Source organism: Ranitomeya imitator, chromosome 4 (genome assembly GCF_032444005.1).
Source record: "Ranitomeya imitator isolate aRanImi1 chromosome 4, aRanImi1.pri, whole genome shotgun sequence".
In the NCBI taxonomy this organism is placed as follows: Eukaryota; Metazoa; Chordata; class Amphibia; order Anura; family Dendrobatidae; genus Ranitomeya; species Ranitomeya imitator.
Window position 1 is genome coordinate 686,806,249 of NC_091285.1, and position 72,089 is coordinate 686,878,337.

Genomic DNA, 72,089 nt, shown 5'->3' on the forward strand with positions numbered 1-72,089 from the left:
AATTTGAAGGCCTAATGCAGCGTAGTTTCCAACAACTACTAAACGAGAGCTGGAAGATCGAAGCTCAGGAAAGGCAACCTGGGGAACACCTTGGAGTGTAACAAACCCTCTCTCTACACCCCATACCCAATTTGTAGGCCTAATGCAGCGTAGTTTCCGACAACTACTAAACGAGAGCATGAAGATCGAAGCTCAGGAAAGGCAACCTGGGGAACACCTTGGAGTGTAACACACCCTCTCTCTACACCCCATACCCAATTTGAAGGCCTAATGCAGTGTAGTTTCCAAGAACTACTAAACGAGAGCCGGAAGATCGAAGCTCAGGAAAGGCAACCTGGGGAACACCTTGGAGTGGAACACACCATCTCTCTACACCCCATACCCAATTTGAAGGCCTAATGCAGCGTAGTTTCCAACAACTACTAAACGAGAGCCGGAAGATCGAAGCTCAGGAAAGGCAACCTGGGGAACACCTTGGAGTGTAACATAACGTCTCTCTACACCACGGAAGGGCTGATTCTTAGGAAGGAAGGCTGTTGGAAATAAGCATTGCGCGTCCGAGGGTGATTATATTCTTATTAGGTATATACTCACCCTCGGACGCGCCCTGCTTCTTTATTTGGAATGAATGTTTATTTGCAATGTGGTGTTGACTTTCTCTATTATTTTGGTAATTAATGATTTTATTATTTTCATTGTTTTGCATCTTCTCGGCAATAATATAAAGAAGACGCGACAGGACAACACTCGGTGGATGCCATATGTGTGTTTTCAATTTAAAAAACCTTTCAGTTAACTACTTGCAGGAGAAAGTAATTGTAGCTGGTGGCCATTTTTAGTACTGTACCAGATTTTAGTTGTGTGTTTGTTTTTAATGTTAAAATGTCTGCATTTGATATCTCACCAGTATTTTCTTTTTTATAAGCAAAATACTTTTTTTTTTATTTTATGATGTTGGTTCAAGGGGTACACGGGCAGCAGTAGACAGGTCAGTGGAGGCCTAGTGGAAGGAGGGACCGCAGACAGGCTTCGAAGCCCTAACATAATAAATTGGGCTGCCTGTAGGCAATTTAAAATTGGTTCCAGGGGAACACGGGCAGCAGTAGACAGGTCAGTGGAGGCCTAGAGGAAGGAGGGACCGCAGATGCGCCAATGTTTCCCCCATACCAAATTTGTAGGCCTAATGCAGTGTAGTTTCCAACAACTACTAAACGAGAGCCGGAATATCGAAGCTCAGGAAAGGCAACCTGGGGAACACCTTGGAGTGTAACACACCCTCTCTCTACACCCCATACCCAATTTGAAGGCCTAATGCAGTGTAGTTTCCAAGAACTACTAAACGAGAGCCGGAAGATCGAAGCTCAGGAAAGGCAACCTGGGGAACACCTTGGAGTGTAACACACCCTCTCTCTACACCCCATACCCAATTTGAAGGCCTAATGCAGCGTAGTTTCCAACAACTACTAAACGAGAGCCGGAAGATCGAAGCTCAGGAAAGGCAACCTGGGGAACACCTTGGAGTGTAACACAACGTCTCTCTACACCACGGAAGGGCTGATTCTTAGGAAGGAAGGCTGTTGGAAATAAGCATTGCGCGTCCGAGGGTGATTATATTCTTATTAGGTATATACTCACCCTCGGACGCGCCCTGCTTCTTTATTTGGAATGAATGTTTATTTGCAATGTGGTGTTGACTTTCTCTATTATTTTGGTAATTAATGATTTTATTATTTTCATTGTTTTGCATCTTCTCGGCAATAATATAAAGAAGACGCGACAGGACAACACTCGGTGGATGCCATATGTGTGTTTTCAATTTAAAAAACCTTTCAGTTAACTACTTGCAGGAGAAAGTAATTGTAGCTGGTGGCCATTTTTAGTACTGTACCAGATTTTAGTTGTGTGTTTGTTTTTAATGTTAAAATGTCTGCATTTGATATCTCACCAGTATTTTCTTTTTTATAAGCAAAATACTTTTTTTTTTATTTTATGATGTTGGTTCAAGGGGTACACGGGCAGCAGTAGACAGGTCAGTGGAGGCCTAGTGGAAGGAGGGACCGCAGACAGGCTTCGAAGCCCTAACATAATAAATTGGGCTGCCTGTAGGCAATTTAAAATTGGTTCCAGGGGAACACGGGCAGCAGTAGACAGGTCAGTGGAGGCCTAGAGGAAGGAGGGACCGCAGATGCGCCAATGTTTCCCCCATACCAAATTTGTAGGCCTAATGCAGTGTAGTTTCCAACAACTACTAAACGAGAGCCGGAATATCGAAGCTCAGGAAAGGCAACCTGAGGAACACCTTGGAGTGTAACACACCCTCTCTCTACACCCCATACCCAATTTGAAGGCCTAATGCAGCGTAGTTTCCAAATACTACTAAACGAGAGCCGGAAGATCGAAGCTCAGGAAAGGCAACCTGGGGAACACCTTGGAGTGTAACAAACCCTCTCTCTACACCCCATACCCAATTTGTAGGCCTAATGCAGCGTAGTTTCCGACAACTACTAAACGAGAGCATGAAGATCGAAGCTCAGGAAAGGCAACCTGGGGAACACCTTGGAGTGGAACACACCATCTCTCTACACCCCATACCCAATTTGAAGGCCTAATGCAGCGTAGTTTCCAACAACTACTAAACGAGAGCCGGAAGATCGAAGCTCAGGAAAGGCAACCTGGGGAACACCTTGGAGTGTAACACAACGTCTCTCTACACCACGGAAGGGCTGATTCTTAGGAAGGAAGGCTGTTGGAAATAAGCATTGCGCGTCCGAGGGTGATTATATTCTTATTAGGTATATACTCACCCTCGGACGCGCCCTGCTTCTTTATTTGGAATGAATGTTTATTTGCAATGTGGTGTTGACTTTCTCTATTATTTTGGTAATTAATGATTTTATTATTTTCATTGTTTTGCATCTTCTCGGCAATAATATAAAGAAGACGCGACAGGACAACATTCGGTGGATGCCATATGTGTGTTTTCAATTTAAAAAACCTTTCAGTTAACTACTTGCAGGAGAAAGTAATTGTAGCTGGTGGCCATTTTTAGTACTGTACCAGATTTTAGTTGTGTGTTTGTTTTTAATGTTAAAATGTCTGCATTTGATATCTCTCCAGTATTTTCTTTTTTGTAAGCAAAATACTTATTTTTATATTTTCTGATGTTGGTTCCAGGGGTACACGGGCAGCAGTGCCCTGGTCAGTGTAGTAGTAGTTGAAAGAATGGACCGCAGACAGGCATCGAAGGCCTAAAATAAAAAAATTGGGCTGGCTGTAGGCAATTTTAAATTGGTTACAGGGGTACACGGGCAGCAGTGGTGTGGTCAGTGGAGGCCTAGTGGAAGGAGTGACCGCAGACAGGCATCGAAGGCCTAAAATAATAACACATGGCTGTAGGCAATTTTAAATTGGTTCCAGGGGTACACGGGCAGCAGTGGTGTGGTCAGTGGAGGCCTAGTGGAAGGAGTGACCGCAGACAGGCATCGAAGGCCTAAAACAATAACACATGGCTGTAGGCAATTTTAAATTGGTTCCAGAGGTACACGGGCAGCAGTGACCTGGTCAGTGTAGTAGTAGTTGAAAGAACGGACCACAGACAGGCATCGAAGGCCTAAAATAAAAAAATTGGGCTGGCTGTAGGCAATTTTAAATTGGTTCCAGGGGTACACGGGCAGCAGTGGTGTGGTCAGTGGAGGCCTAGTGGAAGGAGTGACCGCAGACAGGCATCGAAGGCCTAAAATAATAACACATGGCTGTAGGCAATTTTAAATTGGTTCCAGGGGTACACGGGCAGCAGTGGTGTGGTCAGTGGAGGCCTAGTGGAAGGAGTGACCGCAGACAGGCATCGAAGGCCTAAAATAATAACACATGGCTGTAGGCAATTTTAAATTGGTTCCAGGGGTACACGGGCAGCAGTGACCTGGTCAGTGTAGTAGTAGTTGAAAGAATGGACCGCAGACAGGCATCGAAGGCCTAAAATAATAACACATGGCTGTAGGCAATTTTAAATATGTTCCAGGGGTACACGGGCAGCAGTGGTGTGGTCAGTGGAGGCCTAGTGGAAGGAGTGACCGCAGACAGGCATCGAAGGCCTAAAATAATAACACATGGCTGTAGGCAATTTTAAATTGGTTCCAGGGGTACACGGGCAGCAGTGGTGTGGTCAGTGGAGGCCTAGTGGAAGGAGTGACCGCAGACAGGCATCGAAGGCCTAAAATAATAACACATGGCTGTAGGCAATTTTAAATTGGTTCCAGGGGTACACGGGCAGCAGTGACCTGGTCAGTGTAGTAGTAGTTGAAAGAATGGACCGCAGACAGGCATCGAAGGCCTAAAATAAAAAAATTGGGCTGGCTGTAGGCAATTTTAAATTGGTTCCAGGGGTACACGGGCAGCAGTGGTGTGGTCAGTGGAGGCCTAGTGGAAGGAGTGACCGCAGACAGGCATCGAAGGCCTAAAATAATAACACATGGCTGTAGGCAATTTTAAATTGGTTCCAGGGGTACACGGGCAGCAGTGGTGTGGTCAGTGGAGGCCTAGTGGAAGGAGTGACCGCAGACAGGCATCGAAGGCCTAAAATAATAACACATGGCTGTAGGCAATTTTAAATTGGTTCCAGGGGTACACGGGCAGCAGTGACCTGGTCAGTGTAGTAGTAGTTGAAAGAATGGACCGCAGACAGGCATCGAAGGCATAAAATAAAAAAATTGGGCTGGCTGTAGGCAATTTTAAATTGGTTCCAGGGGTACACGGGCAGCATTGGTGTGGTCAGTGGAGGCCTAGTGGAAGGAGTGACCGCAGACAGGCATCGAAGGCCTAAAATAATAACACATGGCTGTAGGCAATTTTAAGATGGTTCCAGGGGTACACGGGCAGCAGTGACCTGGTCAGTGTAGTAGTAGTTGAAAGAATGGACCACAGACAGGCATCGAAGGCCTAAAATAAAAAAATTGGGCTGGCTGTAGGCAATTTTAAATTGGTTCCAGGGGTACACGGGCAGCAGTGACCTGGTCAGTGTAGTAGTAGTTGAAAGAATGGACCGCAGACAGGCATCGAAGGCCTAAAATAAAAAAATTGGGCTGGCTGTAGGCAATTTTAAATTGGTTCCAGGGGTACACGGGCAGCAGTGGTGTGGTCAGTGAAGGCCTAGTGGAAGGAGTGACCGCAGACAGGCATCGAAGGCCTAAAATAATAACACATGGCTGTAGGCAATTTTAAATTGGTTCCAGGGGTACACGGACAGCAGTGGTGTGGTCAGTGGAGGCCTAGTGGAAGGAGTGACCGCAGACAGGCATCGAAGGCCTAAAATAATAACACATGGCTGTAGGCAATTTTAAATTGGTTCCAGGGGTACACGGGCAGCAGTGACCTGGTCAGTGTAGTAGTAGTTGAAAGAATGGACCACAGACAGGCATCGAAGGCCTAAAATAAAAAAATTGGGCTGGCTGTAGGCAATTTTAAATTGGTTCCAGGGGTACACGGGCAGCAGTGACCTGGTCAGTGTAGTAGTAGTTGAAAGAATGGACCGCAGACAGGCATCGAAGGCCTAAAATAAAAAAATTGGGCTGGCTGTAGGCAATTTTAAATTGGTTCCAGGGGTACACGGGCAGCAGTGGTGTGGTCAGTGGAGGCCTAGTGGAAGGAGTGACCGCAGACAGGCATCGAAGGCCTAAAATAATAACACATGGCTGTAGGCAATTTTAAATTGGTTCCAGGGGTACACGGACAGCAGTGGTGTGGTCAGTGGAGGCCTAGTGGAAGGAGTGACCGCAGACAGGCATCGAAGGCCTAAAATAATAACACATGGCTGTAGGCAATTTTAAATTGGTTCCAGGGGTACACGGGCAGCAGTGGTGTGGTCAGTGGAGGCCTAGTGGAAGGAGTGACCGCAGACAGGCATCGAAGGCCTAAAATAATAACACATGGCTGTAGGCAATTTTAAATTGGTTCCAGGGGTACACGGGCAGCAGTGACCTGGTCAGTGTAGTAGTAGTTGAAAGAATGGACCGCAGACAGGCATCGAAGGCCTAAAATAAAAAAATTGGGCTGGCTGTAGGCAATTTTAAATTGGTTCCAGGGGTACACGGGCAGCAGTGGTGTGGTCAGTGGAGGCCTAGTGGAAGGAGTGACCGCAGACAGGCATTGAAGGCCTAAAATAATAACACATGGCTGTAGGCAATTTTAAATTGGTTCCAGGGGTACACGGGCAGCAGTGGTGTGGTCAGTGGAGGCCTAGTGGAAGGAGTGACCACAGACAGGCATCGAAGGCCTAACATAACAAAAATGTCAATACAATGGTATTGTCAGTGGCAGGCATTGAAGGATGTCAGCGCATAGACTAAACATTGGTGGAGCTGTGAGATAATTTTGCAAGTGGTAGAGCACTGTTTGAGCTGAGGTGGGGGGAAACTGTCTTGTGGCCGGCGGTACAGGCCCAGGGCCCCTCATATTACAACGGTGTGTCTGACGTTGGGTGCGCACCACCACCGCCAGAGACACTTTATTGTACTAGGAGGGACCCAGTGGCAGTGCCGTCGACCAAAAGCGGGCTCACCCACCTCTTCAGACAAACTGCACTCTCACGGGTGCTGTCGCCAAGTGTCGATACCACGGCCCCGTGTGGGGAGTTTGGCCATTTAGTGAGGTGTAAACATGTCGTATGCTGGACAATCAGGTGCTGAAAATTACGAGATTGGAAAAGGCATTCAGAATAGTCCACAGGCAAGACCTTTTCATAGGAAAGCTAGGTGTCAGCCGGGCAAGGTGGGGCAAAAGATTTCTAAATCCAGTTGTGGTTCATTTTAATGAAGGTTAGATCATCTACATTTTGGGTAGCCAGACGAGTCCTTTTTTCTGTTAGTATTGAACCTGCAGCACTGAATACTCTTTCTGATAGGACACTAGCTGCCGGGCAAGCAAGCTCTTGCAATGCATATTCTGCCAATTCTGGCCAGGTGTCTAATTTTGATGCCCAGTAATCAAATGGGAATGATGGTTGAGGGAGAACATCGATAAGGGATGAAAAATAGTTTGTAACCATACTGGACAAATGTTGTCTCCTGTCACTTTGAATTGATGCTGCAGTACCTGTCCTGTCTGCGGTCATAGCAAAATCACTCCACAACCTGGTCAGAAAACCCCTCTGGCCAACGCCACTTCTGATTTCTGCCCCTCTAACTCCTCTGGTCTGCTGGCCCCTGCAGCTCGTGTGAGAACGATCACGGGCGCTGTGTGCAGGGAATGCCAGAAGCAAACGGTCAACAAAAGTTGATTGTTTGGTTGCTAATATTAGTTCCAAGTTCTCATGTGGCATTATATTTTGCAATTTGCCTTTATAGCGAGGATCAAGGAGGCAGGCCAACCAGTAATCGTCATCATTCATCATTTTAGTTATGCGTGTGTCCCTTTTGAGGATATGTAAGGCATAATCCGCCATGTGGGCCAAAGTTCCAGTTCTCAAATCTGCGGTTGTGCTTGGTTGAGGGGCAGTTTCAGGCAAATCCACGTCACTTGTGTCCCTCAAAAAACCAGAACCCGGCCTTGCCGCGCCACCAATTTCCAGTGGCCCCGGAAAAGCTTCCTCATTAAAAATATAATCATCCCCATCATCCTCCTCGTCCTCCTCCTCCTCTTCGCCCGCTACCTCGTCCTGTACACTGCCCTGGCCAGACAATGGCTGACTGTCATCAAGGCTTTCCTCTTCCTCAGCTGCAGACGCCTGATCCTTTATGTGCGTCAAACTTTGCATCAGCAGACGCATTAGTGGGATGCTCATGCTTATTATGGCGTTGTCTGCACTAACCAGCCGTGTGCATTCCTCAAAACACTGAAGGACTTGACACATGTCTTGAATCTTCGACCACTGCACACCTGACAACTCCATGTCTGCCATCCTACTGCCTGCCCGTGTATGTGTATCCTCCCACAAAAACATAACAGCCCGCCTCTGTTCACACAGTCTCTGAAGCATGTGCAGTGTTGAGTTCCACCTTGTTGCAACGTCTATGATTAGGCGATGCTGGGGAAGGTTCAAAGAACGCTGATAGGTCTGCATACGGCTGGAGTGTACGGGCGAACGGCGGATATGTGAGCAAAGTCCACGCACTTTGAGGAGCAGGTCGGATAACCCCGGATAACTTTTCAGGAAGCACTGCACCACCAGGTTTAAGGTGTGAGCCAGGCAAGGAATGTGTTTCAGTTGGGAAAGGGAGATGGCAGCCATGAAATTCCTTCCGTTATCACTCACTACCTTGCCTGCCTCAAGATCTACAGTGCCCAGCCACGACTGCGTTTCTTTCTGCAAGAACTCGGACAGAACTTCCGCGGTGTGTCTGTTGTCGCCCAAACACTTCATAGCCAATACAGCCTGCTGACGTTTGCCAGTAGCTGCCCCATAATGGGAGACCTGGTGTGCAACAGTGGCAGCTGCGGATGGAGTGGTTGTGCGACTGCGGTCTGTGGACGAGCTCTCGCTTCTGCAGGAGGACGAAGAGGAGGAGGAGGGGGTGCGAACGGCTACAGCCAATTGTTTCCTAGACCGTGGGCTAGGCAGAACTGTCCCAAACTTGCTGTCCCCTGTGGACCCTGCATCCACCACATTTAACCAGTGTGCCGTGATGGACACGTAACGTCCCTGACCATGCCTACTGGTCCATGCATCTGTTGTCAGGTGCACCTTTGTGCTCACAGATTGCCTGAGTGCATGGACGATGCGCTCTTTAACATGCTGGTGGAGGGCTGGGATGGCTTTTCTGGAAAAAAAGTGTCGACTGGGTAGCTCGTAGCGTGGTACAGCGTAGTCCATCAGGGCTTTGAAAGCTTCGCTTTCAACTAACCGGTAGGGCATCATCTCTAACGAGATTAGTCTAGCTGTGTGTGCGTTCAAACCCTGTGTACGCGGATGCGAGGCTAAGTACTTCCTTTTTCTAACCATAGTCTCATGTAGGGTGAGCTGGACTGGAGAGCTGGAGATCGTGGAACTAGCGGGGGTGCCGGTGGACATGGCAGACTGAGAGACGGTGGGAGATGGTATTGTTGCCACCGGTGCCCTAGATGCAGTGTTTCCTACTACGAAACTGGTGATTCCCTGACCCTGACGGCTTTGGCCTGGCAAAGAAACCTGCACAGATACTGCAGGTGGTGCGGAAAATTGTGGCCCTACACTGCCGGAAGGGATGTTGCGTTGCTGACTAGCTTCATTGGCCGAGGGTGCTACAACCTTAAGGGACGTTTGGTAGTTAGTCCAGGCTTGCAAATGCATGGTGGTTAAATGTCTATGCATGCAACTTGTATTGAGACTTTTCAGATTCTGTCCTCTGCTTAAGGTAGTTGAACATTTTTGACAGATGACTTTGCGCTGATCAATTGGATGTTGTTTAAAAAAATGCCAGACTGCACTCTTTCTAGCATCGGATACCTTTTCAGGCATTGCAGACTGAGCTTTAACCGGATGGCCACGCTGTCCTCCAACAGGTTTTAGCTTTGCCACGCGTTTTGGGCAAGATACGGGCCCGGCAGATGGAACCTGTTGCGATGTTGATGCCTGCTGCGGCCCCTCCTCCTCCGCTTCAGAACTGCTGCCGCCTGCACCCTGTTCCCCCAATGGCTGCCAATCGGGGTCAAGAACTGGGTCATTTATTACCTCTTCTTGTAGCTCGTGTGCAACTTCGTCTGTGTCACCGTGGCGGTCGGTGGTATAGCGTTCGTGATGGGGCAACATAGTCTCATCAGGGTCTGATTCTTGATCAGCACCCTGCGATGGCAATGTTGTGGTCTGAGTCAAAGGACCAGGATAGTAGTCTGGCTGTGGCTGTGCATCAGTGCACTCCATGTCAGATTCAACTTGTAATGGGCATGGACTGTTAACTGCTTCACTTTCTAAGCCAGGGACGGTATGTGTAAAGAGCTCCATGGAGTAACCCGTTGTGTCGCCTGCTGCATTCTTCTCTGTTGTTGTTTTTGCTGAAGAGGACAAGGAAGCGACTTGTCCCTGACCGTGAACATCCACTAACGACGCGCTGCTTTGACATTTACCAGTTTCACGAGAGGAGGCAAAAGAGCTAGAGGCTGAGTCAGCAAGATAAGCCAAAACTTGCTCTTGCTGCTCCGGCTTTAAAAGCGGTTTTCCTACTCCCAGAAAAGGGAGCGTTCGAGGCCTTGTGTAGCCAGACGACGAACCTGGCTCCACAGCTCCAGACTTAGGTGCAATATTTTTTTTCCCACGACCAGCTGATGCTCCACCACTACCACTACCCTCATTACCAGCTGACAATGAACGCCCCCGGCCACGACCTCTTCCACCAGACTTCCTCATTGTTTTAAAAACGTTAACAAACGAACGGTATTTGTTGCTGTCACACAACTTATACGGTGAGCTATAACTTCAGTATGATTTAGCTACCCCTTTACAGGTGGGTGAGACCACAACGAAAATCAGCCACAATGTTACACACTCTGTTGTTGTTGGCAACAAATGAGATGGCACACACGCAGGACTGTCACTGAAGCGCAAATGTAAATATTTATCTCCCACTGATTTGTGTTTGTTTTTTTTTAAAGGGAGACTTCAGAAAAAAAAAATTAAAAAAAAATTATTTTTTACAGAAGAATTTATAAAACAAATAAAATGAAATGATTGTTTCAGGGAGAATTTAGGAAAAAAAAAAAAAAAAAGGCTTTGTAGGGCCCACTGAGTGAGAGAGGACGCACACAGGAGTCAGGAGTGGCACACAAGCCCAGAGGCCAATATTAATCTCCCACCGATTGATTTAGTTATTTTTTTTGGTAGATTTTGGAACCCAAATCAAGCAAAAAAATTAATAGGCTTTCTATGGCCCACAATTGGGGAGAGAGAGAGAGATGGCACACCCAGGAGTCAAGACTGGCACACAAGCAGAAGGGGCAATATGAATCTCCCACAGATTTTTTTTTTTTTTTTCAGGGAGACTTGAGAGAAAAAAAAATACCAAAAAAATGATTTTTTTCAGGAATAATTTAGAAACCAAAGAAAATAAAATGATTGTTTCAGGGAGAATTTAGAAAACAAATAAAACAAAAAATAGGCTTTCTAGGGCCCACTGAGTGACAGATGATGCACACAGGAGTCAGGAGTGGCACACAAGCCCAGAGGCCAATATTAATCTCCCACTGATTGATTTAGTGATTTTTTTCAGGTAGATTTTGGAACCCAAATCAATCAAAAAAATTAATAGGCTTTCTATGGCCCACTGAGTGAGAGATGGCACACACAGGAGTAAGGAGTGGCACACAAGCCCTGAGGCCAATATTTTTCTCCCACTGATTGATTGATTGATTTTTTCAGGTAGAATTAGGAACCCAAATCAACCCAAAAAATAAATAGGCTTTCTATGGCCCACTATTTGTGAGAGAGATGGCACGCTCAGGACTGGCACACAAGCCCAGAGACCAATATTAATCTCCCACTTTTTTTTTTTTTCCAGGGAAAATTTATAAACCGAATAAAAAAAATAATAATAAATAGGCTTTCTATGGCCCACTATCTGAGAGAGAGAGATGGCACGCTTAGGACTGGCACACAAGCCCAAAGGCCAATATTAATCTCCCACTGATTGATTGATTTTTTCAGGTAGAATTATGAACCCAAATCAACCAAAAAAATAAATAGGCTTTCTATGGCCCACTATTTGTGAGAGAGATGGCACGCTCAGGACTGGCACACAAGCCCAGAGGCCAATATTAATCTCCCACTTTTTTTTTTTTTCCAGGGAAAATTTATAAACCCAATAAAATAATTAAAAAATAGGCTTTCTATGGCCCACTATCTGAGAGAGAGAGAGATGGCACGCTTAGGACTGGCACACAAGCCCAAAGGCCAATATTAATCTCCCACTGATTGATTTATTGATTTTTTCAGGTAGAATTTAGAACCCAAATCAAGCAAAAAAATTAATAGGCTTTCTATGGCCCACTGAGTGAGAGATGGCACACACAGGAGTAAGGAGTGGCACACAAGCCCTGAGGCCAATATTTTTCTCCCACTGATTGATGTTGTGATTTTTTCTGGTAGATTTTGGAACCCAAATCAAGCAAAAAAATAAATAGGCTTTCTATGGCCCACTGAGTGAGAGATGGCACAGACAGGGATGGCACTCTAGCAGAAATGTCAATCTTAATCTCCCACAAAAAAAAAAAAAAAAAAAAAGGAACTGTCCTTCAATTACTATCTCCCTGCAGTAATCTCAGCCAGGTATGGCAGGCAGCAATAAGGAGTGGACTGATGCACAAATTAAATAAAAAGTGTGGACAAACAAACAAGATAGCTGTGCAGAAATGAAGGAACAAGAGGATTTGTGCTTTGAAAAAAGCAGTTGGTTTGCACAGCGGCGTACACACAGCAATGCAGCTATCAGGGAGCCTTCTAGGGCAGCTCAATGAGCTACAGCGCTGAGGGGGAAAAAAAAATGTAGCTTCCACTGTCCCTGCACACCGAAGGTGGTGTTGGGCAGTGGAAATCGCTACAGCACAAGCGGTTTTGTGGTTAATGGACCCTGCCTAACGCTATCCCTGCTTCTGACGAAGCGGCAGCAACCTCTCCCTAAGCTCAGATCAGCAGCAGTAACATGGCGGTCGGCGGGAACTCCCCTTTATAGCCCCTGTGACGCCGCAGACAGCAAGCCAATCACTACAATGCCCTTCTCTAAGATGGTGGGGACCAGGACCTATGTCATCACGCTGCCCACACTCTGCGTTTACCTTCATTGGCTGAGAAATGGCGCTTTTCGCGTCATTGAAACGCGACTTTGGCGCGAAAGTCGCGTACCGCATGGCCGACCACGCACAGGGGTCGGATCAGGTTTCATGAAACTCGACTTCGCCAAAAGTCGGCGACTTTTGAAAATGTTCGACCCGTTTCGCTCAACCCTAGTGGTGAGCACCGTAAACCTCCAAGTGCCTCACTCCACAAGTGACACCATTTTGAAAACTGGACCTCCCAAAGAATTTATTTCGATATGTGGTGAGCACCGTAAACCTCCAAGTGCCTCACTCCACAAGTGACCCCATGTTGGAAACTACACAGTGTGTTGTGTCAACAGGGTATAAACTAATTTTTATTAATTTGTGGACGTGTGGTATGCTTTGAAGCAATCCTTAATGCAAAAGCCAGGTTTCTCAGGGCAGGTTTCACAATGGTAAATTGTGTCCTTTCGGATTCCCCTCTTGGAACATACTCTGCACCGTTTTTGTGATTGTCCTGTCCTCGCTGTTTGGGGAACCTGTCCTGGGAAATGTTGACCTTGGACAATACGGGCACTATCTGATTCAGAAGTACTGGGACTCTCACCTCCCTGAGTGCCAAACATTAGGGCCTTGATGACTACCTCCTGAAACTGAAGGAAGGTCCCCGTATTGCCTGCAGATCGGGACAGCACAAAAGCATTGTACAGTGCCATCTGTACAATGTGCACGGCCAATTTTTTGTACCATATGTAAGCTTTTCGCATGGCACTGTATGGTTGGAGGACCTGATCTGAGAGATCCACACCCCCCATGTACCGATTGTAATCCAGGATACAATCTGGCTTTGGGACTTGTGTTGTGGTCCCACGAACAGTGACAAGGGTGCTGTTGTCACGGTGTATGGTGGTCAGGATAAGGACATCCCTTTTGTCCTTATACTTGACCACCAGCATGTTGTCGCTGCATTTGGCTCTGCTTTCCCCTTTTCTCAGCATTTGCCCAATTAGCGGCTTAGGGAGGCCTCGCTGATTTTTTCGCACGGTGCCACATGCAGCTGTACCTCTGGCAGAGAGGGCCTTGAAGAGTGGGATGCTGGTGTAAAAGTTGTCAATATAAAGGTGATAACCCTTATCCAGCAGTGGGTGCAGCAATTCCCACACAATTTTCCCACTCACCACCAGGATGGGGGGGCATTCAGGGGGGTTAATCTGGGTGTCCTTACCCTCGTAGACCCTAAATCTGTGGGTGTACCCTGAGGTACTCTCGCACAGTTTGTACAGCTTTATTCCATACCTGGACCTCTTACTGGGCAGGTACTGTCGGAATTTTAGCCTCCCTTTGAAATGAACGAGAGATTCATCAATAGCGATGTCCCTCTGGGGTGTGTACGCCTCAGCAAATTTTCTGCTGAAGTGTTCAACCACTGGACGAATTTTATATAGACGATCAAAGTTTGGATCGTCTCGGGGAGGACACTGCGCATTATCACTGAAATGCAAAAATTTTTGGATCGCTTCAAATCGTGTCCTTTTCATGGCCATGCGGAATACCGGTGTACTGTAGAGAATGTCAGTACTCCAGTATTGCCGAAGCTTTGGCTTTTTGATTAGGCCCATATGCAGCACAATTCCCCAAAATGTCATCATCTCTGCTGCATTTACGGGGGTCCATCTGGCATAAGATGACGTGGGATTTTGGGTGAAAAATTGTTGGGCATACAGGTTCGTCTGGGCCACCATAATATTTAATATTTCCTCACTGAAAAAGAATTTGAAGAAGTCAATTTCAGTGAGGCTAGTCGTGTCAAACTGGATTCCTGAGCTGCTGCTGAAATCCGGAATGACGGGCTGAATATTTTCCGGGGGTGCAATCCATACGGGATCGATTGCTGCAGGAGTTGCCTGGGTCCTACGGCGCCTTGTTAGGGGTCTTTCCTCACCAGATGAGGAGGAGGATGAGGAGGAGGAGGAATAGAGGAATGTGGGATCTTCCTCACTGGCTGAATCCGTGTCGGACGCAAGGATGGCGTAAGCCTCCTCTGGTGAATAGCGCCTTGTTGACGAATGGGCCATTTTTTTTTTCCCAATCCCTGGGTATGTGTGTGTAAGTGGTGCTTTTACACGTGTAATGTGTGGGGCTTGTGTATAGGGTACTCTTTATTATAACAAAACAGAGAGGAAAAACAAGTAGTGAGAAAAAATGTAGAAGAAACAAGAAAAAAAGATGAAAAGAAAAATCAATGTAAAAAAATAAGTTTGTATAAAAAAAAGTATAAATTTACCCTATGCAACTAAATATTTTTTTTACAAAAGAAAAGCGAACGCCACTAACACTGTGACGTACGCTCCCCTAATGCACTAGAGATAATCCGGCGATAGCAGATTTTTTTTATGCACAAGACGCTACCTCCCTACCTATAAAACTCAGTACGATTTTTTTTTTCTAAAAGATGATCGGTCGTCACTAACGCTGTGACGCTGGCTACACTAACACGCTACCACTAAACTACTCTGTGCAATTTTTTTTTTCTCTAAAAAAAAAAAAGACCGGTCGTCACGAACGCTGTGACACCAGCTAATCTACGTCTAAGACTACACTGTACTAACTACTATTATATTTTTGTAAAGGAAAAAAAAAAATCGGACGTCGCTTAGACTGCAATGTCCGCTACACTAACTAAAAAAAAAAAAGTCCTGTGGCGCAGTCTCTGATCAGCAGCGATACTGATCAGAGCGCTGCAGACACAGGAAGAGCACGAATGCTCTGCGCGGGACGCCGCGCACAGGAAAAAAAGCGCAAAAAAGTGCGCAAAAAATTGAATTGGAGGGGGGTACTTGAACGGGGATGGAGGGACGTCACCAAACACTGACGCCGGCTACGCTACCTTGTTACGTCTAAAACTACACTGTACTAACTACAATTTTTTTCTAAAAAAAAAAAACGGACGTCGCTTAGACTGCAATGTCCGCTACACTAACTAAAAAAAAAAAAGTCCTGTGGCGCAGTCTCTGATCAGCAGCGATACTGATCAGAGCGCTGCGGACACAGGAAGAGCACGAATGCTCTGCGCGGGACACCGCGCACAGGAAAAAAAGCGCAAAAAAGTGCGCAAAAAATTTCAATTGGAGGGTGGGGGAGGGAGGGGGTACTGGAACAGGGATGGGGGGATGGGAAAGGGGTGGGGGAGGTGCTGCTGCTGCTGTGATCACAGGAGTCACACAGCAGGCAGATGGCAGCAGAGAGCACACAGCACAGAGCACAAGCTGAAGGAGGAGCACAAGCTGGAGGCAGGAGATCGCAGGGAGGATCGCACAGGCCACCAATGGATTCCTTCACTAAGGTGACACAGAGGGGCTTAGACCACCGCTCTGCACGCCAAATCTGAGGGAAAGATGGCGTGCAGGGCGGTGATCGGTATTTTACATTAACCCCTTTGGCGCTGATTGGCTAGAAGCTATTGTTCAGCCAATCAGCGCTATAGGGGTTAATCAGGTGAGGTGACGTGTGAATCACCCCACCTACTGTGACGGCTGTGATTGGTGCGACGTCACACAGCATCAATCACAGCCTGTCACATGCTTTTTTTTTTTTTTTTTGAAACTTTATTGTCACGTCGCTGTGATTGGCTGGTCAGAATTGACCAGCCAATCACAGCGATCGCTGATGCGGGGGGGGGTGTGCAGGCACCCGGGGCTGCGTGCAGGGATGGTCTGCTGTCAGGGACAGCAGACACCGGAACCCGATTACCGCGCGATGACCGGAAAATGGCGGCGCCGTACTAGTACTGTGGCTGGCACTAATGCAGTGCCGGCAGCGCAGTACTAGTACGGCGCATGGCGCGAAGGGGTTAATCTCACCGGCAAGGAACAACTGGATTTGCTTGTTAACTGGTTAGGCCCTGAATCAGCAGAGCGCATAAAGACAATAAGGGCAGTTCATGTGGACTATTCAGATGCAGGTCTTATTGCAGCCTGGGAGAGACTGGAACAAACCTATGGCAGCTCAGAAGCTATAGAATGTGCCTTATTTAAAAGACTGCAAACCTTCCCAAAGATAACTAACAAGGACAATAGAAAACTTCAAGATCTGAGCGACCTGCTAAAGGAAATAGAATTGGCAAAATTAGACCCACGCCTCTCAGGACTGAGCTACCTAGATACTGCTCATGGCGTTAATCCAATAGTGTCCAAGTTGCCACACGGCATGCAGGATAAATGGGCAGACCACGGCTCACGGTATAAAAGGCAGCATGATGTGTCCTTTCCCCCCTTTTCATATTTTTCCAGGTTCATCAGTGACCAAGCTCGGAAGAAGAATGATCCCAGCTTCGACTTCACTGAGCCTACTCCACCAGCATCATCATCATCTACAAGGTATGATAACATTGCCAAACGTAGAGATTCAAGGAACACAGTATCTGTGAGAAAGACTGACGTTCCACTTACTACACCTGCCTTCACTAAGACAAATAATGTTGCTCCTAAAGTCATGGACAGTAACCGTATGTGCCCTATCCACAAAAGGCCTCACCCACTTAAAGAATGCCGTGGATTCAGAGCAAGGAATTTGCAGGAGCGCAAGGATACCCTCAAGGAGCTTGGGATATGTTATAAGTGTTGCACCTCCTCAGACCACCTCGCTAAGGACTGTAAGGCCGCCATTAAGTGCACTGAATGCAGCAGTGATAAACACGTCACAGCCATGCATCCCACGCCAGCTCCACACAACTCACAACCTTCTGCAGCATCTAATCCTGCTCAAAAGCATGGCGGGGAGCCACAGGTCCCCGACCCAACTGCAACCGCTGTTTCCTCCTCATGTACTGAGATATGTGGAGAAGGGACTGATCCTAAATGCTGTGCCAAGGTATGTCTGATTAAGGTCTATCCAGAAGGACAACCCGACAAGGCCTCCAAAATGTATGCCATAATAGATGAGCAAAGTAACCGATCTCTAGCAAGGCCCAAATTCTTTGAGATCTTCAACATACAGGGACAAACGACTCCATACACCCTCAACACCTGCTCTGGTCGTATTGAGACTTCTGGCAGGAGAGCCTCTGGGTACATAGTCTCTTCAATCAAGGGAAACGTGCATATACCCTTGCCAACCCTAATTGAATGTGACCAGATACCTGATAACAGGGAGGAGATTCCCACTCCGGAAGCCGCACTTCATCATCGCCACTTGAGGCACCTGACTAATGAAATTCCTCCTCTGGACATGAATGCTGATATTCTAATCCTACTCGGAAGGGACATTCTGAAGGTCCACAAGGTACGCCAACAATGCAACGGCCCAGATGATGCTCCATACGCCCAAAGACTCGACCTAGGCTGGTTAATCGTGGGCGATGTATGTCTGGATAGGAGTCACAAGGCATCCGAAGTCAACGCCTGTAAAACGTATGTGCTCCAAAATGGTCGCGCAACTCACTTTAAGCCATGCCTTCATCACTACGAAGTGAAAGAGAGGTTCTCTGATTCCATCCAGGAGCCTGACATCATTCCCACTCCCTACGGTGATGACTTAGGGAGAACAGTGTTTCACACAACAAAAGATGACAACAAAGTCGCCTTATCCATAGAAGACAAAGAGTTTCTTAAAATTATGGACAGTGGATTCTTAAAAAATGAATCGGACCGCTGGGTTGCTCCCTTACCCTTCAAGGCTTCAAGGACCAGGCTTCCTAACAACAGAGAACAGGCCTTATCTAGATTCATCTCACTGCAGAGAACATTAAGGAACAAACCTGAAGTGAAGAAACTATGACATTTCATAGCCTTTATGGACAAGATATTTCGCAATGGCCATGCAGAGCCAGCTCCACCATTGCAAGCTGATGAAGAATGCTGGTATCTCCCTGCCTTTGGAGTGTATCATCCAAGAAAGCCGAAACAAATCAGGGTGGTGTTCGATTCAAGCGCCAAACATGACGGCGTATCTCTGAATGACGTTCTCCTCACTGGTCCGAACCTGACTAACAACCTGGTGGGAGTGCTCATGAGATTCAGAAAGGAACCGGTCGCCATTACCGCCGACATCGAACAAATGTTCCATTGTTTCATCGTGCAACAAGATCACAGAAATTATCTCCGTTTTCTATGGCACCGAGACAACGACACCAACAAGGAAATGATCGAATACCGCATGAAGGTGCACGTTTTCGGAAACAGTCCTTCTCCTGCAGTCGCTACATATGGCCTACGTAGGACCGCCTCCGATGGTGCTGCGGAGTTCGGGAAGGATGCCCAACAGTTCGTTGAAAGGACTTCTACGTGGACGACGGTCTTAAATCCCTTCCTACAGTGGAGGAAGCCATAGATCTGCTCCAACGGACACAAGGTATGCTTTCTAAAGCTCATTTAAGATTGCATAAAATTGCCTCCAATAGTGCTGTTGTCATGAAGGCCTTTCACCCTAATGATCATGCCGCAGAATTTAGGGACTTGAACCTAGGCTCAGACAATCCACCAGTACAGAGAAGTCTAGGCCTGAGGTGGAACTTGCTAAATGACTCCTTCAGCTTTCAGGTTAGTGGTGCAGAAAAACCATTTACTAAGCGTGGGGTTCTGTCAGTGGTGAACAGTCTATATGATCCACTTGGGTTTGTCGCACCCCTGACTATACAAGGCAAGCTCCTGCTAAGACAACTCTCAGAGTACATTAAGGACTGGGATATACCACTCCCTGCAGACAAACAACTAAAGTGGAAGTCATGGAGAGAATCTCTTTGCGCCTTGGATAAGATCCACATACCTTGTTGTTACACTCCGACATCCTTAGCTATGAGTCAAAGGAAAGAGATTCATGTATTCGCTGATGCCTCCACTGAAGCTATTACCGCTGTCGCTTACTTGAAGGTTGTAGACTCTAATAATGAAGTCCATGTTGGATTTCTGTTTGGAAAGGCTAAACTGGCTCCTAAACCCGAGCACACCATACCCAGACTCGAGCTCTGTGGGGCTGTACTAGCCATAGAGATTGCAGACTTCATACAGAGCGAACTAGCTATTCACGTGTATGACACAAAATTCTACACAGACAGTAAGGTAGTTCTGGGCTACATATACAACCAGACGAAACGCTTCTACGTCTATGTCAGTAACCGAGTGGAAAGGATCAGGAAATCCTCCAAACCCCAGCAATGGCAGCACGTCCCATCCCATCTTAACCCTGCGGACCTTGCTACTAGACCAGTGTCTATTGGTGCCTTCGCAAGCTCTTCTTGGTTGACCGGACCGGAGTTCCTTCACGAACAATGCAAAGAGACTGCCGTTGAAGACAGCTTCAGCCTTGAGGATCCAGATGTCGACCCAGAGATCCGTCCTGATGTCAGCACCTTCATCACCAAATTCAAGGAGAAGGTTGGCTTGGACTGTCAGCGTTTTGATCGCTTCTCAAGATGGACGAGGCTGGTTCGTGCCATTGCAAGGTTAGTACACATTGTACAATGCTATTGCAATAAGGACAGTAACACTGATTGTCACGGTTGGCATATCTGCCATAAGCCTCTCTCTGCAGAAGACATTCCTCTGAGTGAACTCATTGTGATACGCAATGTGCAGCAGAATGTTTTTCACAAGGAACTGGAATCTATGCTGATGGACTCAAATCTTTCAAGACTCACTCACGAGACCTTGACCACTTTCTTAGCAGAAGTCTCTGCTATAGTAAACTCAAGACCACTTGTACCCATATCTACGGATCCTGAATCTCCTACAATTCTCACTCCAGCAACTCTCCTCACCCAGAAACTTGGAACTGTTCCTAACCCGCCTGAAGACTCTGTGTCCGGTAACAAATATCAGAGACGGTGGAAATATGTGCAACATCTGGCTAATTGTTTCTGGAATAGATGGAAGAGGGAGTACCTGACACTTCTCCAAAAACGAAGAAAATGGCAACAAGTAAAGCCAAATTTACAAGTAGGAGATATTATCCTCATGAAAGACCAGAAGGAGGAAAGAAGCACATGGCCTATGGGACTTATATCTAAAACCTTTCCAAGTGACGATGGCAAGGTACGCAAGGTAGAAGTGACAGTTACTAAGCAAGGTGACCCCAAAACTTTCATTAGGCCTATATCAGAGATTATCTTACTCATACCGGTTGAGGATTGATTATCCATCCAATCAGTAGGAACTCTTTCAAGGAACTTCAACCTTTGGATTACAAATGGGTTGGAGACAGTTTGGCCTAGCGCGGCTTCTCCAATCCGAAGATGGGTTATCCGTTGGATTACTTCAAGAACTCATAGTAACATAGTAACATAGTAACATAGTTAGTAAGGCCGAAAAAAGACATTTGTCCATCCAGTTCAGCCTATATTCCATCATAATAAATACCCAGATCTACGTCCTTCTACAGAACCTAATAATTGTATGATACAATATTGTTCTGCTCCAGGAAGACATCCAGGCCTCTCTTGAACCCCTCGACTGAGTTCGCCATCACCACCTCCTCAGGCAAGCAATTCCAGATTCTCACTGCCCTAACAGTAAAGAATCCTCTTCTATGTTGGTGGAAAAACCTTCTCTCCTCCAGACGCAAAGAATGCCCCCTTGTGCCCGTCACCTTCCTTGGTATAAACAGATCCTCAGCGAGATATTTGTATTGTCCCCTTATATACTTATACATGGTTATTAGATCGCCCCTCAGTCGTCTTTTTTCTAGACTAAATAATCCTAATTTCGCTAATCTATCTGGGTATTGTAGTTCTCCCATCCCCTTTATTAATTTTGTTGCCCTCCTTTGTACTCTCTCTAGTTCCATTATATCCTTCCTGAGCACCGGTGCCCAAAACTGGACACAGTACTCCATGTGCGGTCTAACTAGGGATTTGTACAGAGGCAGTATAATGCTCTCATCATGTGTATCCAGACCTCTTTTAATGCACCCCATGATCCTGTTTGCCTTGGCAGCTGCTGCCTGGCACTGGCTGCTCCAGGTAAGTTTATCATTAACTAGGATCCCCAAGTCCTTCTCCCTGTCAGATTTACCCAGTGGTTTCCCATTCAGTGTGTAATGGTGACATTGATTCCTTCTTCCCATGTGTATAACCTTACATTTATCATTGTTAAACCTCATCTGCCACCTTTCAGCCCAAGTTTCCAACTTATCCAGATCCATCTCTAGCAGAATACTATCTTCTCTTGTATTAACTGCTTTACATAGTTTTGTATCATCTGCAAATATCGATATTAAATGTTATAGACATTTGTCTATCTTGTTATTCAATATGTTATTGTTGCATTGCATGCGTTGTTTTTATCTTACAGGTTGAGGTATCCCTCCATGCACTTCTGGTAAATACTTCCAATTTGAGACTGGTATAGTGAAATCCGAGGATTTCAGACGGGGAGTGTGCTGCTCAGTTTATTCTGATAGACTTTCAGTCATACATGGACATTTATGTAGTGCTAAAATGCCTGGTTCTATCATTTGTTGTATTTGTTATACTTTGTTGCCATCTACTGGCCGTTGCTATATCACACTGTAATATTTGTTATGGCATTTTTCCCACAACACCTTTCTGTCTTTAGCTCCTCCTATCTTTTTCCTTCTTTTCCTGTTTTGTACTCCGTGCCATCTTGGAATACACATGTGCTGCAGAGCTGGAGAAGGATTCTCTTGTTAACTCTAACCTGAAGCTTCTATTATCTCTGTCTGGTGATTCTGTAGCAGCTGTAACCTACAGTCCTCACTCTCACCAAGGTACTGTAAATAAACCTGTTGAATGTATCACTGCATCATCCTTCCGGATCACCATGCGCGGCTGATAGAGACTGATGGCACAGGTTGGCGAGTAACGCTACCTGCCATTGTTTATATAGCGATTTGTGATCACATCCCTCAGACACATCACATCCACATATATCGGTAGCAGAATACCCATCCTTGTTTGCATGCTTCCTCATCCCTATCCTGGTATGCATGGGGCTCCTCATCGATATCCTGGTATGCATGGCTCCTTATCCCCATCCTTGTTTGCATGGCTCCTCATCCCTGTCTTGGTATGCATGGCTCGTCATCCCTATCCTTGTATGCATGGTTACTTATCCCCATTCTTGTCTGCATGGTTCATCATACCCGTCCTGGTATGCATTTCCTTCATCCCTATCCTTGTATGCATGGTTCCTCATCCCTATCCTTAAATGCATGGTCCACATGAGAAAAGCATAAGAAAACCACCTCCTACTTAACTTCCCTGTGCAACTTCGCAACATCCTGTTCCAGCACCAGCAGCTCCTGTGGCCGAGCTCATTTAGGTAATGAATATTCACCTCTCTCCACTCACTGGGGACATATGATCTCTCGGCCGCAAAAGCTGTTGGCGCCAATCCAGAACAAGATGCTGTGATGCTGCGAGGGCGCGCAGGGAAGGTAAGTAGGAATATACGGTTAGGTCCATATATATTTGGACAGAGACAACATTTTTCTAATTTTGGTTATAGGCATTACCACAATGAATTTAAAACAAAACAATTCAGATGCAGTTGAAGTTCAGACTTTCAGCTTTCATTTGAGGGTATCCACATTAAAATTCGTTGAAGGGTTTTGGAGTTTCAGCTCCTTAACATGTGCCACCCTGTTTTTAAAGGGACCAAAAGTAATTGGACAATTGACTCCAAGGCTATTTCATGGACAGGTGTGGGCAATCCCTTCGTTATGTCATTCTCAATTAAGCAGATAAAAGGCGTGGGGTTGATTTGAGGTGTGGTGCTTGCATTTGGAAGGTTTTTCTGTGAAGTAAACATGCGGTCACAGGAGCTCTCCATGCAGGTGAAACAAGCCATCTTTAAGCTGCGAAAACAGAAAAAACCCATCCGAGAAATTGCTACAATATTAGGCCGCCGTCACACATGCGAGTTTTATGGACGTAAGAGCGCAGAATCTACGTCCGTAAAACTCGCAAAAAATACGGCACAATTATTCTCTATGCCCCTGCTCCTATTTGCCGTATTTTACTGATCAGTATTATACGGCTTTCTACGGCCGTACAAAATCGCAGCATGCTGCGTTTGTCACCGTACTGCGCAAGAAATACGCCAATGAAAGTCTATGGAAGCGTGAAAAATACGGATTACACACGGACAAGCAGTGTGACTTGCGAGAAATACGCAGCGCTGTTAGAGAGAAAAGCCGGTAATTCAGTGCGGTGTACAGTAAAATCACACTGACAGCTTACAGTCCAATAGATATAATAAATGTGTACACATAGAATAGGTATATATATATATATATATGTCAGTGAGACACATATATGTATATATATTAATATTTATTCCAGCGCTATACAGCTTGAAAGCCGGTAATTCAATTACCGGCTTTTTCCTTCTCCTTCATAAAACCCGACATGATTTGAGACATGGTTTACATACAGTAAACCATGTCTTCTCTCCATTTTTTTTGCAGATTCCACACTACTAATGTCAGTAGTGTGTATCTGCAAAATTTGGCCGTTCTAGCTCTTAAAATAAAGGGTTAACTGGCGGAAAAAATTGGCGTGGGCTCCCGCGCAATTTTCTCCGCCAGAGTAGTAAAGCCAGTGACTGAGGGCAGATATTAATAGCCTGGAGAGGGTCCACGGTTATTGGCCCCCCCCTGGCTAAAAATATCTGCCCCCAGCCACCCCAGAACAGGCACATCTGGAAGATGCGCCTATTCTGGCACTTGGCCACTCTCTTCCCATTCCCGTGTAGCGGTGGGATATGGGGTAATGAAGGGTTAATGCCACCTTGCTATTGTAAGGTGACATTAAGCCTAATTAATAATGGAGAGGCGTCAATTATGACACCTATCCATTATTAATCCAATTGTAGTGAAGGGTTAAATAAAACACAAACACATTCTTTAAAATTATTTTAATGAAATAAAAACAATGGTTGTTGTAGTATTTTATTCAACGCCCAATCCAGTCACTGAAGACCCTCGTTCTGTGAGTAAAGAAACATAATAAACCAACAATATACTTACCCTCCGCAGATCTGTAACGTCCAACGATGTAAATCCTTCTGAAGGGGTTAAAACATTTTGCAGCAAGGAGCTGTGCTAATGCAGGCTGCTCCTCGCTGCAAAACCCCAGGGAATGAGGCTAAAAATAGATCAATGATCTATATTTAGCATCATTTGCGGTGAGGCGCCCTCTGCTGGCTGTTCATAGATCGTGGGAAATTACCTAGAAAGCCAGGGAGCCAGGGAGCTTTCTAGGTAATTTCCCACGATCTATGAACAGCCAGCAGAGGGCGCCTCACCGCAAATGATGCTAAATATAGATCATTGATCTATTTTTAGCCTCATTCCCTGGGGTTTTGCAGCGAGGAGCAGCCTGCATTAGCACAGCTCCTTGCTGCAAAATGTTTTAACCCCTTCAGAAGGATTTACATCGTTGGACGTTACAGATCTGCGGAGGGTAAGTATATTGTTGGTTTATTATGTTTCTTTACTCACAGAACGAGGGTCTTCAGTGACTGGATTGGGCGTTGAATAAAATACTACAACAACCATTGTTTTTATTTCATTAAAATAATTTTAAAGAATGTGTTTGTGTTTTATTTAACCCTTCACTACAATTGGATTAATAATGGATAGGTGTCATAATTGACGCCTCTCCATTATTAATTAGGCTTAATGTCACCTTACAATAGCAAGGTGGCATTAACCCTTCATTACCCCATATCCCACCGCTACACGGGAATGGGAAGAGAGTGGCCAAGTGCCAGAATAGGCGCATCTTCCAGATGTGCCTGTTCTGGGGTGGCTGGGGGCAGATATTTTTAGCCAGGGGGGGGCCAATAACCGTGGACCCTCTCCAGGCTATTAATATCTGCCCTCAGTCACTGGCTTTACTACTCTGGCGGAGAAAATTGCGCGGGAGCCCACGCCAATTTTTTCCGCCAGTTAACCCTTTATTTTAAGAGCTAGAACGGCCAAATTTTGCAGATACACACTACTGACATTAGTAGTGTGGAATCTGCAAAAAAAATGGAGAGAAGACATGGTTTACTGTATGTAAACCATGTCTCAAATCATGTCGGGTTTTATGAAGGAGAAAGAAAAAGCCGGTAATTGAATTACCGGCTTTCAAGCTGTATAGCGCTGGAATAAGTATTAATATATATACATATATGTGTCTACTGACATATATATATATATATATATATATATATATATTCTTTTCTTTTTGGGACACATGGATCACTTCTATAGCGGTATGTTGGTTTTGCAAGCCTGCGAGAAAACCACGCAGTACGGATGCCATACGGATTACATACGGAGGATGCCATGCGCAAAAAACGCTGACACAGCCTGCCTACGGAGGAGCAACGGACCATTTTTTGGGGGACTTTTCAGCGTATTACGGCCGTAATATACGGACCGTATTGTTTTACGCTGTGTGTGACGCCGGCCTTAGTAGTGGCAAAATCTACAGTTTGGTACATCCTGAGAAAGAAAGAAAGCACTGGGGAACTCATCAATGCAAAAAGACCTGGGCGCCCACGGAAGACAAGAGTGGTGGATGATCGCAGAATAATCTCCATGGTGAAGAGAAACCCCGTCACAACAGCCAACCAAGTGAACAACACTCTCCAGGAGGTCGGCGTATCAATATCCAAATCTACCATAAAGAGAAGACTGCATGAAAGTAAATACAGAGGGTTCACTGCACGGTGCAGCCACTCATAAGCATCAAGAATAAAAAGCCTAGACTGGACTGTGCTAAAAAACATCTAAAAAAGCCGCACAGTTCTGGAAGAACATTCTTTGGACAGATGAAACCAAGATCAACCTCTACCAGAGTGATGCAAAGAGAAAAGTATGGCGAAGGCGTGGTACAGCTCATGATCCAAAGCATACCACTTCATCTGTAAAACCCGGCGGAGGCAGTGTGATGACTTGGGCATGCATGGCTGCCAGTGGCACTGGGTCACTAGTGTTTATTGATGATGTGACACAGGACAGAAGCAGCCGAATGAATTCTGAGGTATTCAGAGACGCCATACTGTGTGCTCAGATCCAGCCAAATGCAGCAAAACTGATTGGTCGTCGTTTCATACTACAGATGGACAATGACCCAAAACATAAAGCCAAAGCAACCCAGGAGTTTATTAAAGCAAAGAAGTGGAATATTCTTGAATGGCCAAGTCAGTCACCTGATCTCAACCTAATTGAGCAGCATTTCACTTGTTAAAGACTAAACTTCAGACAGAAAGGCCTAAAACAAACAGCAACTGAAAACCACCGCAGTGAAGGCCTAGCAGAGCATCAAAAAGGAGGAAACACAGCGTCTGGTGATGTCCATGAGTTCAAGACTTCAGGCAGTCATTGCCCACAAAGGGTTTTCAACCAAGTACTAAAAATGAACATTTTATTTAAAATTATTGAATCTGTCCAATTACTTTTGTTCCCTTTAAAAACAGGATGGCACATGTTAAGGAGCTGAAACTCCTAAACCCTTCATCCAATTTTAATGTGGATACCCTCAAATGAAAGCGGAAAGTCCGAACTTCAACTGCATCTGAATTGTTTTGTTTCAAATTCATTGTGGTAATGTCTATAACCAAAATTAGAAAAATTTTGTCTCTGTCCAAATATATATGGACCTAACTGTAGCTGCTGGAGGCTGCGGCTGTGGCTGTGCACACTATTAGAGAAATGAATATTCATTGCCGGTGCAGTGAATATTCATTTCTCTTTAGCATCGAGCACAGTTACAGCCACAGCCGCCGTCTCCTGCCTCTGTGACTCGCTGCTCCGACGCTCCCCCTCCCCTGCCGGCTTCTAGAACATTGACTCGTGTATAAGTGGAGGGGGGTGTTTTCAGCACAAAAAAGTGTGCTGAAAACTCTGCTTATACACAAGTATATATGGTAAGTAGTTATTATGGAAAGCCTACAGCCTGCACTGACACCGCTGCTGCCTCATCACCAACGAAGCTACCGCCTCACCAACACCGGAGCTCCTGCAACCCTCAACCTACTGTCTCCTTCCCCATAATCCTGTAGAATGTAAGCCCGCAAGGGCAGGGTCCTCGCCCCTCTGTATCAGTCTGTCATTGTTAGTTTGTTTACTGTAAGTGATATTTGTAACTTGTATGTGACCCCTTCTCATGTACAGCACCATGGAATCAATGGTGCTATATAAATAAATAATAATAATAATAATTATTAGTTATTATTATCTATATATGTATGATAATGTATATATGTGCTGACAGAATGAGTGGCTTCTTGTTATGTTTCTGTTATTATTATTGTTATCGTTTTCATTTTATAATAAACTATCTACAGGATAAATAATGTAATGTATGTACACAGTGTTTCCATCAGCTGAATAGTGAGTTCGGCTCTAGATTATAATAAATTAATATTAAACATATTTATTAAATCAATTTTTCTGTACATTTATTTTACATACAAACTGTTAAGGTTGGCGGAATGCACCGAATATATATATTTATTAGGAGAAGTTGGTGCGTTCGCAACCCGGGATCCACCGTGCAGGAAAGCACCTGCATCTAGATATGGCGGTACAATATAGTAGTAGAAAGAGACTCTGTTACTTCAGAGTCTGTTAGCAAGGATAACGCTGTGCCCTGTTTGGCTCACAGAGGAACACAGCTACTTAGTAGAGCAGATGGTGGTCATGCAATCAAATGCAAACATGAAACTCCTCGCCGGAGGTGCCAGCATTCTAGGGGCTTATTTCAGCCGGGTCCCTGAATACACACACACCAAACTCCTCGCCGGAGGTGCCAGCATTCTAGGGGCTTATTTCAGCCGGGTCCCTGAATACACACACACCAAACTCCTCGCCGGAGGTGCCAGCATTCTAGGGGCTTATTTCAGCCGGGTCCCTGAATACACATACAGACATGACCACACTGGCCCTGAGCTCGTACATAAATTGACACTAGCGCATGGCCGTGCGGTCATACGCACCTCTTATAGCTGCAGCAAGTACATGACCTTCCTAGAAGGACCAATAAGAGACTGCCACAGACCTTGAACACCTTCAGGACCTTCCTGGAGCACCAATAGGATTTGCTGCAGTACCTGAGCATGTGACGCTTGATCTCCAATGAGAGAGCTTACCCTGGGCATGCTCAGAAGGGGAAAAGTAGGACTTAGTCCCAAAGACGTCTGCTCGCTGCTGACCAGTACTGGCCACAATGGCAGAAGCTGGAAGGACAGCAGTAAGCCTTCGCGCAGTGTCAGACTGAGCATGACGCTGGGACCGACGCCTCTGCTGAGCAGGCTCCACTGCGGCAGGAGAAGAATGGGAGACCGCAGTGGAGATGGCTCGAGATTCCCCCTGTGCAGAGGCAGGAAATCAACCCCTAACACAATATCAACTGCAATATAATGCATGCAAGTGTACTGTTGGCTATATTGTATACATATGTATATATAATTAAATTATATTATTTTTTGAATGATTTTGTGTAAAGTTTTCACGATACTATGGCCTATCAGATATATTTTTGCTTTGGACATATATTTATTCCTAAGGTTATCCAATAAGATATCAGGTCACATTCTGCTGTCCTTAATCACAGGATTCCTGTGTCTGTTCATGACATAGTCTTTAGAGTTCCTATTAGGTTGGAACACTATAATAAAACATTTTGGGACAAACATGCATAATAAAATAGCCCAGCTAGAGGCCATGATTGCAAATATTTCCATTGCTACAGTATATTTTCCTTGTGCACTGAGGGAGGCAGGAATGAAGGACACCCACACACAAAGAAAGGTCAACATGCTGAATGTAATAAACTGGGCTTCATTGAAGCTGTCCGGAAGTCTTCGAACCAGGAAGGCCACTAAGAAGCTTATCGCAGCCAAGAGGAACAAATAACCCAGCATGATCCAGAAAGCGATAAGTGATCCTTCATTACACTCAACAATGATAACTTCAGGGTTAACATGAAAGTCATATTGCATAAAGGGAGGTCTAAGAGAAAGCCAAATAATGCACAAGAGTGCCTGAAATATGGAGCCAGCAGATATTATTACATAAGAAACTCGAGTGTTGGTCCATTTCTTCTTGTTGCTTCTTGGCTTTATGGCCATGAATGCCAATAACACCAATATAGTTTTGGCCAAGATGCAAGATACACAGAGAACAAAAACCATCCCAAATGCGGCCTGTCTCAGGAGACATTTCACAGGCTTGGGATATCCAATGAAAAACAGAGAGCACAGGAAACAAAATGACAAGGATACCAGAAGAAGACAACTTATAGAATAGTTACTGGCCTTTACGAGGGCACTTGACTTATGCAATGCTAAAATCCTCAAAATTATGTACGGTACCAATGAGGATGCCACGTTAGTAATAGCCAAGGTTGTCCCTAAGGGTTCCTCATAGGAGAGGTAATCTTCAGTTTTAGGCACGCATTTTGTTCTTTGAAGATTCGGCCTCTTGTCCCATGGACATTTGAAGCACTCAACAGCATCTGAAATACATAACACAACTATTAGTGATGAGCAAATATACTCGGTGTTAGGGCTAGTGGAACGCACCAAATAATAAGACAGATAGAGTATGGTGCGTTCGCAGCCCGGGGTCCACCGTGCAGCGATGGAACCTGCTGCCAAGTAATGACGGACTATATGGCGGTACTCATAAGTATACACACGTGGGTTAAACTTCACCCAGTGTGAAGGAAGCGATCCTGTTGCGTCACAGGATCACGGTACCGCACATAGAGCGCGAGCAAGTAGTCAGCGAACTCAACCCCAACTAGGATTGAAGTCCGATTAGACCCTTGCTGGCACAACACCGCAACTGGGTGTGTAAGGAAGCTAAATAACAATATTAAGGCACAAGAGTGCATGCGGTGCCGCACTGACGAACGCCACTAACCACCCAGGCTTGGGTAAGGAAAGCACAGAGGAAGTGCACGGCGCCGTACTGGCGGTCACAGCAACTGGACGCAGTAATGTGTGATTCGTGCTGTAGGATAAGTCGGGCGCTAGATAGCAACCATACACCTTCCGCGAACAGACATTCAATAGGGAAGGGGTATCCAAGGACGACTTGCACTCACAACAAACACACATATGCAAATGTACACTAGCGCATGGCCGTGCGGTCATGCGCAGTTTATATAGTTGCAGCACAGGAAGTGGCCACAGAAACTTTGCCCTTCCAAGACCTGCCAAGAGGACCAATGGAATGTGCTGCAGAGCCTGAGCACATGACCCTCGATCTCCAACGGGAGATCTTGCCCTGGGCATGCTCAGTGTGTGCAGACAAGGACTTAGTCCCAGAGAAGTCCGCTCGCTGCTGACCAGCACTGGCTTTAATGGCAGAAGCTGAAGAAGCAGCAGTAACTCTCTGTACAGAGTGAGACTGAGCAAGACGCTGGGACCGACGTCCCTGCTGAGCAGACTCCACTGCGGCTGGATAAGAATGGGAGACCGCAGCGGAGATGGCTCGAGATTCCCCCTGTGCAGAAGCGGGAACTCGAGACCTAACACTCGGTACTTGAGATTTCCCGTGCACGCTCGGGTGTCCTCTGACTATTTTTTAGTGCTCGGAGATTTAGTTTTCTTCACCGCGGCTGGATGATTTACAGCTACTAGCCTGCTTGATTACATGTCGGGATTCCCTAGCAACCAGGCAACCCCCACATGTACTTAGCCTGGCTAATAGCTGTAAATCATTCAGCTGCGGCGATGAAAACTAAATCTCCGAGCACTAAAAAATACTCGGAGGACCCCCGAGTGTGCTCGAGAAATCTCGAGTAACGAGTATATTCGCTCATGACTAACAACTATAGATAATATACAGTAATAAACCAGAAATCATTCATTCATACCAAACCAATGTCCATCACAAACCCAATAATAATTAACTGTAACATCATTGTCCTCCTTGGATAAAGTCTACGTTTTGAAATGTTCTCTTGGCTGCTTGTTGATCCCAAAATGTCTCTTTATTGGAATTCTCAGTGGAAAACTTATCTTTAAGTACATTTCAACAATTAATGTCTATAGCTTCTATAAGCAGCAAATGTAAAACCTGGCATTATTATAATTTACGTTCTAAAACCATTAACAAGGAGATTTGAAGCTCTTGACAGTTGCATAAGTCTGTTCTTGCAATGTGACTTTAGTACGTTACGTTCATAAGGGTGAACCGTTATGTAAAACTTAGCGAGGTTTTTCTCTTTCAGAAGTTCTTTCTCTCCAACAGCAGTTTGTTATAAAATAAACTGCGGTTTACTCACTGTACCCTGGTCTAGCGCTGGCTCTCAGCGTCTGGTATTAGGTGCAGCACCGACATCACGTCAACCATGTGGTAGTCAATCACTGAGCTCAATGAATCTGCCCGTGTAGATGGAACTTCTCCTTCAGTGCCATGAAGTTTACTTATTGGCTGATACGCTGTCGATATGACTTCAGTACCGCAGCAAATAGTGGACAGTGGGAGCAGAAACTCCATATTGAACCCAGGTTTGGTGAGTAAAGAGTGGTATGTTGTTTGCAAACTGCAGGTGGAGACAAATATTTTTTGAAATAGAAATAACTCTACATATAAAGCTAATAGACCTCTGAAACATTTCTAACAGGGCTAACACCTACCATGGCCTATTTGTGTCTTCTTTTTTGACAGATGAGCTTTTGATACCCATCAGACATCATTAATTGGGTGTAACTGTAACCCTAGTGTAGATACACCTCAGGTGTACTGCTCTTAATGGCTATTTGGGGGATTAGAATAATACTCACCTGAATTCCCAGAATTCTTGTATTCTGAGAATTTCTGCAAGAATATTAAAAAGTTGAGCTCTAGCCGAACATAACAGATTACCAAAACATATCCAAAAAACATTGACAAAGTTAGGAATGTGTAAGTTTTTCTCCATTCCCCGTATTAGAGACAAATTTACCTGTCTGGTTGGAAACTTCACCCAAAGGACATGGGACACATTGAAAACAGCAGACGGGTTCTCTAATTTTGGTGGCCTTCCGAAATCCCTGTTCACAGCTATTACTGCAAACCGACTGAGGGACCTAAAGAAAACTTTGTAGTGTTAAATCTCTTAGTGTACGTAGCTAGAAAGTCATCCATGGTATAAATACATGAGCAACATCTCTGAGTAATTTGAAAATGACTGTAAACTTTTACTTAGCAGGCAAACATCTGTGGAAGTGCAATATATGCCATCCATACTAAAGACTTTATTCATCTGTTCAACTTTTTACACAATTTATTGTTTAATGCACCTAAATATTTTTTGATAAAATTAACTCACTTTGCAAAACTCAAGCTCAGGTTTTCCTAAATATGGTAGGATGGGCTGCCTTAATTCGGTAAATTGTAAAATTCTGATTAACGCAGTTTGAGCAAAGAATAGAGGTAATCTTTCTCTGCTGAGAAGTATACTTTTTTGGGGAAAAAAATATTGGCTCCTGAAAGAAAAATTGCTCTAAAATTATGGCCACGAGGTGTTTCTCTCGTGGCACTCTTGTTCTCCTGTTATGAAGTCAAATCCATCAATATTTACAGTCAAGCAGGACTGGTTACATGGAATGGGGGAGTGTGTTTAAAGGCTGGTTGCTGCACCCAATTCTTACACAGATACAGAACATTACATGACTGTATCTGTCTATCACTGTTTTTTGGTCAGTCACTTACGTATGTTCAATTGCCCTATCATTTTTTATAGCAAATCAGCTGTGCAATTTGAACCCTTTTTCCACCCTCAGGTTTGTTTCTTGAACTCGCCTCCTTCCTTGTTATAGAAGACCATCAGTGCTACATTCATTCTCTGAATCCCTCCTCCCTCTCACAGACATAAGTTCCATACACAATGCGGAAGACGCTGCCGCTCTATATAACACCACAATAGCTGTAGCTTTGGAATCTGCTTCCTCCCTAACACATACCAAATCTCGCAAAATCAACAGACAGCCCTGGCACACCAGCCTGACCAAAGAACTGAGGCGAGCTTCCAGGGCTGCTGAGCGCAGATGGATAAGATCCCAATCCAACGAGCACTTCATCGCATTCAAACAGTCCCTCACTACTTTCAAGACCAACACTCGCCACAGCTAAACAAATCTACTTCTCATCTCTCATATCCTCCCTGTCTCACAACCCTAAACAGTTATTCCACACCTTCAATTCTCTCCCCGTCCCCCAGCACCTCCTCCCTCCCCACTTATCTCAGCTGAAGACTTTGCCTCATTTTTCAAGCAGAAAATTGATAACATCAGAGACAGTTTTGGTCAACAACCCCCAGAGCCCTTCTTCCCGACTTCCCAGCCCTCCACCTCCAAAACCAACTTCTCCACCATTACAGAAGATCAACTCTCCACTCTACTCTCAAGATCACATCTGAAAACCTGTGCACTTGACCCGATCCCATCCCACTTCATCCCAAACCTCACCACAGTCTTCATCCCAACCCTAACCCATCTCTTCAACCTATCACTAACAACTGGTGTTTTCCACTCAAGCTTTAAACATGCCTCCATCACACCTATCCTCAAAAAGCCCTCTCTTGACCCATCCTCTGTATCTAGCTATCGCCCTATATCACTTCTCCATTATGCCTCCAAACTACTGGAACAACACGTCTACCTTGAACTGTCCTCCCATCTCTCTTCTTGCTCCCTCTATGACCGCTTTTAATCTGGCTTCCGTTCACACCATTCCACTGAAACTGCCCTAACTAAGGTCACCAATGACCTCTTAACTGCCAAGAGCAAGCGACACTACTCTGTCCTCCTCCTCCTCGACCTGTTGGCTGCCTTTGACACAGTGGACCATTCCCTATTATTACAGACCCTCTCATCCCTTGGCATCACAGACTTGGCCCTATCCTGGATCTCATCATACCTAACAGAACGGACATTCAGCGTCTCCCACTCACACATCACCTCCTCACCTAACCCCCTATCTGTCAGAGTCCTGCAAGGTTCAGTCCTAGGGCCCCTGCTCTTCTCCATTTACACCTTTGGCCTGGGACAGCTCATAGAATCTCATGGCTATCAGTATCACCTCTATGCTGATGACACACAGATCTATATATCTGGACCAGATATCACCTCCCTACTAACCAGAATCCCTCAATGTCTGTCCACTATTTTATCCTTCTTCTCCGCTAGATTTCTGAAACTTAACATGGACAAAACAGAATTCATCATCTTTCCCCCATTTCACGCGACCCCCCCAACGAACCTATCCATTACAGTGCATGGCTGCCCACTCTCCCCAGTCCCACAAGCTCGCTGCCTCGGGGTAATCCTTGACGCTGATCTCTCCTACAAACCACATATCCAAGACCTTTCCACTTCCTGCCGACTTCAACTCAAAAATATTTCACGAATCTGTACATTCCTCAACCAAGAATCTGCAAAAACCCTAGTCCATGCCCTCATCATCTCTCGCCTTGACTACTGCAACCTCCTGCTCTCGCACCCCTCCAATCTATTCTAAACTCTGCTGCCCGACTAATCCACCTGTCCCCCCGCTATTCCCTGGCCACTCCCCTCTGTCAATCCCTTCACTGACTCCCCATTGCCCAGAGACTTCACTACAAAACCCTAACCATGACGTACAAAGCCATCCACACCCTGTCTCCTCCATACATCTGTGACCTCATCTCCCGGTACTTTCCTACACGCAAACTCTGATCCTCACAAGATCTCCTACTCTACTCCCTTCTTATCTCCTCTTCCCACAATCGTATACAAGATTTTTCTCGCGTATCACCCCTACTCTGGAACCCTCTACCACAACACATCAGACTCTCGCCTACCATCGAAACCTTCAAAAAGAACCTGAAGACCCACCTCTTCCGACAAGCCTACAACCTGCAGTAACCACTGATCGACCAAACCGCTGCATGACCAGCTCTATCCTCACCTACTGTATCCTCACCCATCCCTTGTAGATTGTGAGCCTTCGCAGGCAGGGTCCTCTCTCCTCCTGTACCAGTTATGACTTGTATTGTTTAAGATTATTGTACTTGTTTTTATTATGTATACCCCTCCTCACATGTAAAGCACCATGGAATAAATGGTGCTATAACAATGAATAATAATAATAATAATAATAATAATAATAATAATAATAATAATAATTATCCACTTCTTTTCTTTACTTTTGTGGTTTGTGCAGTTTTGTACAAGTTGAAAATGATATGATCTCTGTAAGGGCTTAAGTTAAAGAAAACAAAAAAATTGATGACAGCTTTATTCTTTGGTTCAGTATGATTCCAATGATACCACCTATAGCTTTTTTATGCTCTGGTGCTTTTCGCACAATAAAAACTATTTTATAGAAAAAATAATTATTTTTGCATTGCTTCATTCTGAGAGTTTTTTTTTTTTTTTCCACTGATGGAGATGTATAGCAGCTTGTTTTTTGCTATCTAAGATGACGTTTTTAGAGATACTAATTGTATTTACATTCCCTTTTTTTATTGCATTTTATTCCACTTTTTATAAGGCGATATATCCACGAGCATTGTGGCTTATGGCTTATAACTGTCAGTGCCACACTGACACAAGCCCCTGAGACTATGCTCTGCATATGGTCTGAGGGGCTCACCATAGCCTAGTGACCTGGATGACGTTGCGGGGTCTCCGATCCAAGGGCAGAGGTGTTTTCTTCCCTCTGCCTGCTTGTTAAAGGCAGCGATCACAGCATTTAGGGGGATAAAGTGCTGGAAATGGTACAAGTACCAGTCCTAGCACTGAAAGTCGGATGTCAGCTGTTTGAATCACCTGACAAACGGCAGCGATCACGCACCACAGCCTCTGTGCACTCAAAATCACCTGGACGTGCCGGATGGCATACACCCACGAGTACTAAGAGAACTAAGTAATGTAATAGATAAACCATTATTTCTTATTTTTAGTGACTCTATAGCGACAGGATCTGTTCCGCAGGACTGGCGCATAGCAAATGTGGTGCCAATATTCAAAAAGGGCTCTAAAAGTGAACCTGGAAATTATAGGCCAGTAAGTCTAACCTCTATTGTTGGTAAAATATTTGAAGGGTTTCTGAGGGATGTTATTCTGGATTATCTCAATGAGAATAACTGTTTAACTCCATATCAGCATGGGTTTATGAGAAATCGCTCCTGTCAAACCAATCTAATCAGTTTTTATGAAGAGGTAAGCTATAGGCTGGACCACGGTGAGTCATTGGACGTGGTATATCTCGACTTTTCCAAAGCGTTTGATACCGTGCCGCACAAGAGGTTGGTACACAAAATGAGAATGCTTGGTCTGGGGGAAATTGTGTGTAAATGGGTTAGTAACTGGCTTAGTGATAGAAAGCAGAGGGTGGTTATAAATGGTATAGTCTCTAACTGGGTCGCTGTGACCAGTGGGGTACCGCAGGGGTCAGTATTGGGACCTGTTCTCTTCAACATATTCATTAATGATCTGGTAGAAGGTTTACACAGTAAAATATCGATATTTGCAGATGATACAAAACTATGTAAAGCAGTTAATACAAGAGAAGATAGTATTCTGCTACAGATGGATCTGGATAAGTTGGAAACTTGGGCTGAAAGGTGGCAGATGAGGTTTAACAATGATAAATGTAAGGTTATACACATGGGAAGAGGGAATCAATATCACCATTACACACTGAATGGGAAACCACTGGGTAAATCTGACAGGGAGAAGGACTTGGGGATCCTAGTTAATGATAAACTTACCTGGAGCAGCCAGTGCCAGGCAGCAGCTGCCAAGGCAAACAGGATCATGGGGTGCATTAAAAGAGGTCTGGATACACATGATGAGAGCATTATACTGCCTCTGTACAAATCCCTAGTTAGACCGCACATGGAGTACTGTGTCCAGTTTTGGGCACCGGTGCTCAGGAAGGATATAATGGAACTAGAGAGAGTACAAAGGAGGGCAACAAAATTAATAAAGGGGATGGGAGAACTACAATACCCAGATAGATTAGCGAAATTAGGATTATTTAGTCTAGAAAAAAGACGACTGAGGGGCGATCTAATAACCATGTATAAGTATATAAGGGGACAATACAAATATCTCGCTGAGGATCTGTTTATACCAAGGAAGGTGACGGGCACAAGGGGGCATTCTTTGCGTCTGGAGGAGAGAAGGTTTTTCCACCAACATAGAAGAGGATTCTTTACTGTTAGGGCAGTGAGAATCTGGAATTGCTTGCCTGAGGAGGTGGTGATGGCGAACTCAGTCGAGGGGTTCAAGAGAGGCCTGGATGTCTTCCTGGAGCAGAACAATATTGTATCATACAATTATTAGGTTCTGTAGAAGGACGTAGATCTGGGGATTTATTATGATGGAATATAGGCTGAACTGGATGGACAAATGTCTTTTTTCGGCCTTACTAACTATGTTACTATGTTACTATGTAATACCTTCAAGGTCGGTAAGTAATATCCAACCATGAGGTAGTGATGACATCCAAAGTCGGAAAGGGGTTAAAATTAAACAAGAAGAAAAATGGGCCAATGCAAAACTTTGGGCACCCTTGGAGATGTGTGTGCTCAGATAACTTTGATCAAGGTTTCAGACCTTAATTAGCCTGTTAGGGTTAGGGTTTGTTCACTATTATTGTTAGGAAAGGTCAGGTGATGGGACTTTTTCAGCTTTATAAAAATCTAGCCTTCTCTAACCTTATAGAAGCTAAGCAGCTGTCTCGCACTCTGAAAATGAAAATGGTGCAGGCCGTCATAGCAGGAGATGGCTATAAGAACATAGCAAAGCGTTTTCAAGTTGTCCTTTCCTCAGTTCAAAATGCAATTAAGAAATGGCAGGTACCAGGAACCGTGAGGTTAAGATAAGGTCTGGGAGACCAAGGAAAATTTCAGTGAGAGCTGCTCGTAGCATTGCTAGAGAGGCATATCAGAATCACCTCTTGACTGCAAAAGACCTTCAGAAGGATTTAGCAGACTCTTTAGCTGTGGTAAATTGTTTTACCGTTCAGAGACATCTGCACAAATATGGCCTGCATGGAAGAGTCATCAGAAGAAAACCTCTCCTGCATCCTCACCATAAAATTATGTGTCAGAAGTATGCAAAAGAACAGCTTAGCAAGCCTATTGCATTTTTTAAATCAAATCCTATGGACTGATGAGGCAAAATAAAACTCTTTGGCCACAGTGATTAAAGATATTTGTGAAGAAAAAAGGGTGCAGAATTTTAAGAAAAGAACATCTCAACAAAGATTAAGCATGGGGGTGGATCGATCATGCTTTGAGGTTGTGCCGCAGCCAATGGCACGGGGAACATTTCAAAGAGAAAAGAGGAAGAGGATGGCTTCTACAAATGGATAATGATCCTAAACACACATCAAAATCCACAATAGATGACCTCAAAACGAGCAAGGTGAATGTCCCTCACAGACTCCTGATCTGAACGTCATTGAAAATCTGTGGCTAGACCCCAAAATAGCAGAGGATGCAACATAACCCAGGAATCTCACAGAATTGAAGGGATTCTCCAGGGATGAATTGATGAAAAACCCTCAAACAAAAATTTTCTTTAGTCTGTCTACAAAAAGCCTTTACAAGCTATGATTCTAAAAGCGTTTACAAGCTGTGATTCTAAAAGCGTTTACAAGCTGTGATTCTAAAAGCGTTTACAAGCTGTGATTCTAAAAGCGTTTACAAGCTGTGATTCTTGCAAAAAGGAGGTTCTAATAGGTACTAACCATGCAGGGTGCCCAAACTTTTGTATCTGCTCATTTTCCTTTTTCTAATTTTTAATATTACAAAAATGACAATATTCAGTATATATTTCTTTTCCTTGCCTAAAATTCAAAGGAAATGTGTCATCTATAACTTTAAGCCTTTCAGAGATCATTTAATGTTCAACTTGTTTAGTTCACTTCCTAATATCAGTAATTTTGATCAGGTGTGCACACGCTTTTACCTGCTACTGTAGAAAGATAGTCGATGATAGATAGATAGATAGATAGATAGATAGATAGATAGATAGATAGATAGATAGAAAGATAGATAGATATGTGGACATTTTTTCTTCTTGCCGAAGAGCATTGGGCTTGTTCTGTACTAGGTTGTACATTTAGATAACGTTTTCATCCATATGATAGGTAAACTTTAAGTCAATGGAAGTAGACATTTTGGACTACCAAAAATCAAGGCATATATTTGAAAAGTCTTTTGTTGAGGACCTTGAAGGTAATTGGCCTTATCAAGTTATTATCGATCAACCAGATAGACGATAAAAGGTATAAATGATTAGATTAATTTTGGCCATAATGCAGAGACTGACACAGATCACTAATAAAGGAGCAATGTCTGTGGTTCAGCCTTAGCCACAAGATTGCATTCGGAGGAGTTGAATGAAGCACCATTTGCACTACTAAAGCAGGATGGCACCATTGAAGCTCTAAAAAACTATAGGGAGAAAAATACTTTATCTAAAAAACTAATTAAAGCTGCCAAAAAGGAAACAGAGAAGCACATTGCTAAGGAGAGTAAAACTAATCCCAAACTGTTCTTCAACTATATCAATAGTAAAAGAATAAAAACTGAAAATGTAGGCCCCTTAAAAAATAGTGAGGAAAGAATGGTTGTAGATGACGAGGAAAAAGCTAACATATTAAACACCTTCTTCTCCACGGTATTCACGGTGGAAAATGAAATGCTAGGTGAAATCCCAAGAAACAATGAAAACCCTATATTAAGGGTCACCAATCTAACCCAAGAAGAGGTGCGAAACCGGCTAAATAAGATTAAAATAGATAAATCTCCGGGTCCGGATGGCATACACCCACGAGTACTAAGGGAACTAAGTAATGTAATAGATAAACCATTATTTCTTATTTTTAGGGACTCTATAGCGACAGGATCTGTTCCGCAGGACTGGCGCATAGCAAATGTGGTGCCAATATTCAAAAAGGGCTCTAAAAGTGAACCTGGAAATTATAGGCCAGTAAGTCTAACCTCTATTGTTGGTAAAATATTTGAAGGGTTTCTGAGGGATGTTATTCTGGATTATCTCAATGAGAATAACTGTTTAACTCCATATCAGCATGGGTTTATGAGAAATCGCTCCTGTCAAACCAATCTAATCAGTTTTTATGAAGAGGTAAGCTATAGGCTGGACCACGGTGAGTCATTGGACGTGGTATATCTCGATTTTTCCAAAGCGTTTGATACCGTGCCGCACAAGAGGTTGGTACACAAAATGAGAATGCTTGGTCTGGGGGAAAATGTGTGTAAATGGGTTAGTAACTGGCTTAGTGATAGAAAGCAGAGGGTGGTTATAAATGGTATAGTCTCTAACTGGGTCGCTGTGACCAGTGGGGTACCGCAGGGGTCAGTATTGGGACCTGTTCTCTTCAACATATTCATTAATGATCTGGTAGAAGGTTTACACAGTAAAATATCGATATTTGCAGATGATACAAAACTATGTAAAGCAGTTAATACAAGAGAAGATAGTATTCTGCTACAGATGGATCTGGATAAGTTGGAAACTTGGGCTGAAAGGTGGCAGATGAGGTTTAACAATGATAAATGTAAGGTTATACACATGGGAAGAAGGAATCAATATCACCATTACACACTGAACGGGAAACCACTGGGTAAATCTGACAGGGAGAAGGACTTGGGGATCCTAGTTAATGATAAACTTACCTGGAGCAGCCAGTGCCAGGCAGCAGCTGCCAAGGCAAACAGGATCATGGGGTGCATTAAAAGAGGTCTGGATACACATGATGAGAGCATTATACTGCCTCTGTACAAATCCCTAGTTAGACCGCACATGGAGTACTGTGTCCAGTTTTGGGCACCGGTGCTCATGAAGGATATAATGGAACTAGAGAGAGTACAAAGGAGAGCAACAAAATTAATAAAGGGGATGGGAGAACTACAATACCCAGATAGATTAGCGAAATTAGGATTATTTAGTCTAGAAAAAAGACGACTGAGGGGCGATCTAATAACCATGTATAAGTATATAAGGGGACAATACAAATATCTCGCTGAGGATCTGTTTATACCAAGGAAGGTGACGGGCACAAGGGGGCATTCTTTGCGTCTGGAGGAGAGAAGGTTTTTCCACCAACATAGAAGAGGATTCTTTACTGTTAGGGCAGTGAGAATCTGGAATTGCTTGCCTGAGGAGGTGGTGATGGTGAACTCAGTCGAGGGGTTCAAGAGAGGCCTGGATATCTTCCTGGAGCAGAACAATATTGTATCATACAATTATTAGGTTCTGTAGAAGGACGTAGATCTGGGGATTTATTATGATGGAATATAGGCTGAACTGGATGGACAAATGTCTTTTTTCGGCCTTACTAACTATGTTACTATGTTACTATGTTACCAGGTTGTGCATCCCTTCTGGCACTGAAGGTATAGGCCACTCTATCCAAATTTAGGGTCACAATTACCCCATTAGTGGGATCCCAGCACAGAGAAGATGACTTGCCTACACTATGAGAAACAGATCCTTCTCATCCAATTCTTCATTATACAAATCACCAGGCCTACCTGTCTGTCTCCATTATCCCATAGTAGAACGTCAGTCTTAATTGAGAAGATCCCATTGCGAGAAGTAGTGGTGTCGTAGCTACCGACTTTTACTAGTTGTATGGTTCCTTCTGGCCCTTGCTTCCAGTTAACGATGTCGTAGACTGCCGGAGGATCTCCATTTTCATCAAAGTAAAATACCTTCCCGTTACTCAACATCACCTCCACCTTCTTCATATAATACAGGAGCTGGGAGACGACAACACAGATTTTAGCTTTGACATCAACTTTCTCATTTATTGCTATTTGTTTGTGAATTTGCTGACATTTACTGCTAATTATTCACTTCCACCTTTAATTGCAAGGTTAACTATATCATTGTGCTGACAAAACTGTAAGATAAATGAAACTCGTATTAGAATACTATAAAGAATGGCGATGTAGATTACCTGCATTGGCTTAAATGTCCAAATGTCAGCACAGGTTTTATTATGAAATGGTCCTTCTCCGTTTTTACAAGTCTGAAGATCGTTTAAAGCTTTACCAAAAACATGCCCTGCGGTGTAGACATTGTAGGTGGCTCTGAGGTTGGAGACGTCGTTGTAGCTACTTTGGACATTTGTTAGACTTTCTGTCCCTAAACATCGTCTGCTTTTTGTTCCATTTTCCATATCTAAAAATGTACAGTTGAAAACTTCCTCCCAGAATAACTTTACCCAAGGCTGTCGTAAATCAGAGAAAGAATGGATTTCTTGTAAAAAGTGTTTAAACCCTGGAATGCTCCCACTGTAGAGTGCAAGACCAATGGTGCCCGAGAAAACTGGAGCGAATCTCTCTGCCGAGAATAGAGAAGATGTTGACCAACCTTCACTTGCAACAAATATTTTCTCTCTCATATTTTGTCTTAACATCTCTTCTGCAATTGGGATGAAGTCAAGTTCAGTAGAGAAGACAATGATTACCTTCGCGGAGGACTTCTTAATGATTTTCACTATCTGTTGAGCATTCCGGTCAGCTCGGCTTACCAGAATATATTCAGTGAATGCTACGCAAGCTCCAGCCTTCACTATCTCTTGTTTGACCAGCTGTATTCCCTGATGACCATAGTCGTTCTCCACAGCTACCAGTCCCACCCAAGTCCATCCAAAATACAACACCAGCTTGGCAAGGCCCTGAGACTGAAATGCGTCACTGGGTACGGTCCTGAAGAAGGAGGGGAACTTGGTCCTGTCACTCAGAAGACGACTTGTTGAGAAATGGCTGATCTGATTACAAGAAAACAAAATTTTTGTTTAAATGGAAATAAGATCTAAAACCACATTAAAAAAGATCTAAAAACACTTTTGGGTGCTATAATTAGGGCAATGCTACTATGAAAGTCTACCGGTTTCATTGGATTTGTTTATTGGTGTTGGGGAGGGATCTTAGGGTGCTATGGGAATATTGGAGACATAAAGTATCTCACAGTAGTAGGCATGGTTACACATGCAGCAAATATTTCAGTATCAAGACACGGGAGATGGTACTGACCTGTGGATACCTAAAGAGGCCAAGAACATGAGCCAGTAGAAGTGAATTTGAAGATACTGCGGCCCCTATGACACCACCGAGAGGGATATCCAATAGACAGCGGTAGTTGGGGATGACTGTTCTGAATCCTGTGAGAACTTGTAAGGTTCCTTCTAAGTCATAATGAAGGACATTACAGGAGTCGTAGACTTGGTAGCCAAGTGTTAAGTTGGGCAGAATACTGGTATTATTATTAATCTCTTGAATAGCAAATTTTAGAGCCTGGATCTGCTGATAACTCTCAAGATGAAACCTGTGGGATACGATATAAAAAAATAGAAGATGAGCTCAGAAGAGACATAAAATATCTTATTGAAAAAAAAAGAAGCATCGCTTATAAAGTGGTATTATTCCATTGTGTATGGGTGATACATGAGAGATTGCTTGTTGACGGATTAGACAGAATGATAGGGTTCCAGAAGTAGCAAATGGACATGTGCTCTGATACCTAAAAGAGCTTAAAGACTCATAAAAAAAACATAAAAAAATAAAATACTGCATATTTAAAATAATACCACCATGCAGTGTCAATAGAGATTCCTTATATAGTGCTAAAACAATACGACCATACGGTGGCCTGGTGGTGCCGTCGTATTTAACAATAGTCAAAGCAGACTGCTACACTTTGACTAAATTACACCGGAATACAAGACCCAAATATTAGTCTCCTATGGTGTCCATAAAATAGTGCATAAAGCCCCATAATACTGCAATATAGATCAGAGTAGGAGACAAAATTGAATGTCTTTAACGTAGACCTCTGACACGCATGCTACTGAATGCACTATAGAAAGACCTGCAATATGTCGGCACTACTGTTATACAGGGTGTGGTCACACATGCTCTATCCTGCCACTGTTTGTGGGGCATTCTACTAGTATTCATTATATTGATACCACCAGAATGTGAGCAATGGATAAACAAGGGACCCAATCAAGCAAATAGGTGATGTTTAGAATTTAAAGTTTATTTTAATAAGGATATGGTAAGCAATAATCCACAAAAATTAAAAATATAATATTAAAAATATATATATATATATATATATCACATAATTAATACACAAACTACGCACGTATGCTGGACCGAAGAAAATGTGCCAACTACATCAATATATATAGGCAAGATTTTTAATACAAGAGAACCCCTGGAAAAATAATAAATATAATATAATTCATAACACTGTGCTGGTACTATATTTGCACTTTGACTACACAGGTACTGTCCTACAGGCTCTATGCTGGTGCCATAGTTACACTGTGACAACACTGATTGTGCCCTACAGGCACTGTGCTGGTGCTATTGTTACACTCAGACCACACTGGAACTGGAACTGCCCTACAGGTGCTGTGCTGGTGCTATTGTTACATTTGGACTACACTGGTACTGTCCTACAGGCACTTTGCTGGTGCTATTGTTATACTTGGACAACATGGATCATATCCTACAGTCACTGTAGTGGTGCTAATGTCACACTTGGACAGCACTGATTGTGCCCTACAGCCGCTGTGCTGGAGCTATTGTAATACACAGACTACACTGGTAGTGTCCTACAGACTCTGTGCTACTGCTATTGTTACAATCCAACTACACTGGTAGTGTCCTACAGTCACTCTGCTATTTTTATACTTGGTCTACACTGATAGTGTCCTACAGGTGCTGTGCTGGTGCTATTGTTATACTCTGACTACAGTGGTAATATCCTACAGGCGATGTGCTGATACTATTGTTATACTCGGACTACTCTGGTACTGAACTACATGTGCTGTGGTGGTGCTATTGTTACACTCATACTACACCGGTACTGTCGTACAGGTGTTTTGCTCGTGCTAATGTTACACTTGGACAACACAGGCAGCGCCCTACAGTCACTGTGCTGGTACTGTTGTTATACTCAGACTACACAGGTACTGTCTTACAGGCGCTGTGCTGGTGCTGTTGTTATACTCAGACTACGCAGGTACTGTCTTACAGGCGTTGTGCTGGTGCTGTTGTTATACTCAGACTACACAGGTACTGTCTTACAGGCGCTGTGCTGGTGCTGTTGTTATACTCAGACTACGCAGGTACTGTCTTACAGGCGTTGTGCTGGTGCTGTTGTTAAACTTGAACTACACTGATCGTGTCCTACAGGCACTGTGCTGGTGTTATTGTTACATTTGGACTACACTGGTACTCTCCTACAGGCGCTGTGCTGATGCTATTGTTACACTCGAACTACACAGGTAGTGTCCTTCAGGCGCTGTGCTGGTGCTATTATTATACGTGTAATACACTGGTAGTGTCCTTTAGGCACTGTGCTGGTATTATTGTTATAGTCAAACATCAGTGGTAATGTCCTACAGATACTCTGCTTGTACTATTTTTATACTCGGGCTACAGTAGTAGTGTCCTACAGGCTCTGTGGTGTTACTATTGTTACACTCGACAACACTGGTACTGTTCTATAGGCACTGTGCTGGTACTATTGTTATACTCAGACTACAGTGGTACTGTCCTACAGGTACTTTGCTGTTGCTATAATTATACTTGGACTACATGGATCATGTCCTACAGGCACTGTGCTGGTGTTATTGTTACACACAGAGTACACTGGTAGTGTCCTCCAGGCACTGTGCTGGTACTATTCTTAAACTCGGACTACACAGGTACTGTCTTACAGGCACTATGATGGTGCAATATTTACACTGGGACTACACTGATTGTGTCCTACAGGCACTTTGCTGGGGTTATTGTTACACTCAGACCGCACTGGAACTGGAATTGCCCTACAGGTGCTGTGCTGTTGCTATTGTAACATTATGACTACACTGGCAGTGTCCTACAGGAACTACGCTGGTGCTATTGTTACTTTTGGACTACACTGGTATTATCCTACCGGCACTGCGCTGGTGCTATTGTTATACTTGGATTACACTGATCGTGTCCTACAGTCACAGTAGTGGTGTTAATGTCACACTGAGACAGCACTGATCGTGTCCTACAGCCACTGCTATTGTTACACTGTACACAGACTACACTGGTAGTGTCCTACAGTCACTGTGTTGGTGCTATTTTTACACTTGGTCTACAATGATAGTGTCATACAGGCACTGTGCTGGTGCTATTGTTATACTCAGACTACAGTGGTAATTTCCTACAGTCACTGTGCTGGTACTATAGTTATACTCTGGTACTGAACTACAAGTGCTGTGGTGGTGCTATTGTTACACTCATACTACACCGGTACTGTCATACAGGTGCTTTGCTCGTGCTGTTGTTACACTCGGACTAAACTGGTACTGTCCTACTGTTGTTATTGTTTCACTCGGACTACACTGGTAGTGTCCTACAGGCACTGTGCTGATGCTATTATTACACTCGGACTACACTAGCATTGTCCTTGCACTAGCATTGTGCTGGTATTATTGTAATACTAGAACTACAGTGGTAATGTCCTACAGATACTCTGCTTTTACTATTGTTATACTCGGGCTAAAGTGGTAGTGTCCTACAGGCACTGTTGTGTTACTATTGTTACACTCGGACTACACAGGTACTCTCCTACAGGTACAGTGCTGTTGCTATTGTTACACTTGGACTACACTGATCATGTCCTACAGGCGCTGTGCTGGTGTTTTTGTTACATTTGGACTACACTAGTTCTCTCCCACAGGCGCTGTGCTGGTGCTATTGTTATACTCGATCTACACTAGTTCTCTCCCACAGGCGCTGTGCTGGTGCTATTGTTATACTCGATCTACACTAGTTCTCTCCCACAGGCGCTGTGCTGGTGCTATTGTTATACTCGATCTACACTAGTTCTCTCCCACAGGCGCTGTGCTGGTGTTATTGTTATACTCGATCTACACTGGTTCTCTCCCACAGGCGCTGTGCTGGTGCTATTGTTATACTCGATCTACACTGGTTCTCTCCCACAGGCGCTGTGCTGGTGCTATTGTTATACTCGATCTACACTAGTTCTCTCCCACAGGCGCTGTGCTGGTGTTATTGTTATACTCGATCTACACTGGTTCTCTCCCACAGGCGCTGTGCTGGTGTTATTGTTATACTCGATCTACACTGGTTCTCTCCCACAGGCGCTGTGCTGGTGTTATTGTTATACTCGATCTACACTAGTTCTCTCCCACAGGCGCTGTGCTGGTGCTATTGTTATACTCGATCTACACTGGTTCTCTCCCACAGGCGCTGTGCTGGTGCTATTGTTATACTCGATCTACACTAGTTCTCTCCCACAGGCGCTGTGCTGGTGTTATTGTTATACTCGATCTACACTGGTTCTCTCCCACAGGCGCTGTGCTGGTGCTATTGTTATACTCGATCTACACTGGTTCTCTCCCACAGGCGCTGTGCTGGTGCTATTGTTATACTCGATCTACACTAGTTCTCTCCCACAGGCGCTGTGCTGGTGTTATTGTTATACTCGATCTACACTGGTTCTCTCCCACAGGCGCTGTGCTGGTGCTATTGTTATACTCGATCTACACTGGTTCTCTCCCACAGACGCTGTGCTGGTGCTATTGTTATACTCGATCTACACTAGTTCTCTCCCACAGGCGCTGTGCTGGTGCTATTGTTATACTCGATCTACACTAGTTCTCTCCCACAGGCGCTGTGCTGGTGTTATTGTTATACTCGATCTACACTGGTTCTCTCCCACAGGCGCTGTGCTGGTGCTATTGTTATACTCGATCTACACTGGTTCTCTCCCACAGACGCTGTGCTGGTGCTATTGTTATACTCGATCTACACTAGTTCTCTCCCACAGGCGCTGTGCTGGTGCTATTGTTATACTCGATCTACACTAGTTCTCTCCCACAGGCGCTGTGCTGGTGCTATTGTTATACTCGATCTACACTGGTTCTCTCCCACAGGCGCTGTGCTGGTGCTATTGTTATACTCGATCTACACTGGTTCTCTCCCACAGGCGCTGTGCTGGTGCTATTGTTATACTCGATCTACACTGGTTCTCTCCCACAGACGCTGTGCTGGTGCTATTGTTATACTCAAACTACACTGGTAGTGCCTAATGTCACTATGCTGGGGGTATTGTTGCACTTGGACTACACTGATCATGTCCTACAGGCGCTGTGCTGGTGCTTTTGTTACAATCGGACTACAATGGCAGTGTCCTACAGGCGCTGTGCTGGTGCTATTGTTATACTTAGACTACACTTGGCCTGTCCTGCAGGCGCTGTGCTGCTGCTATTATTACAATCGAACTACACTGGTAGTGTCCTACAGGCGCTGTGCTGGTCCTATTGTTATACTCAGGCTACAGTGGTAATGTCCTACAGGTGATGTGCTGGTATTATTATTATTCACGTTCTACACTGGTAGTGTTCTTCAGGTACTCTGCTGGTATTATTATTACACTAGAACGACAGTGGTAAAGTCCTACAGATACTCTGTTTGCACTATTTTTATACTTATTCTACAGTGGTAGTGTCCTACAGGCACTGTGGTGTTACTATTGTTACACTCGGACTACACTGTTAGTGTCCTACAGGCACTGTGCTGGTCCTATTGTTATACTCACACTTCAATGATTCTGCCCTACAGGCGCTTTGCTGATGCTATTGTTATACTTAGAATGCACTGGTAGTGTCCTAGAGGCGCTGTGCTGGTGCTATTATTACACTTGGACTTCACTGGCAGTATCCTACAGATGCTGTGCTGGTAATATTGTTACACTCCGACTACACTGATCTTGTCCTACAGGCACTGTGCTGGTGCTATTGTTATACACAGACAACACTTTTACTGTCCTGCAGGTGCTGTTCTGGTGCTATTATTATACTCAGACTACACTGGTACTGTTCTACAGACACTGTGCTGGTGCTGTTACACACAGATTACACTCGTAGTGTCCTACAGTCACTCTGTTGGTGATATTTTTTTACTCAGACTACACTGCTTCTGTCCTACAGTCATTGTGCTGGTGCTATTGTTATGCTCGTACTACATTGGTAATGTCCTACAGGCGTTGTGCTCGTGCTATTGTTACATTCAGGCTACATTTATCATGTCCTACCAGCACTGTGCTGGTACTGTTGTTACACTCAGACTACACTAGTAGTGTCTTACAGGCACTGTGTTGGTGCTATTGTTATTCTCGGACTTCTCAGGTTGTGTCTTACAGGCACTGTGTTGGTGCTATTGTTATTCTCGGACTTCTCAGGTTGTGTCTTACAGGCACTGTGTTGGTGCTATTGTTATTCTCGGACTTCTCAGGTTGTGTCTTACTGGCACTGTGCTGGTGCTCTTCCTATTCTGAGACTATACTGGTACTATCGTGCAGGCTCTGTGCTGGTGCTAATGTTACATTTGTACTAAACTAGTACTGTCCTACAGGCACTTTGCTGATACTATTGTTACACTCAGACTACACTAGTAGTGTCTTACAGGCACTGTGTTGGTGCTATTGTTATTCTCGGACTTCTCAGGTTGTGTCTTACTGGCACTGTGTTGGTGCTATTGTTATTCTCGGACTTCTCAGGTTGTGTCTTACTGGCACTATGTTGGTGCTATTGTTATTCTCGGACTTCTCAGGTTGTGTCTTACTGGCACTATGTTGGTGCTATTGTTATTCTCGGACTTCTCAGGTTGTGTCTTACTGGCACTATGTTGGTGCTATTGTTATTCTCGGACTTCTCAGGTTGTGTCTTACAGGCACTGTGTTGGTGCTATTGTTATTCTCGGACTTCTCAGGTTGTGTCTTACAGGCACTGTGTTGGTGCTATTGTTATTCTCGGACTTCTCAGGTTGTGTCTTACAGGCACTGTGTTGGTGCTATTGTTATTCTCGGACTTCTCAGGTTGTGTCTTACAGGCACTGTGCTGGTGCTCTTCCTATTCTCAGACTATACTGGTACTATCGTGCAGGCTCTGTGCTGGTGCTAATGTTACATTTGTACTAAACTAGTACTGTCCTTCAGGCACTTTGCTGATACTATTGTTATACTCAGACTGCACTGGTAGTGTCCTGCAGGCACTGTGTCCACTATATTAGTGTTACTATCATACTGGCATGAATTTGCTACATGCACTAAACTGCTAACATCGCTCTTCATGTGCTATGTTGATAATATAATGCATTCATATTTCCATCATGCATTGACTATTTTGGTTCTTTTGTTCCACATACCACTGTGAACGTTAAAGGGCTGAATAATGTGTAATTTATTATGTAGCAAAGCCAGGTAGGCTAGGGTTAAGTCCTAGCACTGCAGGTCTTGATTACACACTCCTAATAAGCACTGACTAAGAACCAGGAAATGGTTTCACCATGTGAAATTCTACAGGGAGTTCAGCTGAGGGGAATGTGTGGAAGCTGGTGAGTGACCAGCCAAAATGTGAGCTGTAGCTGTGAGGGAGACAAGCTAGAATGGAGACTGCATGAGTCAGCCAGGAAAGCGGAGCAGTCTGTGTGTAGGAGCCTGTTCACTGTGAACTGTGCATGGAGTTGAACCCGTCTATTTGAAGCTGGAAGCTGGTGGAGCTCAGACCGAAGGGGATAATGGGACAGGTAGGGTCGTACCGCTTTGTGAATAAAGTTTGTTCCTGGAGAAAGGACTGTAAATTGTTCAGGTGAGCTCGCACTGATATATCCCTGCTGAATGAACTGTTTATCTGCTATTATATATTTGTGCCAGAAGAGGCTTCTTTCATTTTAGATCCTTGGAGTTTTATTTAAGAAATACAACTGCACATGTTTTAACCAAATCGTATTGTTTGTGTGAACTTTACCTAATGACTAACGAGAGGGAGAATTCGTACAATTGGCACTGTTTAAATAAAAAATAGTATTACTATACTGAGACTTTTGTTATACATCTACTATACCGGTAGTATGATCACACCCACAGTACATTCATCACACTGGGGATATTCATTCATGTTCACTTTACTGGTATTATTATCCTACTGTTACATGTGCACTACAGCACTACTGGTACTAATGTCACTAATTTCCAAGTGTTATTACACATGTATATAAGCTCTGTGCTTGTACTGTTGTTACATACCTTGTATTTTACATGAGGTTTTTACCAATGTAGAAATGCTGAGCTTTTAATATGATGTAACTTATGTGTGCTATGTAGTGATGAGCGAGTATACTCATTACTTGAGATTTCCCAATCATGCTCAGGTTTTCTCTGACAATAAGTGCTCGGACATTTAGTTTCTGTCTCCATAGTTGCATGATTTGCAGCTGCTGGACAGCCTGAATACATGTGGGAATTCCCTAACAAATAGGCAATCCCCACAGGTACTCAGGCTGTCTAGCAGTCACAAATCATGCAGTTACGACGACAGAACCGAAATCTCCGGGCACTTCCAAATACTTGGAGATCACCTGGGCATGCTCGGGAAATCTCGTGTAATGAGTATACTCGCTCTTCAATAGTGCTATGTGTTATCTATGGCTTCACGTAGGACTGCAGGTACAACAATTACATTATTCGAAATCACAATAAAGCCTCCAATTCAAGCACAAACTCGATGCAGCTACACTAGAATATATTTTTCTAGAACATTTTACTTTGCTGTTACTATTCTTGATCTATTCTAGTGGATTGTGACATGCCCATCATTGACCAGTAATATTCTGCCTTCCCCACAGCGACTTACATGGTACACATGGTCCTTGAAGGTCCCTTTTCAAAAGAAACTTTCTGATAAATTCTGTCCAGATGAAGCGGTATGATGACCCCTATCACTATGTCACCTGGTTGGCTTATCCAGTCCAGTTCTGAAGTTGACATCAGTTTGCATTCACTTCCATCCGACGTGGAATAGGCAACTGGAATTCGACTAAATAGAAGCAGAGCCCAAAACACTTTCCAGGTTGTCTCCATCCTCCGCCATAAATATGATAGAATTAGAATGATTGCGATGTTGAGGTCTCAACTATGGAGTCCTAGAAAGGAAGAATGTTGATGATTGTTTCCAACGACACAGTCAATGGAAAATCTGTCTTAAATCTTGGTGGAGAACATCACTCTGTTAAGGGTTTCTGCTCCTTAATTTTATTGAGCGTGGAATCTAAGCCACTGAACCTCCAACAAATCAAAACTTCTGACAAGTTTTCATGACATTTTAATATTTTTCTAAACTATTTGTTTACATGAAGGCATCATCAGTTCATATGTTCTATTTGGTTATATGGGCATCATAAAGTGGGGTCTTCTAAATGGCCGTCATGTTACACAACGATGTCCGGTGGTTATGAATTAACTCTATATTGTCTATCGGATGTACCAAGAGTTCGACCAGTAATGATCTGTTGATCGAAACTGTGGCTTTATCTGTCAAATGTTTGATGAGACAACCCCTTCAAGAAGTGTGAAGACAGCATAACTGGTGAATCGCAGTATAGGGTTCTTCTCCTTTTAAACCAGTTGATTGATGTCTAGGTAGAGACAATATTTATTTCAGTGGGCTTGCTCAGTCATAAGCAATTTCTAAAGTGGATAATTCCTTCAAGGCACATTTCAAATGCCCAAATAATAGAGGCATTGTAATTATGATATATGAACTGCTCTCTTCCAAACTGCTCGTAGATCACCACACAGTCTTATGGTTGTCCAAGTTTAGATCTGTACAGATTGTACATTTTTCTAGATTTTTGTATGGCAAAAATTCCAATACCGGTTATTAAGTACTTAAAATTATGTCAACGCTGGTCAGTATTTCAGTGGTTATCTCCATGGAATAGAAGAATGAAAGCTAAGAATTGGATGGATTATGAGGCTTTATCCAAGGTGAAGGCTCCTCAGATACATTAGAAGTGGACACATGGATTGAGGAGACAGGGAAAGAGATGGTCTTCTGGATGGAGATAATTGTGAGAGGTTCAGTAAGGATGATATGTATCTTCCCTTCCTATTGCTTGCACAGTATCCAGGCTAGACCTTTATAAAGATCACTCACTACTATCTATAATGTCCTCCTTAACCCTTGATATTCCCTTGAGAGTTGTGTGTGTTATCCATAATTATAGTTAACAAAATGAGCTTACACGGTGTTAGCTTTGGTGGATTGGGTCTTCCCTAAGTAGAAAAATTACTTTAATGACTGTACAGATGAGAAATCTCATGAGCAATGTAATTGGAGCAAACCCTATGGGAAGAGGCTTCATCCTGAGTGACGGGAAAGAACAGAGCAGTCAGAGATAACACAGACGATCAATTATTCACTTATTTACCTAGCACTTCTATTATATAGCCTTAGCTGGTTTACAACAGGGATCCTTTTTATCCAAAATGTTCATATACTTAAGGGTATGTGCACACGTTCCGGATTTTTTGCGTTTTTTTTTGCCGATTTTCCCGATAAAAACGCTATAAAATCGCTAAAAAAATGCAAATAATATGCATCCTATCATTTTGAATGCATTCTGCATTTTTTGTGCACATGTTTGTGTTTTTTTCCGCAAAAAAAACGCATTCCACAAAAAGAAGTAGCATGTTCATTATTTTTGCGGATTTTTGGCGGATTTCCCATTAAATTGGAGTGTCCGGAAAAAAACGCAAAAAATCCACACAAAAAACGCGTAAAAAAACGCATGCGGATTTCTGGCAGAAATGTCTGGATTTTGTCAGGAAATTTCTGCAAGAAAATCCTGACGTGTGCACATAGCCTTAAAGTCAGACCGAAGATTTTAGAAACCACTGTGTACTGCCTTATTTTACTTGTGGAGACAATTGCTCACTGTCTGTTTTCCACAAATTAGAGCAAATTAATGAGTGTTCCAAGCAGGAGGACATTGTTTTAAAATGGTATAATTGATTTTAGAAGAACATAAGAGGATGTACAGTGAAGTAATGCATGATAAACGCATATATACATGGGTTCTTTTTTGTGGAAGGACCAACATTTATCAGCGGAACCCTCAATTCTTATATTTTCCTATCGCCACGACAGCACCCTATGAGAGAGGGGATCTGCCCACCATCTAGGACAGGAACCTACAGGATTTAAAGGGGCGGTCCCCCTCACCACTCCAGTTTGGGTTCCTGTCCTAGATGGGAACAGACAGGTGCTAAAGCAAGAAGTCTTCTTACCCAGGTCCTCAGCCTCTGCGCAGTGTCTGTGGGAACGGCAGTGACGGGGTCGCTAGAAGCAGCGTCGGGGGTGTACTGCTTGCAGACCCCTCCTCATCTGGCCAGGTGGGATCATGGCTCCAGTGGTTGGGCAGTGCCGCCCTGGATCGCGGGAGCGCGGCGCCGGCTCAGCGTTTTATCAGCACTGGTGACCCGGAAGTGGATGGGATCACTTCCGGAGTGAGCCGGGGAGGAGGTGCAGCTGCAAGTTTTAAGCAACGGAGGTTGCAGCTGGAGAGTGCGGCAACATGTCCTCAGTAGGGGACGCAGAGCACCTTCAGCTGGAGGTGCCTGAGCAGCGCAAGAAAAGTGAGAGCAGCCGCTCAAGAAGCAGCAGCAGTGTGTTACGGAGGCAACAGCGTTCCAGCGCCCCAGCGTCACGTGTGGATTCACCTCCTCCGAGACCGGTATTATGGAGCTCAGCCTTTGGTGAGTGTATAAGAAACACCTAGTAGCTGATGTGGTCCGTTTTTTGTGCGTTGTTTTAGGCCAAAAAGACAACTAAAACTAAGCCTAAGCAGTGTGCATTATGCACAATACCTTTGCCTGATAGCTATGCTAAAAAGCTTTGCCAGGCTTGTATATGTCGGACCTTAGAGGAAGAGGCTCCCCTTCGTGCATCAGATCTCAGAGCAGTCATCAGGGAAGAAATTAATTATTCCCTTAAAGGCAGTCGGCATGAGAAATCAATTGAGGTGTCGCCAGGAACTAGCCCATCCTTACAGGAGGGCGAATGTTCAGGTTCCTCATCGCCATCCTCCTTGGATGAAGAGGGAAGGCCATGCTTTTCGGTGGATAGTATGGATATGTTGGTTAAGGCGGTTCGCACAACCATGGGGGTTGTGGAGAACAAGGAGCCGAGGTCAACCCAGGATATAATGTTTGCGGGGTTGTGTCAGAAGAATCGTAGGTCATTTCCGGTAGTGGACATGGTTAAAGACCTTATTAAACGAGAGTGGGATAAGACGGATAAAGGTTTTTTGCCATCATCTGAGAAAAGAAGATATCCCTTTGATGATAAGGGACTTGCTTACCCAGAGTCACTACACTAGGCCTACACGGAGACTTGGTCGTGGAATTTTTTTGAGGGGTTCGTTTCCGTGTGGTGACTGCAATATTTGTCCATACATGCATCCCATTCGGGACGTCTTGTTAATCCCGTTGATCAGACGCAGCATAAGTTAAAGGCATATATTAACTGTAAAACCTCCCATGTTATTTATGCCTTGATTTGCCCTTGTCCTTGTATCTACGTAGGTCAGACATCACAAGAGCTGCGCTGGAGAATACAAGGCCACTTCTCCACTATCAATACGGCGGCAGCGGACAGTCGTAAGGGTAAGACGCTCTCCACAGTGGCCTCACACTTTTTACTTCACCATGTGGGCAGTTATGCTCACACCAAAATAGTTGGATTGGAGCATGTCAGAGGCTCAGGAAGAGGTGGCTCCTTACATAAGCGGCTTCTACAAGTGGAGTCTCTGTGGATCTACTTACTCCATTCTACGGCGCCCCAGGGGATTAATGAGGATCTCCTTTTTACAGGTTTCCTGGGCTAAGCCTTCCCCATGTAGAGCTCCATTCTTTCCTTATCGCCTGAGATCAGTGATGCTGGGACAAGAACCAGTGGACATATGGCTACAACAAGAAGACTGTCTCTTACGGAATGGTCCTGCCACTTCTGGAGTCACTTCGCATATTGGATGGACTAGTGATTTGTCATCCTCTTTTGGAATTCTTATCAGGATGGACCATATTTCGGGACTTTTATGTGCCTTATGGATACTATCAAAAGAATGTGGGACGTATTATGGAGTAGTTTGGGGCTTTTTTCTTTGAAGGAGGGCCATCCTTGGACCGTAGGCTTGGTCTGGCAGACTTTTGCCCACTACTTCTCATTCTGTTTGTATTTAGGTTTTGTATTGTGATTTCATTTATTACATGTTTATTTGTGTTTATTTGTTGTTCTCAGTATTATTTTTCGTTCTTTCATTATATTTTCTTGCATGTTTGTCATTGTTATTGTTTTCATCATTATTATTATTTTTTTTTTTATTATTATTATCTAATTATATGTTTTCATTTGCAGCACTTGTTCTTTTGTTCAGTTGCTTTTTTACTTTACTGTATTATACTCCCTCGGGCATACATATCTAATCGCTATGTGCGACTTTCTGTACCCTCAGGCTACTCTATCTTTGGGCTATTATTCCCTATTTCTTGTTCCTCTGCGGACTACTGACCCTCCATTCGGCGTGTGCGCAAGGGAACGATATGGGCAGAGACGTCTGCCCATTCTTGGTGCCTCCTGCTCACTACGCAGGCGCCATCTCTCCTGATCCTCTCTCATTGTGTGGTTTCTGGCTTCCGGCCAGTAGAGGGAGACATACTAGCATACTTCACGCAGGCACTCTTTCTTCTTACTACTTTCAGTTTCGGTCTCCTTGTTCCTGGCCAGGGGTGGATCACTCGCCTGTGCCCATTGATTACCGCGGTATTTGAGATAAAAGGACGCTACTTTTGAGGGTAAGCCACTTCCCCTGACGAAGCGGTTTCCAGACCGCGATACGCGTTGGGTTCTCCCACCATTCGGTCCTGTTCCTCACACTGGCAGCCTGTGTTACCCTCCCTATCTTAGGTGACTATTGGGTTAACTTGTGTACACTGTTGGTGGAGCATTTCTGGTCATCTGTGTCAGTTTACATCTTCACACTGTGTATTGTGGCAGATACCCCATTATATTTAGGATGGTATTCTTGCAGATGGAACTATTACTTATGCTCTAGCATCTTATTATAGGTCTTTGCCTTTGTCCTCTTTTCACACTCTATGTGTGATTTATATGGTATCCCACAGTGTACTGTACTTATAATAGTATCTATACGCAGCGCTATATGTGCTATCTGTGTCATTTATATTGTATACATCATGAACAGGGCCTATGGGGGAGTTTTCTCTCATGATGGTTTTAATTGCTTTTAACATGTTGTTACCAATAAAGTTGTTCCTTTTTTCATACTATTGATTGGTGGTGTGCAGTTCATATAGTGGCTTCTTTTCCTTGTTGTTCTTACCCTTTGATGATAAGGTTCTAGCAGAGTGGGTGAAGGTCCCTGAGGTGGACGCAGCTGTGGCTTCCACATCTAAATCAGGCACCTTACCCCTAGAGGATGTAGGCCTTCTAAAGGATCCGTCTGATAGAAAAGCAGATATGTTCCTAAAGAAGGTTTGGGAGTCTTCGTCAGGAGCATTTAAGTCGGCAAATGCAAGTACCTGCACTGCCAGATCGGTTATGGTCTGGGTAACTCAGCTGGAGGAACAGCTTAAGGCTAAGGTACCTAGAGACAGATTGTTGGACTCCCTGTCTCAGATTCGTGAAGGTGTGGCATATTTGGCAGATGCATCTGTAGACTCGCTGAAACTTGCAGCTAGATCAGCAGGACTCTCGAATGCTGCCCGGTGAGCACTATGGCTTAAGACCTGGAAAGGGGACGCCCAGGCTAGAGCTAAATTATGTACGATTCCATGCAGGGGTGAGTACTTATTTGGCCCTGTGTTGGATGACATCCTCGCAAAAGCAGAGGATAGGAAGAAGGGATTTCCTAAAGTGTTCAATCCCACTTTTAGGAATACCTTCAGGAGACGCATGCCCTACTGAAGACCCTATTCAAACCGGGATTGGGAGCCGACAGAGCCGAGGAAGAAAGGTTCAGACTTCAATACATCATCATCTTCGAGACGTAGACGCAATTACCGATAATATACCAGTAGGGGTAGACTTAAATATTTCTATAATCAATGGGCCAAAATAACATCTAGCAGCTGGATTTTGGGTATAATTGCGTCAGGATTAAAGCTGGAGTTTCGGAAGATTGCCCCTGATTACTATATATTAACTACCCTTAGTTCTTCAAGTCAACAACAGGCCCTGGAAACAGAGATTCAGCTGTTGAGAAAAAATCAGGTTATTGTTGAGGTACCGAAAGATCAGGAAAAAGAGGGATTCTATTCCCCTTTATTTTTAATCTCCAGACCTGATGGATCCTTTCGAACCATCATAAATTTACGGAAGCTCAATACATTTTTGCAATACCATGCCTTTAAAATGGCATCTATTTAATTGGCAACCAAACTTCTTTTTCCCAGGTGTTATATGACAGTCCTGGATCTAAAGGATGCCTACTACCATCTGCCCATTCACAAGGATCACCAGCGGTTCCTCAGAATGGCGGTGAAATTAAAAGATCAGGTCAGACATTTTCAGTTTAAGTATGTTATGTATGTTAACATATACAAAAGTGTACGCACTCACACTACTCAATGATACTATTCCTTGCCTTTTGTAGTTTGCAATAAAATTGTGTTGTATTGCAAGTATTAGCCTTATTTAAAGCCGTCTGAACTTTAGTGTTAAAAACATGGCAAACAAAATTGCCAAATTCTCCTGTAAATTATTCTGCAAAGAGGGAACCATCATACCATTAAAAAATACGAGTGGATTTTCATGGGCCCTTCAAAATGTGGGTTCTAAGGTGTAATGGGGTACATATGACTATGCAGCAGGGCTGGGTGCTGCCAATGTGTGCAACAAAGGAGTACGTGTGTACAAAATTAATTATGTGAAGTGGGATTTCCTGTGGCCATCCAGTACCTGGTTCAAAGGCTTATTGGGGTGCATATGACTTGATAGCAGGGCAGGCCTTACATTCAATGCAACATTCTTTCAGAAAGCCCTCCTGTACCTCTCGTAAAAGGGGTGATGGGGTGCATCGTAATTCTTGGCAGCCCAGCCACTCACTGCACAGGCAGTAACAGCTTAGGAGACCCACTGTTTAATAATGGCCCTTTAAGAAGATTAATGCCGCCTGATGCTCCTCTAAAAAAAGGCTCTGTGACTGTAAGAGTCGCTCCTTCATAAATGAAACAAGATGGGTCTGCTTATGTGTCACACACCACATGGCCAGCTAGGGTTGTTAAATGTTACAGTGACATTTCCCAGTGAATGCATTTGTAGTGGCTGAAAGCAATATTAGAGTTGAAAAACGCTTAAAAAATGCTGCGTCTGAACTAAGCCCGAGTGGGGGAGAAAATTTTCAGTCTGGTGTTAAATATTTGGCCTTACATGCAAGTCATTAACCTGCAAAGGATGGACCTTGTCATATTTCCCAGCAAAACCCGTTTTGGTTTTGTTTTAAGGTGTTTTTTGTGGCACTGGGAAAAATGTCATGAATTTCAGAAAAAAATTATTAAAGTTGTGAACTAGGAGTCAGGAATGCTTCCAGGGGCGATCCCCATGATGTTCCTGTGTCATTTGAACAGTGTTTTCATCATTTTTAGACATTAAAAGGACCCTCGGGGGGATCGCGGTAAAAATACTCGGGTCTCCCAATGACTTACATTGGGCTCGTTGTTCTGGTCGAGTACCCGAGTATCCCAAACTGATCGACCCGAGCAATGAGCACCCGAGCATTTTAGTGCTCGCCCATCACTACTGTGGACCAAGGAGGTTAAAATAGAATTGTTTGGCCACAATGATCAAAGTTATGTGTGAAGATAAAAGGGCACAGAATTTCAGGAAATGAACATCCCACTAACCATTAGACATGGGGGTTTATCAATCATTTTTTTAGGATTGTGTTGCAGCCAATGGTGTAGGGACATATTACGGGTAGAGGAAGCAATGGATTCAATGACATTTCAACAAATTATTGATTTAAACAGAACCTCATCTTTAAAAAAAAATCTAAAATTGAAAAGAGGATGGCTTCTACAAATTGACAATGATCCTAAACACAAGTCAAAAGTTGCTGTTAGGTCTCGAGTTCCCGCTTCTGCACAGGGGGAATCTCGAGCCGTCTCCGCTGCGGTCCCCCATTCCTATCCAGCCGCAGTGGAGCCTGCTCAGCAGGGACGTCGGTCCCAGCGTCTTGCTCGGTCTCACTCTGTTCAGAGAGTTACTGCTGCTTCTTCAGCTCCTGCCATTAAAGTCAGTGCTGGTCAGCAGCGAGTGGACTTCTCTGGGACTAAGTCCTTGTCTGCGCACACTGAGCATGCCCAGGGCAAGATCTCCCGTTGGAGATCGAGGGTCATGTGCTCAGACTCTGCAGCGCATTCTATTGGTCCTCTTGGCAGGTTTGGAAGGGCAAAGTTTCTGTGGCCACTTCCTGTCCTGCAACTATATAAACTGCGCATGACCGCACGGCCATGCGCTAGTGTACAATTTAATACGTGTGTTTGTTGTGAGTGCAAGTCGTTCTTTAAATACCCCTACCCTATTGTATGACTGTTCGCGTACGGTGTATGGCTGCTATCTAGCGCCCGACTAATTACTCAACGTGTCACACACGTATCAGCGTCTATTGCTGTGACCGCCAGTGCGGCGCCACGCGCCAGTGTGCACTTCCTGACCCACGTCTGGGTGCTTTGTGGTACCTGCCAGCACGGCACAGTTCGCACTTCGGTGCTATAATTATATATTTCCTTACACACCCAGTAGCGGTGTAGTGCCAGCAAGGGTCTAATCGGACTACAATCCCTGTTGGGGTTAAGTTCGCTGACCACTTGCTCGCACTCTATGTGCGGTACCGCGGTCCTGTGACGCAACAGGATCGCTTTCTTCACGCTGGGTGAGGTTTAACCCACGCGTGTATACTTTTGGATACCGCCATATAGTCTGTCATTTCCTAGCAGCAGGTTTCACCTGCACGGTGGACCCCGGACTGCGAACGCATCTATATCATCTCTCTTGGTGCGTTCCGCCAGTCCTAACATTACACTAGCGCCAGGGTCTGGCTAGTGATGACAGACAAACAGCAATCTCTGCGGTATATCCAGCAGCTGGAGGGTAGGTTGGCGGCTCTCGAGAGCGCGACTTCAGCTGTGGATGTTACTGCAGTAGCTGTACAGGCTGCCAGCGTGGCTGCAGCTACTATGTCCATTGCCACCCCTGTTCCGACACTATCTCGCCTCCCGCTGCCAGAAAAATTTTCTGGTGATAGCAAGTTTTGTAGGGGATTTGTGAGTCAGTGCTCTATTCACCTCGAGCTTCTGGCTGCACGTTTTCCCACAGAGCGGGCTAAGGTGGGATTTATTCTGTCTCTATTGTCGGACAGGGCGTTGGAATGGGCTACGCCGCTGTGGGAGCGTGGCGATCATGTGGTGCAGAGTGCTCCGCTGTTTCTGAGCGCTCTGAAACAGGTCTTTTTAGGACCTCAAGTCACCCATGATACTGCGCTCCAATTGCTGGCATTAACTCAGGGTTAGTCCTTGGTCAGTCATTTTGCCGTCCAATTCCGCACCTTAGCATCTGAGCTGGATTGGTCGGATAAAGCTCTTATCCCCATATTTTGGAGGGGCTTGGCTGACCACGTAAAGGACGCTTTGGCCACTAGGGAGATTCCTGCCACACTGGAGGAGTTAATAACTGTCTCCACTCGAATTGACCTCCGTTTTAACGAGCGGAGGTTAGAGCGAGCCCAGTGTAGGCAGAGGTTTCGGCTGGCTCCTACTTTCGCCAAACCTCTGGAATCTCCGGTCCTGGTTCCTGAGCCACATGAGGCCAGGGAAGTGTCACAAGCAGGATCTAAGTCCCGGACCGCTTGTGCACTCAGGGTCTGTCATGTTTGCCAGCAGTCAGGACATCTAGCCACCAGATGTCCTCAGCGGTCGAGGAAACGTCAGCGTCTAGTGGCAGTAGGTGGAGGTACACTAGACACGGCGACGTTTGCCTCTAAGTTGTCCTTTAAGGGGACAATTACTATTGGCTCATTCTCCCACCCGGTAGAGCTCTGCGTGGATTCTGGGGCGGAGGGCAATTTTATGTCTTCTGCCTTCGCCCAACGTCACGCAATACCCCTGGTAATGCTTGCTCAACCAGTAACGGTGCGAGTGGTGAATGGGTCGACATTGCCCTCACAGATAACACACCAGACCATCCCTTTTACTCTGTCCATGTCGCCATCTCATCAGGAGATAATTTCTCTGCTCGTCATTCCAGAAGGAATTGATGAGGTCCTGTTGGGAATACCTTGGCTACGGTACCACTCTCCTCATATCGAGTGGTCCTCAGGCAGAATTCTGGGTTGGGGTGAATCTTGTGGGGGTAGATGTCAGAGAGAGTGCGTTCAGGTTGCTTCTACTGAGGTACCCGCAGATCTATCCTCTCTCCCCAAGCAGTATTGGTCTTATGCAGACGTGTTCTCCAAAAAGGCGGCGGAGGTCCTTCCGCCTCATCGCCCCTATGACTGTCCTATTGATCTCTTGCCTGGTGCTGAGCCTCCCCGGGGTCGAGTTTATCCGCTATCTCTCCCGGAGACGGAGGCAATGTCACAGTACATCCAGGAAAATCTGGCAAGAGGATTCATTAGGAAGTTAGTCTCACCTGCTGGGGCAGGGTTCTTCTTCGTGCAGAAGAAGAATGGGGAATTGCGCCCATGCATAGACTACAGGGGTCTTAACGCCATCACCGTTAAGAATAAGTATCCTTTGCCCTTGATATCTGAGTTATTCGATAGACTTCGGGGAGCAAGGGTATTTACTAAATTAGATCTGCGGGGTGCTTACAACCTGATTCGCATCCGTGAGGGGGACGAATGGAAGACGGCCTTTAACACCAGGGATGGGCACTATGAATATCTGCTGATGCCCTTCGGGCTCTGTAATGCCCCAGCCGTTTTCCAAGACTTTGTGAACGATATCTTCCGGGATATGCTTTCCACCTCGGTCGTAGTCTATCTGGATGATATTCTCATCTACTCTCCAGATATTGACTCCCACCGGAGAGATGTTTGCAAAGTCTTCGACCTCCTACGGGCAAACTCCCTCTATGCCAAGTTGGAGAAGTGTGTGTTTGAGCAGGAGTCTTTACCATTCCTGGGCTACATCATCTCGGCCCAGGGATTGGCTATGGATCCTGCCAAACTACAGGCAGTGATGGACTGGCAGGAACACCATTCTCTGAAAGCGGTGCAGCGCTTTATGGGGTTCATAAATTACTATCGTCAGTTCATCCCCCACTTCTCAACCCTGGTAGCTCCCTTGGTATCCCTCACCAAGAAGGGAGCGAATCCTAAATTGTGGTCCAAAGAGGTCTCCAAGGCCTTCACTTCTATTAAGTCCCACTTTGCTAGCGCTCCCATCTTACATCGTCCCGATGTGGATAAGCCATTCCTAATGGAGGTGGATGCCTCATCCGTTGGTGCAGGAGCAGTCCTCTATCAAAAGGATGCTCAAGGTCGGAAGCACCCATGCTTCTTCTTCTCAAAGACCTTCTCACCAGCGGAGAGAAATTACTCCATCGGGGATAGGGAGCTGCTGGCAATGAAGTTGGCCTTTTCGGAATGGAGACATCTCTTGGAGGGTGCTCAGTTCCCATTCCAAGTCTTCACGGACCACAAGAATTTGGTCTATTTACAGACAGCCCAGCGGCTGAATTCTCGTCAGGCCAGATGGTCCTTGTTTTTCTCCCGGTTCCACTTCACTCTACATTATCTCGCCGGGGAGAAGAACATTCGTGCTGACGCTCTCTCTCGCTCCCTGGTGTCAACTGTGGAGGAGGAGGACGAGCCTCGGCTCATTGTCCCTTCAGAGAGTCTGAGAACCGTAGCTCCGGTTTCGCTTGAGTCTGTGCCTCCGGGCAAGACTTTTGTTCCCATCAATTTGCGTCCGGAGGTTCTCTCGTGGGCTCATTCGTCCAGAGTGGGTGGACACTTTGGGGCAAAGAGGACATCTGAGTTGTTGGCGAGAATGTATTGGTGGCCACATATGGTTCGAGACGTAGGAGACTACGTTCGGGCATGTGTCTCTTGTGCCAAAAATAAGTCTCTCCGTCAACGGCCAGCTGGGTTGTTATACCCTCTGCCGGTGGCAGACAGGCCCTGGGAGATGGTCGGGATGGACTTTGTGGTGGGTTTGCCCAAGTCACGTGGCTGTACTGTCATTTGGGTTATCACCGACCATTTTTCTAAAATGGTGCATTTGGTGCCGCTTCCTCGGCTACCTTCTGCACGGGCCTTGGCAGCATTGTTTGTTAAACACATCTTCCGTCTTCACGGTATGCCAGACAAAATTGTCAGTGATCGGGGTCCCCAGTTTGCGTCTCGGTTCTGGAGAGAGCTTTGTCGCCTTCTCAGTATCGAGTTGAATCTCTTCGGCATATCATCCCGAGACGAATGGGTTGGTGGAGAGAGCCAACCAGACCTTGGTCACATATCTGCGACATTTTATCTCTGCTAAGCAAGATGACTGGGCATCTTTGCTACCGTGGGCGGAGTTTGCTCTTAACAATGCTGTAGCTGACTCCACTGGACAGACTCCATTCCTCCTTAACTATGGTCAGCATCCGCGGGTACCTGTGCCCATGCCCGTGTCTTCCGCCGATTCCAGGGTGGCAGACTGGGCTGTGGAGTCACGGGACATTTGGGATCGCACTCAGGATGCCATTCGGGCTTCCAAGGAGAGAATGAGGTCCTCCGCCGATGTTCATCGGCGCCCCGCTCCGACCTTTGCTCCTGGCGACTTGGTGTGGCTCTCCGCCCGTAACATCAGGCTGCGAGTTGAGTCCACTAAGTTTGCTCCTCGCTACTTGGGTCCCTTCAAGGTTCTCGAACAGGTTAATCCTGTGGTCTACCGCCTGGCTCTTCCTCCTCGCTTGGGTATCACCGACACCTTTCGTGTCCCTCTTGAAACCCGTATACATGTCCCGGTTTTCCGAGTCATCTGCCGGGACATCGGGTTCGTCTACGGACGATTACGAGGTGAACGCTATTTTGGGGTGTAAGGTGGTACGCGGCAAAAAGTTCTATCTGGTGGATTGGAAGGGTTATGGTCCAGAGAACAGGTCATGGGAGCCTGCTGAAAACATTCGGGCCCCACAGCTCATTGCTGCCTTCGAGCGTAGCGAGGCCCAAGGAGGGGGGGCCGTAGGAGGGGGGGTAATGTTAGGTCTCGAGTTCCCGCTTCTGCACAGGGGGAATCTCGAGCCGTCTCCGCTGCGGTCCCCCATTCCTATCCAGCCACAGTGGAGCCTGCTCAGCAGGGACGTCGGTCCCAGCGTCTTGCTCGGTCTCACTCTGTTCAGAGAGTTACTGCTGCTTCTTCAGCTCCTGCCATTAAAGTCAGTGCTGGTCAGCAGCGAGTGGACTTCTCTGGGACTAAGTCCTTGTCTGCGCACACTGAGCATGCCCAGGGCAAGATCTCCCGTTGGAGATCGAGGGTCATGTGCTCAGACTCTGCAGCGCATTCTATTGGTCCTCTTGGCAGGTCTTGGAAGGGCAAAGTTTCTGTGGCCACTTCCTGTCCTGCAACTATATAAACTGCGCATGACCGCACGGCCATGCGCTAGTGTACAATTTAATACGTGTGTTTGTTGTGAGTGCAAGTCGTTCTTTAAATACCCCTACCCTATTGTATGACTGTTCGCATACGGTGTATGGCTCCTATCTAGCGCCCGACTAATTACTCAACGTGTCACACACGTATCAGCGTCTATTGCTGTGACCGCCAGTGCGGTGCCACGCGCCAGTGTGCGCTTCCTGACCCACGTCTGGGTGCTTTGTGGTACCTGCCAGCACGGCACAGTTCGCACTTCGGTGCTATAATTATATATTTCCTTACACACCCAGTAGCGGTGTAGTGCCAGCAAGGGTCTAATCGGACTACAATCCCTGTTGGGGTTAAGTTCGCTGACCACTTGCTCGCACTCTATGTGCGGTACCGCGGTCCTGTGACGCAACAGGATCGCTTTCTTCACGCTGGGTGAGGTTTAACCCACGCGTGTATACTTTTGGATACCGCCATATAGTCTGTCATTTCCTAGCAGCAGGTTTCACCTGCACGGTGGACCCCGGACTGCGAACGCATCTATATCATCTCTCTTGGTGCGTTCCGCCAGTCCTAACAGTTGCAAGCTGAAGGTTTTGCAGTGGCCCTCACAGTCCCCTGATCTGAACATTAGGGTTGAGCGAACCGGGTCGGCCAGATTCAGAAGTCGCCGACTTTTGGCAAAGTTGGATTTCATGAAACCCGACCCGACCCTTGTGTGGGGTCGGCCATGAGGTCGGCGATCTTCTGAATCTGGAATCGGAATTCCAATACCGATTCCCGATATGTTTAAGATATCGGGAATCGGTATCGGAATTCAGATTTAAGTGTAAAATAAAGAATAAAAATAAAAAATATTGCTATACTCACCCTCGGATGCGCCCTGGTTGTAACCCGAAGCCTTCCTTCCTAAGAATGAGCGCCTGAAGGACCTTTCGATGACGTCGCGGCTTGTGATTGGTCGCGTGAGCGGTCACATGGGCGTCACGCGACCAATCACAAGCCGCGACGTCATCGAAAGGTCCTTCATGCGCTGATTCTTAGGAAGGAAGGCTCCCGGTTACAACCAGGGCGCGTCCGAGGGTGAGTATAGCAATATTTTTTATTTTTATTCTTTATTTTACACATTAATATGGATCGCAGGGCCTGAAGGAGAGTTTCCTCTCCTTCAGACCCTGGGAACCATTAGAAACCCAATGCACTGCATTGGGTTTCGAGTTTCGGCCGACCCCAACCCCGACTTTTTTATAGGATCGGCCGATTTCACTCAACCCGACTTTTGAAAAAGTCGGGTTTCGTGAAATCCGACCCGATCCTATAAAAACAAAAGTCGCTCAACCCTACTGAACATCATAGAAAATCTGGGGCCAGACCTCAAAATTACAGAGAATGCAAGACAACCCAGGTATCTCACAGAACTGGAAGAATTCTCCAAGGAAGAAAGAATGAAAATCTCTCAAACAAAAATTGTCTGGCTAATTTCACAAGCGGATGCCACTAGGCACTAACCATGCAGGGTGCCCAAACATATATATATATATATATACAGTACATATATATATATATATATATATATATATATGTATATGTATATCCTAAAATCCAAATGAATTGTGTCATATTTAGCTTTGTGTCTTTTAGAGATCATTTCATCTTCAACTTGCTTAACTGTTCACAATAACTGTAATTTTGACTAGCGGACCTCAAACTTTTACATGTCATTTTAGGTCAATAGGGAGATAAATATATTTGCTTAAAACTCATTAATCCTGTTTTATAGCTGTAATATGAATTTAAAGATTTTTTTTTATTTTCTACATCTTATGTTTATTATGCCCCAGGTTCTGGTGAGATCTTCGAGCATATTAGGGTAGATTTAATCAGTGGAGTTCAACTTGACCATGAACAGGTCCATATTTCCCAGGAACACTTGAATTTTGTCAGATCTGGATAGCTCTACCATCAATTGATGTCAAATTTGTGCCATGATTTTCAAATGGTATGTTACCTGAGTCACTTAAAATTTTGCTAGCTCTGCAGATAAAGATATGAAAATTGAAAAATAAAATATATATTTTTTAAATCACTTATCATAAATAATAATAGGTCATTTCTAGTTGAGAAATATCTTAAATGTGTAGAAAGTGAGGGCATGATGGAAAGAAAATACATAATGCTACATGCCTTAAGGTGTAATCAGTAGATGAATGTAATTATGTACTGGCTGTATAGAGCTCTAGTGAGGCCACATCTTCAATACCATGAGAAGTTCAGAAGAACTGACACGGAAACCCTACTTCAAACTTCTGTGTTTTTTTATTATATCAAGTGTTTAGTTATTTTTTATAAGATCGTTCAAAAATATCAAGATTTACATCTATCTATAATCTGCTTATTGCACCTTTATCTTTATTTCTTATCAGATATTCTTTGGAGTTCATCTCAGATCTGAAGAGTAAAATGAAACATTTAGGACAAAACATACAGATCAACAATGCCCAACTGGATGCCAGGATGGCAAACACCTCCATGGCGACTGTGTATTTGCCCTGAGCACTAAGAGAAGCAGGAATGAAAGAGAGCCAAACACTAAGAAAGGCCAACATGCTAAATGTAATAAACTGAGCTTCATTAAAACTATCTGGAAGTTTTCGAGCCAAGAAAGCCACTATGAAGCTAATGGTGGCCAGAAGAAAGAGATAACCGAGCATGGCCCAGAATGCGACAGACCGATCATTACAGTCAATAATAATGAGTTCTGCTTTATCTTCTGTGTTGACATGTGGATGTGGAGGATCCACTGACATCCAACTGATACACAATATTAGCTGTAGAAGGAAACATACAGAGATAATTGAGTAGGAGACTCTTAGCGTTGTCCATTTTCTTAGACTGCTTCCCGGTCTAGTAGCCATGAAAGCAAAAACTACCATGACCGTCTTGGACAATATACATGCAACACAGAGAGTGAAGACCAGTCCAAAAGAAACCTGACGTAGTAGACATTTATCATGATCAGGGTAACCAATAAAACCTAAAGAGCAGAAGAAGCAAAGACTAATGGATATCAGTAGGAGACAACTTAGGGAGTAATTGCTGGCTTTCACAAGTGGTGTATTGTTATAGTGAAAGAAAAATCCCAAGATAAGAGCTGGAATAATGGAGGAGATTATGGAAGTTGCAGCTAAGGTGGCTCCTAATACATCTTCATAAGAAAGAAACTCTATGGGTTTTGGGAGACACTTGGATTTTTCAGGATTTGGCCATTCATCCCATGGACATCTGAGGCAATTCAAGGAATCTATAAATGAAGAAAAAAACATGCTTACTACAGGGTCTGTTCCGCAGGATTGGCGCATAGCAAATGTGGTGCCAATATTCAAAAAGGGCTCTAAAAGTGAACCTGGAAATTATAGGCCAGTAAGTCTAACCTCTATTGTTGGTAAAATATTTGAAGGGTTTCTGAGGGATGTTATTCTGGATTATCTCAATGAGAATAACTGTTTAACTCCATATCAGCATGGGTTTATGAGAAATCGCTCCTGTCAAACCAATCTAATCAGTTTTTATGAAGAGGTAAGCTATAGACTGGACCACGGTGAGTCATTGGACGTGGTATATCTCGATTTTTCCAAAGCATTTGATACCGTGCCGCACAAGAGGTTGGTACACAAAATGAGAATGCTTGGTCTGGGGGAAAATGTGTGTAAATGGGTTAGTAACTGGCTTAGTGATAGAAAGCAGAGGGTGGTTATAAATGGTATAGTCTCTAACTGGGTCGCTGTGACCAGTGGGGTACCGCAGGGGTCAGTATTGGGACCTGTTCTCTTCAACATATTCATTAATGATCTGGTAGAAGGTTTACACAGTAAAATATCGATATTTGCAGATGATACAAAACTATGTAAAGCAGTTAATACAAGAGAAGATAGTATTCTGCTACAGATGGATCTGGATAAGTTGGAAACTTGGGCTGAAAGGTGGCAGATGAGGTTTAACAATGATAAATGTAAGGTTATACACATGGGAAGAGGGAATCAATATCACCATTACACACTGAACGGGAAACCACTGGGTAAATCTGACAGGGAGAAGGACTTGGGGATCCTAGTTAATGATAAACTTACCTGGAGCAGCCAGTGCCAGGCAGCAGCTGCCAAGGCAAACAGGATCATGGGGTGCATTAAAAGAGGTCTGGATACACATGATGAGAGCATTATACTGCCTCTGTACAAATCCCTAGTTAGACCGCACATGGAGTACTGTGTCCAGTTTTGGGCACCGGTGTTCAGGAAGGATATAATGGAACTAGAGAGAGTACAAAGGAGGGCAACAAAATTAATAAAGGGGATGGGAGAACTACAATACCCAGATAGATTAGCGAAATTAGGATTATTTAGTCTAGAAAAAAGACGACTGAGGGGCGATCTAATAACCATGTATAAGTATATAAGGGGACAATACAAATATCTCGCTGAGGATCTGTTTATACCAAGGAAGGTGACGGGCACAAGGGGGCATTCTTTGCGTCTGGAGGAGAGAAGGTTTTTCCACCAACATAGAAGAGGATTCTTTACTGTTAGGGCAGTGAGAATCTGGAATTGCTTGCCTGAGGAGGTGGTGATGGCGAACTCAGTCGAGGGGTTCAAGAGAGGCCTGGATGTCTTCCTGGAGCAGAACAATATTGTATCATACAATTATTAGGTTCTGTAGAAGGACGTAGATCTGGGTATTTATTATGATGGAATATAGGCTGAACTGGATGGACAAATGTCTTTTTTCGGCCTTACTAACTATGTTACTATGTTACTATGTCATTACCTATTTGCATATTTATTATTCTACTATATGTGTCCGGGGCTTGCCACCTATCTACCTCATCTATGTTTTCTCACATTTTGTATCCCCTTATTGCCTTGATGATTTTATTATATATTATATATTTCAATAAACTTGCTTTTTATATTCTCTATTTTTACATGTTTTATAGCATATTTATATATATATTGTAGCATGGCTAAAGGGTGTGTACTCGACGGGAGGTATGTGTCACATAGGTGGCTTGTCGCTGTGATGTAGCCCGGAGTATTTTCTTTATTTCACATAACCATGTGTATATATATATATATATATATATATATAAAATGTGTGTTTCAGGACCTGAGGTGATGTCAGACCACATGTCTAATCATGTGATGGGTTCCTGGGTGTGGTTAGCTCTATATAAGACAGGCTAATGCTGTTCACAGGAGATATGTGTGGAGGTCAAACCCTCCTGAGTGTGTTAAGGCTCCAGGACTGAGCCTGAAGGACTGGACACTTGCTTTTCTTTCCCTGAGCCAAATGCTATTTGCTTTCTGTTATTTTGCCATATGGTTTATGAAGCAATAAACCCTGTGAACTAGGGTTGAGCGACCTTTTATAGGATCGGGTCGGGTTTCACGAAACCCAACTTTTTCAAAAGTCGGGTCGAGTGAAATCAGCCGATCCTATAAAAAAGTCAGGGTCGGGGTCGGCCGAAACTCGAAACCCAATGCAGTGCATTGGGTTTCCAATGGATCCCAGGGTCTGAAGGAGCGGAAACTCTCCTTCAGGCCCTGGGATCCATATTTAAGTGTAAAATAAAGAATTAAAATAAAAAATATCGCTATACTTACCCTCTGACGCGCCCTGGTACTAACCGGGAACCTTCCTTCTTTCGAATCAGCGCTTGCAGGACCTTGCGGTGACGTCGCGGTGATGTCGTGGCTTGTGATTGGTCACGCAGCCGCCCATGTGACCGCTCGCGCGACCAATCACAAGCCGCGACGTCACCGCGACGTCACGCAAGGTCCTGCAAGCGCTGATTCTTAGGAAGGAAGGCTGCCGGAAAGAAGCAGGGCGCGTCCGAGGGTGAGTATA

At 44.6% G+C, this 72,089-nt stretch overlaps 1 protein-coding gene across 1 annotated transcript; it reads right to left on the minus strand.

Moving 5' to 3' along the window:
- Nucleotides 1–29,252: 29,252 nt before the first annotated feature.
- On the minus strand, nt 29,253–51,967 carry LOC138674704 (extracellular calcium-sensing receptor-like). Its single transcript, XM_069762521.1, has 6 exons — nt 51,801–51,967; nt 43,724–44,015; nt 42,643–43,458; nt 42,215–42,442; nt 32,463–32,496; nt 29,253–30,181 (listed from the first exon to the last, which is right to left on the minus strand). The coding sequence occupies exons 1-6, from the start codon at nt 51,965–51,967 to the stop codon at nt 29,253–29,255; spliced, it is 2,466 nt and encodes an 821-aa protein (XP_069618622.1).
- Between the last annotated feature and the right edge of the window lie 20,122 nt (nt 51,968–72,089).

Coding starts and splice junctions, on each gene's coding strand:
- LOC138674704 (XM_069762521.1), bottom strand. CDS start 51,967: ATGCAACTATGGAGACAGAAACTAAATGTCCGAGCACTTATTGTCAGA. Junction 44,016..51,800: donor TACATTGGTAAAAACCTCAT/GTAAAATACAAG, acceptor CGTATCCCACAG/GTTTCATCTTGAGAGTTATC. Junction 42,443..42,642: donor GGACATTTAAGCCAATGCAG/GTAATCTACATC, acceptor GTCGTCTCCCAG/CTCCTGTATTATATGAAGAA.